The 72,089-nt window shown below is 29.2% G+C and overlaps 7 protein-coding genes across 7 annotated transcripts; 1 reads left to right on the forward strand and 6 right to left on the reverse strand.

The window, feature by feature from the left end:
• Window positions 1-971: 971 nt before the first annotated feature.
• LOC124911493 (glycogen synthase-like) lies at window positions 972-9,547 on the forward strand. The gene is made up of 15 exons (XM_047451989.1): window positions 972-1,254; window positions 2,102-2,626; window positions 2,970-3,068; window positions 3,159-3,211; window positions 3,961-4,018; window positions 4,298-4,380; window positions 5,040-5,117; window positions 5,654-5,733; window positions 6,594-6,784; window positions 7,559-7,633; window positions 8,059-8,099; window positions 8,199-8,304; window positions 8,418-8,500; window positions 9,084-9,157; window positions 9,269-9,547. The coding sequence occupies exons 1-15, from the start codon at window positions 1,078-1,080 to the stop codon at window positions 9,376-9,378; spliced, it is 1,833 nt and encodes a 610-aa protein (XP_047307945.1). The 5' UTR covers window positions 972-1,077; the 3' UTR covers window positions 9,379-9,547.
• Window positions 9,548-9,804: 257 nt separating this feature from the next.
• LOC124912102 (chloroplast envelope membrane protein) lies at window positions 9,805-14,587 on the reverse strand. Its single transcript, XM_047452660.1, has 8 exons — window positions 14,412-14,587; window positions 13,574-14,330; window positions 12,219-12,304; window positions 11,292-11,465; window positions 10,680-10,794; window positions 10,475-10,572; window positions 10,249-10,384; window positions 9,805-10,154 (listed from the first exon to the last, which is right to left on the reverse strand). Exons 2-8 carry the CDS (start codon window positions 14,192-14,194, stop codon window positions 10,086-10,088), a joined length of 1,299 nt encoding a protein of 432 aa, XP_047308616.1. The 5' UTR covers window positions 14,195-14,330; window positions 14,412-14,587; the 3' UTR covers window positions 9,805-10,085.
• A 1,320-nt stretch (window positions 14,588-15,907) lies between these two features.
• LOC124912370 (spermidine coumaroyl-CoA acyltransferase-like) lies at window positions 15,908-17,401 on the reverse strand. The gene has a single exon (XM_047452980.1). It carries the CDS (start codon window positions 17,376-17,378, stop codon window positions 15,999-16,001), a length of 1,380 nt encoding a protein of 459 aa, XP_047308936.1. The 5' UTR covers window positions 17,379-17,401; the 3' UTR covers window positions 15,908-15,998.
• A 12,969-nt stretch (window positions 17,402-30,370) lies between these two features.
• Window positions 30,371-31,756, reverse strand: LOC124912748 (spermidine coumaroyl-CoA acyltransferase-like). The gene has a single exon (XM_047453395.1). The coding sequence runs from the start codon at window positions 31,754-31,756 to the stop codon at window positions 30,371-30,373; it is 1,386 nt and encodes a 461-aa protein (XP_047309351.1).
• Window positions 31,757-40,921: 9,165 nt separating this feature from the next.
• LOC124912749 (spermidine coumaroyl-CoA acyltransferase-like) lies at window positions 40,922-42,295 on the reverse strand. Its single transcript, XM_047453397.1, has one exon. It carries the CDS (start codon window positions 42,293-42,295, stop codon window positions 40,922-40,924), a length of 1,374 nt encoding a protein of 457 aa, XP_047309353.1.
• Window positions 42,296-53,671: 11,376 nt separating this feature from the next.
• Window positions 53,672-55,054, reverse strand: LOC124912750 (spermidine coumaroyl-CoA acyltransferase-like). Its single transcript, XM_047453398.1, has one exon. It carries the CDS (start codon window positions 55,052-55,054, stop codon window positions 53,672-53,674), a length of 1,383 nt encoding a protein of 460 aa, XP_047309354.1.
• An 11,811-nt stretch (window positions 55,055-66,865) lies between these two features.
• Window positions 66,866-70,787, reverse strand: LOC124911992 (organic cation/carnitine transporter 7-like). Its single transcript, XM_047452542.1, has 7 exons — window positions 70,646-70,787; window positions 70,259-70,353; window positions 69,517-69,788; window positions 68,516-68,753; window positions 67,652-68,165; window positions 67,378-67,580; window positions 66,866-67,207 (listed from the first exon to the last, which is right to left on the reverse strand). Exons 3-7 carry the CDS (start codon window positions 69,786-69,788, stop codon window positions 66,986-66,988), a joined length of 1,449 nt encoding a protein of 482 aa, XP_047308498.1. The 5' UTR covers window positions 70,259-70,353; window positions 70,646-70,787; the 3' UTR covers window positions 66,866-66,985.
• Between the last annotated feature and the right edge of the window lie 1,302 nt (window positions 70,788-72,089).

The raw sequence follows: 72,089 nt of genomic DNA on the forward strand, positions 1-72,089 counted from the left end.
AACACTTTCAAAATTAAGCATTATATATATATATATATATATATATATATATATATATATATATATATATATATATATATATATATATATATATATATATATATATATATATATATATATATATATATAAATTTTAGATTACTTATAACATGTAAAGATTTCAGTATACTTAACTATAAATAATAAAACCTATGGATCCAACTCTTACTTAGGCCTTGTTCGTTTCAGATATTTAAATAACCTGGAGGGAGAAAATAATGATTATGGTCGATGATTTTGAGAAAATGATGATATTTTTTTGGTAAAAGACTTAAAAGGTATTTATATATATAAATAAAATAAATAATAATTTAAAATAGAGGGTATTTTAGTATTTTAGTTAATGAATTGATTGATTTGATAAATGAAAGAGAGAGTGATGTGATAATTGATTTTGTTGGATTATTTAAAAAACTTGAATAAAGACTGAACTGAGTTTGAATGATTTTTTTTTTTAATTTATTTAAAAATAAATTTTGTTTTAAATATACGATATTATTTTTATTTTATTTAAAAGTTATTTTTGTTTTAAATATCTTATTTGGCACTAATTTTGATGAAATATTATTCTGAAATACACTTTAATTATTTATATGTTAACAAATTTAATAATATTTGTTCGTTTAACTATACCTTAGCTTCAAGCGTTTCTAAATATGCCCATAGATAAAAAGTCGATAAAATTGATCGGAGAGTTAATCGTTCTTATTTCTTACGGAGAACCTATTATTTTCTCTTATATAATTTTTCTTTCATATGTCATGTATATCTTTAAATTAGGAAAAATAAAATAAAATAAAATAGTTGTGTGATGACTTTCAAACTATAAATGAAATAAGAAAAAGTGATAAATAAATTAATAATTGCGGCGCAAAAAATACAGAAAAAGGTACGGAAAATAAAAAAATAAAAAATATAGATTGAGGAGAAAACGAAGATCCTTTCAGTTAGAGAGAATATCTCAATTTCACATGTACTCTCGCTTCGTCTACTCTCGACTTGATCGGAATCATCACAACGGCGACGGCGACGGCGACGATGGACATATTCGCACAAACCAGTCGTATCGGCACATTCCATCGCCGTCATCAAGTTCACACGACTGTAAAAGTTGAAGCGCCGTTGTTCTACAAGAAGACGACAGAGAATAAGTTGTTTTTCTCATCATCTTCCATATCCAGGGCTAATTTTAAGCTCCGATGTCATCCGCCTGAGGTAAGTTTGTAACTGTACAACCTAGATCATCTTAATTTGTAATTGGAATCCGCTTCCTAGAAATGCATGAGCTGTTTCTGTATAATCTATCTTACTTTAGAAGCTGAATCTAGAAATGCCTTGCTAGAAAGAGAATCTGCATGATTCTATGAGAGTTTCTGTTGAAGGATATTCTTGTTTTGCAGATGCTTTCGAGTTTCACCTTTTTCTTGAACAATTTTGTGCAATGGTTGAACTGTTTCATTCGATCAATATTAGTCCTATTATTATCTATACTTTGAATATGTATGATCATAATTAAACTAACAAATTATGTGATTGATGGATTTTGTAATCAATTAGGAGGAGGATTCAAGGATCGTGTCTGTATATATATATATATGTGCTATGATAATGAAAGAACAACACTTAAATTAACATTTTTAGAAGGTTGATGTATGTCTTATAATATATACATTATACACAGAATTATAAACACTTCTAATTGTAATGATGGTATTCAAAATGAAATGTTAGTCTAAGAATTTTATTTCATAATTTTAGCATCTAAGAGCTGTTCAATTGAACCAAACCTATTTGTAAACATCCTTATAATATGATTAATACTTTTGTTCACATGTCTCATTTATGTTGTGTTAAGGATAAACTGTTGCGAATTATAATGTTATGTTCACTCAATTTTAAGATCATTTGAGTAAATGATGATGATATTTCTAATTGAAGCAGCTATTTCGTCATATATAAAATTGTGCTGCTCATTGTTATTGAAAAAATTGGAATTTTCAGGTAGTGATTATTTTCACATGTTTGTTAGCTTGTTCATTATCATTGCTATAATTTCTTGCAGTTGGATACTATTGGAAAGCAGGAACACCCCATTAACTCGGGAATTGCAGATGAAGTGTGGCCATCCCCAAGTGACGAAACTCCATTCTGGAAGAGGGACTTTCCTTCATGGGATGTCAGCTTAGAAGCTCCCACCGATGTCGAGAAAGATTGTGACCCTATGCATATAGTTCACGTGGCTGCTGAAATGGCACCAATAGCAAAAGTTGGTGGTCTTGGAGACGTGGTCACTGGACTTGCCCGTGCCTGTTCAGTCCGTGGCCATAAAGTGGAAATAATGCTTCCTCTGTACGAGTGTATCCAGTTGCAGCAAATCAGCGATTTCACTCTTCTCAAGACATATGAGACATATCATGATGGGAAGTGGATTCCAGTGAATGCATACAGAGGAGAAGTTTTAGGCATCCGTGTGATATTCATTGAATCATCAAATCAATTCTTTAAAGGGCAATCTGTGTATGGTGGCTCATATGATGAGTTGGAGGCGTATTTGTTCTTTAGCCGAGCCTGTCTTGAATGGATGCAGGTCAGTAGGGATAAGTAATTTCCTGTCTTATGGTATTGCTCACTTGACAACATAGTTGTTCCATCAGAAAAGAAAGAGATATCAAAACAGCAAAAAAAAAAGAGAGTACGGTGAAGAAATTGGCTTTTAAACTAATGGGTCAGTTGGTGATAGCACAATAATATATGAAGTGTAAATTATGAGAATATAGATATGCAGCAAAACAAAGATTTATAAATTTGATTGTAATCTCTTCAGCAAGTCTGCAAGTCTGCTTTCAGATTGGTTTTGTTTCCAAGTCCTTCCATTAAATTTATACTTTAGAAACACCAAAATGATCTGGTTGTTTTCATAAATGTTTTAGGTTACTGGTATGCAGCCTGATATTATCCACATCCATGAATGGCAGACAAGTGTATTATCTCTGCTTTACTGGGATATGTATAATCATCTATCACTAAAGGTCTGTGATTATGGTCTTTTTCTGTTTTATTTCCCCGCATAGGACAATAACTTATAATGATGATAGTGAAATTGTAATGTTGTATTGTAGAAACCAAGAATATTGCTCACAATACATAATATGGAGCACTATGGAGAGTGCAGGTTTGCTGGTCATTGTTCTCTTCAAGTATTTCCTTATTGCTATCTCCATTCTTTGACATTTTGAATAAGCAAATGATTGTATAGAACTCAGAAAGAGGCTGTTGTGAATTTAAAATACAATATCCCAAGAGTATAATGATGATTCTAGATAGGGGTCTTGAGAGACTGATTTGAAACTTTAGGTTATCCTGTTGCACTACATTTCAGGACTTGCTGATTTTAGTGGTTCCTAGTGCATCTATTTTGTGTAAAAAAGATAAGTAGACAAATTCACTTCTAGCGAAGTATTAATTTGGGGATTTATCTTTCTTAATTTGAGAGTTGTATTAGTTCATTGGAGACATTGACATTACATTCTTGTTAGTGGAACTATTGAAATAGGTGTTTGGAAGAGTTATTTCTGTAGTCATCACTTATGTGACCAATACACTACATCAAGTGTTAAATCTTATTTACCTAAAAGAGACTTCTATAAATGTATTTGTGGTTCTCTCTAAATTATCATCTCTCAAAGAAAAAAATATATTAAAATGCTATATATTGCAACTCTTGATTGTATTGCCACTGGTTCCTGCATTAATATATGTGAATAATTTAAGTCCAATTATAGAATCAGATTTATGAATGATTCTAACGCATGCAAGACAACAGAAGCAACTTAGTAAATAGACTCTCACATCATGCAAACATCTTTTTAAGACCTTAAAGTTTGTTGATATATGGTTTACCTAATTTATTTGTGTTGGCAGACAAGAGCAACTTAGTAAATGTGGTGTTGATGGATCCATATATGCAACTGCTGATAAGGTCAGTGTTCAAGAAAATCTGAATAGATTAGTGTCCTTGCTTAAGTTACATATGTTGATTCTTCTCCTTTTTAGGGCCTGTACTTCTTTTTTGTCTCGAATCAATTGAATTAATCAAATTAGTCCAAAAAAGGAGGTAGTTGTAATAATAAATTCGAGAGTTGCTGACATAAGATAATGATTTCGACAAACAACATATTTACCATAAAAGCGGGTTTCTGTGGTGTGGAGTATTTCTTAAATTGAGTTCTTTGGCCTCTATTTCTTTTTGAAATGGCAGGCTATTGATGATCGAACGATTGGGCACAATCCCGAGAGGTTAAGCTTATTAAAAGGAGGGATTGTATACAGTAACGCAGTAGTGTAAGTGAATTTGGATTTGGTTTTGAAGCTTCTGTTTGCTATGAATTTTGTCAATTGGCTCATAATAATATATAATCTGCATTTTGATATAGATATTATACCGCATTATTGCTCCATTTATCAAATGCACAAATATTTTGAAATGTGATGTTGTTGTCTAACTAAAGGATAAGGCGGTAGTTTAGGGTGTGTCAACTAGCATGCAATTTTAATAGTTTATTCCAGGAAATCAATTTTTAATCTAAAAACATGTTTAACATTGTTCCTTGTTTTTCTAATTTCATAGGAGTATTGAATAACTTTTATTTTTAAAGTTTCAACGTCTCCAATACCAACCATAATTTTGAAAACGTGATATCTATTAAACTGTTTTCAATTTCATACATTTTCTCTTTGGAGAAATAAATTGGGATACAAACCCAGAAAGCAAGAAAAAAAACAGTCACTGCACGAAACACACGATTTCTTCTCCGATGCAGTTTCCACTTTTCAATTGATCCCATAGACAAAGAATAGAAATCATCAACTAATTGCTTAGGGTGTTAGGTTTGTGATGCCAGCTAAAGTAGTCACTTTCTTGTATCTTTTCCATTAGTGGACAAAAACTCTTATCATAAGACCAGTTTAAACAAGTATCTAACTTTTGTTCAATTTTCCAGCACAGTCTCCCAAACATACCTTCAGGAGACTCTATATTCTGGATGGCTTGCTAACAACTTGATAAAAAATAAGGACAAGTAAGTTCCATTGTTGAGACTTTCTATCCAATTTATTTTTTTCTTTCTGCATTTCTGGTGATGTTTCTTATCATTTAATAACACTTCAAGTCCACCTATAAAATTAAATGATAAGAAGCATCTCATAGACAACATAAATTCAATTATTTTGAGTTTCTAGTCAGAAAACACAGTTTATAGATAGATATCTTGAAGCATGAAAGTAATATTTTCACTTCTTGGATAGAAGTTATTTTTATTTGCTCTACTCATTCACCTCAAACAGAACCCAGAAGAAGCTTTCAATTCTTACTATATGAATCTCCTTGGATTTTCCATAAATTGATGATATTTCATCTAGATTATTTTTATCTCGTCCGAATGAATCTCCAAAAGAAGCTTTAAATTAATTTTATAGAAAATATATTTTTTGGCATCTTTGTTTCTCGTGACTGTTCTTCAAACATGTGTGGGGCCTTGAGGTTTCTAGATCCTTTTTTTAAGCTTTTCTCCTATTTCTTTTAAGGAACTATTCACTACATGACTAACTTTTGCAGGTACTATGGGATTCTAAATGGCATAGATACATCAATGTGGGACCCTTCCAAAGATGTCTTCTTGCCTGCAAAATTCAATGGTAATGATTCATTTCTCTTTTTCCAAGCTTCAATATATTGACATATTTATGCGGAGAAAACAATGTTAAAGCAATCTGTGCCAATTTGAAATAAGTCCTTTGTTGAATAAAGTAATACCCAATAAACTGATGACATTTCCTTTTATTCCATATTGTAGGTAAAAATATTCATAATTGTTTAAGATGACAAATACATCTAATTTAAAGTTTATGGTATTTTCTTTTAACAAGCATAGGTAAGATATGAAATTAAAACCATCAAAATGTAATTTTTGAAACAAAAGACAAATAAACTGTGTAAAATGAAAGGAAATGGAAAAGGTATTTATTGGATTGCTTCATAACTACAGCCTTCATAATCAAATTTTAATATTTTTGGGATAATGTCATCTACTATTCAAATACCCTCAAATTCAAGCTGGTAACATTGACATCCTTCACCAAATGTTCTCGAATGGCAGAGGCCAGTAAATATAAAAGTTCGGCAAACATCTAAGACATCAAACAGGAAGAAACCATCATTATTGGCTACAAATAATGACAATCATTGATTATGAACCAACATAAACAAAAGGAGAATCCGCATACTAGTATAAAATAATCATTATTCAATTAGTTAAGCCATGAGAATTATTGGATGGAAGATGGATGTAGTTGAAAGGGTTTTTTTGCAGCAAATGAAATGTTTATGGTTTAGCAAAAAGATGTTATCTTTATCGAAGGATAAAAGGATGTTTTATCATATTGTAGTGATAGTAAAAACCATAATGAAAGTCATTGGATGTATACACCACTTTGGTAGCCATTTATTTCCACACTTATATACATTGACATTAATTTTGTAAGTTTTGGTTATGTAGCTCTAGAAACTGAAGGGAAGATGATATGCAAACAGTTTGTTCAAAGAGGGTTTGGTTTGCTCTCTGAAAGCACCAAAGTGGATAAGCCTAGCACTAAAAGAAGGGTACCTTTAGTTGTCTGCATCTCTCGCCTGGTTGCTCAGAAGGGTCTTCATCTAATAACTCACGCAATTAAGCATGTTGAAAATCTTGTAAGTTCGCTACTTCTTATAAGTCCTTTAAACTTTCTTTTCTCTTGTTGTGAGTGACAGAAGTGCAATTTTATGAGAATATGACCTATAGAAAAAATTATGTTTTATTCTAAACTAGCTGTCCCAGAATTGTTCTCTCCTTTTGTTTATGCTATCTAGCCTATATTGTTGATGATTCATTAATCATATTTTGGTACTTCAAGGCTTCAATATAATACAATTTTCTATTCAAAGATGTTCCTTGTAGTTTATGGTATAAATACATAACAAATAAGAAATTATGGTTAGAAGTTAAGAATAGAGAGATAGGAATTGCCGAAATTTAAATGAGAATCGGAGGTGTGAGAAGCCAGAGTAACAGAACGGACCCTGTATAATTGCAAGTTCAGTTTGTTCTTGGAGTCATAGTTGACAACGTAAACATTTTGGCCTCATTAATAAAAGACATCGAGAGAAATGAGTTGGAGATCAAGCGAACACTTCTGTGAATGACTGATGGGTATGATGTAAGAGAACAAAATAAACTGTACCTGATAACTGCCAATTGGTTAAGATGTCATATTTGTTTGTAATGCTATATTTCCTTATTTCAAGCAATGATATTCAGTTTTCCAATGCTTTGACTCCCAAAGATGGAGAAATATTCAATCCTTTCCGGATGAAGTTTGATTTTATTTTATTGTTTGTCATATACAACTTATTTTCGTTGTCTTGTAATATAGTTTTTTTTTTTTTTTCTGAACACTGCATTGCTAATGGTGCTCTCCTTACCAGGGTGGGCAAATGATTATACTGGGGAAAACTTCAGATAGTCGGGTTGAAAGAGAATTTGAAGCTCTAGCAGATTTGGTAGTTATTCTTCTCTATGCTCAAAGTACACTTGAAGATGAAAATATGTAGAGATGCATATAAAATGGTTCATAGATATCAATAGTAGTATGATTTATGTTTTTTATAATTTCTCTCGTCTATCTTCATGCATATAGTAATACATACCTGTTAAATCTTGTTCTTGAATTTTCTCGAGGCATAGAGAGAAAATGTTTTGCATCTCGAGAAGATAATGCATGCTAATAACATATTCATTCAGATATTATCCTCTCTCTTACATTTTCGATACAATAGTAGATCCAAATAATTTCATATCAGTTATATTGTTATAAAAAATGCTTAATCCTATCAAACTTTCTTAGCTGTATTTTTACTGCAATATTCTTGAAATTCAATGGTTATTTTGGTGACATAGATTCTACTAATAACTATGTTTATTTCAGCATAGTAAAGGCTCCAACATCCGGATACTTCTTTTCTACAGGTAAGTAAACGAATGCCCTGAAAACTATGGTAGTTATATGAGAGATAATTAATTAATCTTTCTTTTGTCTTGTTCTTTCATGTTGGATGCTAAATTCAGTGAAGAATTATCACACATGCTTTATGCTGCTGCTGACATGGTGCTTGTTCCTTCCATATATGAGCCATGTGGACTGGCCCAGATGCTTGGAATGCGTTATGGAGCGGTAAACTCTGTTTCCTTAACACTGTTTTTGCTCGTCTACTGAAATGACAACTAGAAATCTTTCTTAAGGTACACTGCTTGAAAAGAATAACTGATCTTATAGGCATGTTTCAGGTCCCAATAGTAAGAAAGACAGGTGGTCTTGCAGACACAGTGTTCGATTTGGATGATGAATCCAAGTCCAACATGGCTAACGGGTAAATCCAACTCTCAATAATTAAATGTATTTTTTTAGAGAAAAACCCATTATGAAAACTTTATTCTCATTTTCAAAAGCAAAAATATACCTCCTAAATTTAATCAGTTGGATACATATGGTATCAAACTAGCGTAATCAACTATATTGCAAATTACATGTATGGTGGATAATATCTGAACACGATCCAATTTTTATTCTTTGCACAACGTCCAGTTGATGAAGTTGGTCGGACTCTACTTACACACTCTACTCTGATCAACACATTTGAGTTAATTTATTTTCATACTTCATCATCTCGCCTTCTTGCCTTACCGAAATGTATAACATTTTGTTCCCTCCATATCTCCTACATATGCAGATGTTCAGAGTAAAGGCTATTTTCTTTTATTTTTTCGTTGACCAATTCTGTAGGCTAAATCACTGTCTTGGATCGAAAAAAATTGAACTATTATTTCTCTTCGTCAAAAGGCACATTTATAAAATTTATAGTTTCTACGACTCTTCAGGCTCGAGTTGCCCAAAATATCTGACATAAACATAATTTAGATCAGATGTTGATGTGAATACTTGTTTTTATTAAGGTTTGTGTTCGAGGGTACGGATGAAGGTTCCTTGACTCATGCTCTAGACCGCGCATTTCTCTATTACCAAAAGAGTAAGTTCCACTAACATTTTTACCAAATTTAGATTAAGTAGAGGATTTTTGTGAAGTTTTCATGACATAGGGTGTCAAATTTTATATAATTGACTATTCTCATGTATGCAGAGCCCGATGAATGGAATGATATCGTCAAGAGAGTAATGACGATAGACAATAGTTGGAACAACACAGCTGGAAAATACGTCCACGTTTACAACTCTATAAGGGCGAGATGATAAAATACCATCATATGTATTGTGGAGGTTGCAGCTTCAGCTCACATGGAACAAATTTCATGATGAGCTTAGAAAAATAAATGTTATTATTATTATGCAATAGTTCAATTCAAAATGTGTTATAAATCAAAACCACTAACTTGCTAAAATTATAAAAAAGTTTTTGTCACAAATCAGTCTAAATTATTTTAAAGTTTATTCTACATGTTTCTCTATAAATTCCTAACAAGACATGAAATTTCTGAAATTAAAAAAACTCTGAATAAGCAGCCATACAACACAATATTGTTATATAATGTTGACATACTATGTAAAATTGCAATAATTGGTAAAATAAACTTCATGATTTCACTGGCGAACAAAAAATAATGTGACTACATATGATTTAAAGTAACAAATGTCATCTCTATTATGGTTCCATTTATGTCCTTACAAAATAGGACAAAACCAGTTCTTATTAAAGAAATTAAGAACACAAAATGGTGGCATTTCTGTCTGCCATACAATAATTGAAGGTTTTTATAACCGAGAAATGATGAAGACATTATATCCATGTCTCGAGTAGATATTGTTTAAATTTATGTAAGAATATCTTTCAATGGGCTTGCGATATCCAATCTTGAATCATGACATACCAGTGTTTAGAAACAAATGGCCCCCTTTTCCCTCGTCTAAATGAATGGTCCAAGGAAGAGATTTGATTCACTCTAGTGACGTTTCATTTCATTGAATATGTTTGAGACGTTCGGAGATAATCTTGGGAGGAATTTAAATAACTGAGAGAAACGAAGAAGTGAATGATAATCAGTGGAAACACAAGAAAAGCCGAATTGAAAGCAAGTAAATATATGTATCAGGCTTAATACGTACCCAAAGCTTTACACACGCATCAAGTATGACAGGAATGAAGCAGACGAAAATGGTTATTGCAGCTTGATCCACCTGAAATCCATAATGCTCTAGGATCACTTCTGACAAAGTCTGCCAGCCGGACTCAGAATGATACCTGCAATAGGCTCATGCGCCCATTACGTAAGCAGATTTGTAAACCAAATGAAACTTAGATCGAAAGGCTATGATACGAGAGGAAGGTTACCCAAGAAAAATGTCCGTGATAAGTATAATAAGGAATGCCTTCCCAGTATCTGAAACATTATTTAGTATCTTATAACCTGTAAATTTTAGCAAAGCCACCTGCCAAAAAGAAAGAAAAAAAAAAGTGATTGAATTGCACATAATACAGAAAATAAAGTTAAGAACTACTGCAACAACATAAATTTCCTTTACGATATATTACTCACTTGACTCTGGTTTAAGCACAAAAGAATGAATAACGAGATTCCAAACGTCATATCAGACAATATGTTAGCAAATGCTCGACGGTTTTCCAATCTCCACTCATCTTGCAACTCTAACCTGTCAAACAACAGTTCAGTAGGCCGATAATGTTAGCACACACAAGGTTTTGAAGACTTCTAATAATTACTTTTGTGTTCTGAGTAAACCTAACCTCCATGACTTCTCTAGGAGAATCTTTATCTAAAGAATTTCTCAAGTTAGTTACGTACAGAAAACATGGCTAGAGAAGAGTACTATAACCAAGGAGTATTTTATATTAATTGCTAGAATACTCTGTTTTATACTGATGGGCTTTGTCACTACCTTTTATTTATTGAAATAAAGGTCAATTTTTATATTGAAAAAGAGGAACTTTGTTCAGGGATTGTATGAACTGAAAAACAAAAGACAAAATAGTTGGATTTCAAACAGATTGAAATAGTCCCATCCAGTGCAACCCCCCTTTTCTGGACCTTTATCACTATAAAGTGCAGCATTACTAAACATGTGGAAGATGTGTGGAAGAAGAGAATCGTGTAATAATACTAAAGATGCATAATGGGGTCAACTCTTACGCTTTGTGTCGTAATTCCAGCCAAAGCTCCTCATCAGAAAGAGGCGGAGATTTTCCTATCTCGACCTCAAGTCGGTATCTTGCCTTTGCCAGATTTATCTCTTTAACCATGTCTAGCTTTTGATGTCTTCTTACATCAAATATTTCAGCAGCAAGTGGCACTGTCTTTACATACCTGTTATACAGAACTAGATTAAATGGGTAATATAGATGAAATTCCTTCAACAAAATAATACTTATAGGAACCAAAAGGTTTCAGAAAAAAACTAAAACTTCTCATGTTCTATGTAATTGATTACACCGATTCTTGGAGCTTAATGTCAAATAGCAATTAGGTTAAGACTATGATGCAATGTTAACTAGAAATTAGTCTTGAGAGGTGAGAGAAGCCATTGGAGAAGAGAAAAAAAATTACAAAATATGTCAGTACTACAATTGAATTGATTTAATATATTTAACTAACTGCCAATCCGGCTCACTAACAGTCCAACAACCTATCTTCCCCTGAAGCTAGCCCAAAAGTCGATCTTTCAGCCCAATGCTAAGAAATCCACATTGCCTAAAACCCTCGCACGTATCAGACTACTTAATGTATAGATCAGCAGTAAGACGAACACACCCACATAGACAGACATACTAGTTTAAATTTGTCAGGCTATAATAAATAGTAAGGTAGGTTGAGTGGCAATTTAGTAAGTAGGACTAGATGACAAAGCTGTAAATAATGTGAAGGTGTAGGGATATAAAATAGAGTTGTGAAGACTTGTATAGGTCAGTTTTTTGTTCTTCCTCTCTCTCTCTTACACTATTTTTCTTGTTTGTAACAATTTTCTTTACAAAAAACTGAAAAGAAGAAATTGCAAAGGATTTCTCTTTGACGTTGAAAAGGGTAACAACTGACACTAGGAAATATGTTTTACATGATTACCTGTCCAAAAATGGCATCAGAACATAGTCATGTATCAAAAAGTCCATCGCCCATGGTATAACCACCAATACTGCCAAAAACTTTGCCTATCAAAACAAGGATGATATGTTAGCAAGTATAATCATGTCAAGTTTAGTGTGGAAAAGAAAGAATATGCATGGCTAGATATGTCCTGCATACATAAATAGAACCATATCATGTATGAAAGAAGCCCAACACCGCAACACGTTATGCAAACCATAGAGCATGTCATTTTAGCTATGCATAATTACATGATTGACTAGAAAAATAACTTAAGTGCATTAACAAGTTTGACAAAAGAATATCACTGGAAACCCACTAGGGTAGATCAAGTGTTAAGAGTCGGTACCCAAGAGACCAAAGATCACGGGTTCAATTCCCACTTAGAACGCCTTAAGTTGAAGTGAGGAGTCATGACTGTGGGAGGTCGTGCTAGCTTGCTAAACTAAAAACAGAAATTATCACTGAAAAATAGTGTCTCAAGACTCTAAATTTATCTACTTCATGTCGCAATCCTAATGATTTATGCCAAATTTATTAGTATACATTGCCTAAGTTGTGATTCTCAATTCAGTAGAAACAACAACAATATTTGATAACTATTAACTACTAAACATGAAAAGTGGCTAGCTAAAGTTTCTTCTTACAAGCATTAGATCATTTTCTGTTGACCTCCATAAAGAAACCAAAAGGCCAAAGATATAAATAGGTTAAAAAAGAATGATATCTGCAAACTGTAAAAGTATGCTTCCTTGATAGGTTCATCTCGGGGAATTAGGTGATAAGATCTGTATCCACACGAGCAAAAAATACTTAATGACATTCGGCTTTGAATATATTACCACATGTGGGCATGAATAATCACTGGAATCTGATATATTAGGAAACAGAATAGATAGAGCCTGATTCATCCAGCTAGTAAACATTGCATGCTTTTATTATCTAAAGTGTAAATAGAGCAGTTGATCATTTCAGACATCCTATTATATGCCATAATGAGCCAACTGCTAAAAGTATCAATTCAGGTTTTCGACGACTTACATTTCATTTTGTGGCTGATTTTTGTCAAAATTAGTCTTATGATGCACTTGGCATTAATTGAGGAATGATTTTAGGATTTGCAGGTTCCAAATATAGTTGCTTGATAGGGATGGTAAATTTTCACAATTTTAAGAATTTGGTCATTGTTTGTTGCATCATAAACAAAGGCCTCCTTCTATCCAGGAACATGAAAAGAACCATATATATAGCAAATCTAGGATGACAGTCTATGATACATTATAATTCATTTTAATAACTAGTAAAATCAGCAGAATTTTATTCAATGAACTTACTGAATTTATGGAGGCATATTGAAAAACTCTGTCTTCATAGAGCATGTCATCTTTCTTGCCAAATACTACATCTGCCATAGACTTGACCAAACCTCCATCTGCCATGGACTTGACCAAACCTCCATCGGAAATCATTTCGCTTTGATCATCTATGGATTCCCTTCGGTTTTCACTGTTCAATTCTTGACCCCATGATGAACCATTTCCACTAGCTGGCCCATCCACAAGCCAGTCTTCCCATCTCCGATTCTCTTCATTCTTCAAACCATCTTGTGCTTCCCGGATATCCATTATTGCCTCTGCTCTCCTCTTCCAAGCCTCAAACTTCTCATCCTCAGACAATTCCTCATCTTCTTTAACATTCTCCTCAACCTCAAGCATATCCTCGTCTTTCAAACTAAACCAGTCACCATCATCATCAAAAAAGAATTTCTTCCACCAGGATCTCTTCCTTGAATAATCCTTTTCAGCATTAGGTATAAACCCAGATAATCTTCTTCCACTACCTACCAAATGAACTTCGATATTTGATTTATTATGCAGAAACGAAGATTTATGGTATTGGTACACACCGCGATTAAGAAAATTCAAAGTTTTGCATAAGATAATTGAAGTGCTCATGAAGAAGACGTATTGAATCCAACATTTTCTTCTCTAATAAAAGTAATTGAAATTGAAACCATGGCAGACGGCTACAACACCCAAAATTCTAAATCACTGTCTGTTGAGAACTCAGTCTTTGTCGCAAAATGAAACCCTGAAATCAATGAGTAAATCACATAGAACCCACTATTTAGAAAGAAGGAAAGAATGAATCTAAACTGGTAATGAGAATTACCTGCGCCATCATGTAAAGAATTTTGGCAATTTCAGCTTGTTAAGCTTTTGGATTCAATTCATCGCGTTTCATCTCATCCCCATTTTAGAGCGAAATGAAAAGTGTTTACTTTCAGTAGCTTTGAACTGATAGCAAATTGGGGGCAATGGAATCGTATGCGTACATTGTAGAAGATTACAGAAGAATACTCAACGGATAAACCTTTGGCAGATTTTAGAATACGTGTCAGTTTTCTTGTATGTCTTTTTTTTAAAAAGAAATTAATTTTATTCATGTTTTATACTTTGTTTTCTTAATTATGTAATTATTTTATTTTATTATTTTAAAAAAAATCATATTTATGTAGGGTGTATTTGGTAGTCAAATTTAATTTTAATTTTTATGTTTATTAGAATGTTTAAGATTAAGAATTGAAATTATAATTAGAATTATAATGGAATTTAAATTAGTATGTTTATAATTTTCAATTTCATTCTTTTTAATATATTATTATTTTATTATTAACTTATTAAGTTGATAATTGTTTTTTTTTAATTTAGAAAATTAAAATGTTCCAATAGTATATATATATTTTTTTAAATTTAGTAAGTTAATATTTCGAACTAATATATATTTTTTTTAAAATTTAGTAAATTAAATGTTTTTTTTTTAATTTAAGAAGTTAACATGTTGAACTAATATTTTAATTTATTAAATTAACATGTTAAACCAATATTTTTTTTTTAGATTTGACATCTAAACAAAATCTTTTCATACTTGAGTTATCTAATAGATTTTGAGTTATCTAATAGATTGTGTCAAACAAGTATCTTAATAATATATATTTAAATTGTTTTTATTAAATTACAATTTTATAGTTTTTTCAAACATAAGAATTGAATCACAATTCATATTCTTTGTAGAATTGAAATTTTAATGTCAATTCTAATTTCACTCATTCTAAATAGTTAAAGTTTGATGGTTTGAACTTATGAGAATAAATTTGGTTTATTTAATAAATGTTTAGTGATAATGATTTTGAGAAGTTATGGGTCAAAGTTGTATATATTTATAGTGTTTACTAATACAACTTAATTGGTAAACAAATTAAATAGACTTAAATTAAGTCATGATTAAAAGTTTTAAAAACTACTTTGAGTGTGGACTTCAAATCCTTCGTTAATGTCTTCTTCCTGGTGAGCCATTTCTTATTTTATTTGTGATTGTTCTACCTTTTGCACTGTTTTGTTGAATACTCTATGTGTTTAAGCTTATATATGTTTGTTCGTTTTGTTTTATTTTCAATAGTAAAAATTTAAACACGTACATCAAGATTTTGTTCAGTCCACTCTTTTCACAATTTTTGGTCTTTATATCTTTTTGCGATCCTATATACATTGAGATGGTTTAGGTCTAGGAATTCATTCGATTTTGTATTCCATTTTGTTGAAGAGAGTGCAGTATATATATAAGAATTTTCAATTTAAAACACAAAAGCAATACATATTTTCATTCAATTTAAGAAATCAAGTACAATTTGTTGCACATAAAACTTAACTTATTTGTAAATTAAAACACACACACATATAAAACATTTCAATTAACCAATCATTTGATGTAGTCCATTTGTTCAATAGCATCCATTTCATCCTTCATCTTAGCCATGGCAGCCCTTGGGAGGGTAAGATACACCCTCATCCCACCTTTCATCTTGGCATCGAGTTTGCATGAAGGAAGAAGCAAGCACATGCCCACGTAAAAACTTGCACTCCAAGGCAACACCATAAGGTTGACGGGCTCCCCCGACCCAAAATCTATCTCCATAAACCCTAGGTGCCTCCAATCCGTCAAGAAAACACACGCACCGTTATTTTTGAAAACAGGTTTGGCTCGTGTTATTGACTCGGTTATACTTATCGCTTTCCAAATGTAATCCGGATCGGAGGCATTCTTTTTGCTTTCTTTGATAGTCTCTACGACCTCAAGAAATGGACCCTCGTTAAGTTGTTTTCCCGACATCTCAGAGCTGACAAGCACTATAGAATTACCATAGTACCCTTGAGGCAACGGGGGATTTTTCAGTATGTGTCTTATCCCGGTGATGATAGTAAAGACAGTGTCACCATCTGAGTTTAAATCTAAGGCCCTAAACATTGACCTCCAAATATAAGCACTAATTATTTCAAGGCTAGTGAAGTTGTTTCTCATGACTCCGATATCAATATCATCGCCTTTTACTATCAAACTCGACCTCATTTTCTTTATAGTCTCGCCGCTTATGTTGAAGAACTCGTGAAGGAGATCAGTGGTGGGTAAATATGGGGAATTTGCTAAGGTGTTTTTTTGAAATGGAAGTTCAATGGATTCTTCACAAGGTTCCACAACTAATAGTTCCCTCTCCCATACTGGTTTTACCAATGGCTCGTTCTCTCCTTTGACAAGATCGGCCAATGCTCTAAGAAATTGGGAAGCACTCACCCCGTCACACATAGCATGGCACAAGCCCATCCCTATGGCGAAACCTCCACAAGAAAACTTGGTAACTTGCACGACAAGAGGGTGATAACCGGATTCGCTTTGATTTGGATAGTTGACAACAAACTCTCTCGCAGTTTGCAAGTCAATACCGTCTAGGTAATTAAGTGAAGAAAGGGAACAAGATGCAACAGCCTCCACATAGGGTACACCTTCGGCATTACAAGTGATTCGGAGTTTTCCATCTATGTTCCTCTTGAGTTTCCCGGCCATCGGGTAGTAGTGCACGAGTACCCTAGAGAGGGCATCCTTGATGAGGCAAGCCGGATCATCATGCAAGTTATTCTCTTGATCGTGACTTGCCTTGTAGACATGGATGGTGTAGACAAGTAACTCGATATTGTTGTCATTGTCGACAGAAGAGAACGAGAGGACACACGATGGTGTTGGTTTTGAAGGTGTAACGAGAAAAATATCTTTCTTGTCAACCACGAAGGCTTGATCGTTCGCCATGGAAGAGAGTTATAAGTGGACTTGGGGAATATATGGTCAAGAGAAGAGTAGTATGTTTATAGAACATGAAATGAAAGTGGAAGCTAACATAATATATATAGGAGGTGATGAGTTTTGTATACACGGCTATAATACGTTTAACAATTAAAGGCCTTATCGTGTACTTCTTTATTTTAATTATCCCATTTTATCTTATTAAAAATGATGCATGAATTGGTCATAATCTAATTTGACTTTATCTTAATGCTTCATTTGTTATTTTCTTAAAAGTAAAAATATAAAACTACAGATTAAGAACAATGAGATAATGTGAACTACGATCGTTGTGTTTCGGGTATGTTTGGTAGCATATTAGACACTCGTATTTTTGTAATATTTGTGTCGTTATGTTTAAACGACACTCTTTCCTATCCTATTGCAATAGTTATTTTAAAAATAAATAAATAAACAAACAAAATAGTTACATAGACTTGTATAGACGAGAACACTAATATTTATTAGCAAACATAAAATAATTATTTATGAGAAATTGTTAAAATGAACTTATTAAATAAACTAATAGATTTTAAGAGTAATGATAACGAAAATTTAGTGTTATGAACGGTGTGCCAACAAGTGATTGGATTTGTAAAATAGAATTTATCTCTTCTATTAGATTTAAGTCAAATCATGTATTGTCACATCATTTCCGACACCATTCATGACACTAAATTTTCGTTCTTTATCATTATTATAGATTTTACAGTTGTCTCAATTATTATGGTAGAAGTAGGGTTACCCAAATGATTTTATTTATTTATTTATTATTATTATTACTTCTTTTTGGATAGGAAAACACATTCCATCCATCCATGATCTTGAATTATTTGTTAATTAATCTTACTTCATTTAAAAGTGTATTTGTGTAGGGGTTGGTGGGAGAAATCACAAATATGTTAAATTAAGCCCCCGGGTTTACAATTGTGTAGGACCTGTTTAATTGAGCCAACAAATATCTATATTTTTTTTTCGAATTCATATGACTTTTCGAGAGAAGATTCTTCAATTTAATTTAATTTTTTTTTTTTATTATGTCAACATTAATAATTTGAATTGGAATTCAAAAGAATGTCAACTCTAATCCTTCCCTTGTTACCCAATTGTTTGACTAAATTCTTTTGACAGGCTAACCATGTACTATTTTTAATTTATTTATAAAACCATGTACTATAATATAATATATATAAAAAAATTCTTCCCAATTCTGCAACTTGCCTACATGGCCAGTTGTGATTCATTTTTGTTCTTTAAATTTGTATAAAGAGAAATTATTATATAAGAAATATTTAAACATAACTTACTTCGATTATTCTCACCATCAAGAGGTAAATACATATAATTTCTCTATATATACTATTTTATTTGTTCTTGATATATTATCTTATTTGTTTTAGAGCTGGATGATATAATATTTACTTTATAAATCTTTTATTCTTTTTATGATTTGAGACCAACTCGAAGAAATATAATCTTGTATTAAGAAATCAATTGTAAAGAGAGATAAATAATTAATATATAAAAATTACTTTAAATATATATTAACACAAGTAAATCAGTATTAGGTATTTATTAGCATAATTTAAATTTAACAAAATAATCATGTTATAGTAAGTAGATCACATATACTAATACAAATCACTCTTCCAATTAATAGGAACTCATAATAGGATAATAGGTACGTATAATGATAGAGAGCGACGTTAGGACAATGACTCCTCCAACAACCCCACCTGATAGGCACGTGAAAAAAAATAAGGCACGATGAAAAAATTTAAATAAATAAAAAGAAAATTAACGCACTATTCTTTAATTTTGATCAGGTAAAAGGTTAGAGAGAAAAAATGGTACCGACATGGTCATGTTCATGATAAAATGTCAATTATCTCTTTAACTTTTTACATGATTAAAGCTAAAGAAGAGTATGCACTCATTTTTTTTTTAATTATTTTTTTTTTCACTTATGTTTATTTTTTCCATTTCCACGTGCATTCTAGATGCATTCTAGATGGGTCGCTAAGAGTCGCCCATATGATTACTCGTACTTATAATAAAATTATAATAACAGTAACTAAATATCTAATTGGTAAAGATTTTTATTATTATTTTAAAATAAACTATATGCGAAGGATGTTTAAATGACTGTAAATAAATACCCTCTTAGAGAATTATTTTTTATTATTTATATTTTAAAAATTATAAATATACATATATAGATATTTATATACATTAAGAACTTTAACTATATATAGTAAATGAATACTGAAAAATATATATGTCATTATGATATTTTCATTATTTATATTTCAAATATACATGGTTAATATCTTATATAGGATAATCCAATTTAACATTAATTAATACAGATTGAATTGGATGGTTTATGATTTGGTAATCTAATTTAGTATTTTTTTTTATCTAATTGTTTAATAATTCATTTTTTTATTTTACTAATTAATGTTTAATATATTTAATTCACTTTTATTTTATGAATCACTTAATTATAAAAAAACAAATTATTGTTAAAATTTTAATAATACACTTATTATAATTAATTTTATTTATTTATAATAGTATTTTGTTTACTTTTCCTACAAACTTATTAATTTCAAATATTTTAATTAACTATTATAATCTAGCGAATTTAGGCTAAGAAATATAATTTTTTTTTTAGTTATTTACGTAGAAATTGAAATTTGCCGTAAGAATAAATTATAAACAACTTACAACATTAACTATGCAACTTTTAATTCTTTTCAAACTAATTAGTACTATTTTATTTTATACAAAACAATATAGTTATTCATCTATAATAGTCTATTTACTCATAATTATTAATTAATTATATAATTTATTGAAATTGCGGGATTATGCAACTTTCCATTCTGGACAAGCCAAATCACTAAAATGAAATGGATGAAAATAAAAGTTTGCAATATTCTTTTGCGCTTAACCACTGCTACTAACTACATTTTAAGTTAAAGATCGAAAACCCCTTCCCGAAAATCAAAAGCAAGAGATGACAAATTTAAGTTTAGTTGTTATTTAACCAGTCATTCAATTATTTTAAACACATGGTTATTTGGATAAATCTTCTATAAAATACTATTGAGTTGCTACATAACCACTACTACTAACTACATAAAATAACTAGTCTAAATTCTCATTTCCTTATAGTAAAGAAAACTCATTCCATTCAAACAAAAACAAGCAGACAATTTATATTTAATTACTATTTACCATGCATGTGCATTTAATTCATTCCAGTAACTCGTTAACCAGGGTCTTTGTTGTTATTTCTTTTTTACTGTTTTTTTTAATTAAAATGTGATAACGGATTAAGTATAAAGTCCGTAAACCCACTTAACCATTTAACTTAAAACGATGGATTTCATGACTCCATTAGATTTTTTTTCTTGTCTAGAATCAATTACCGTTGTTAAAATGTCTTTTACCCAATCAGAATTTTATCAACCGGATCAATTACCGTAGTTCAAAGTGGTTTATTTTTTTGCGCCACTAGATCATTAGTGACCGATTGTTTTCGATAAAGGGTAACCACATTACTTGTTTAGCGACACCATATTGTCTTTTTATTAAATCTATCTTACTAAATTAAAGAAATTTATTAAACTTGACATATTTATATATATCACATATGAGATATAAGTTGTATATTAATATAAAATTTGTACCTACCTACAAATATTGTTTACCAAACAATATACTAATACCACACTTTTCTCCTTGGTCAGCAGAATAACTCAATATTGCTATTTGAGTTGTAACTTCTACCTAACATTCCTACCAATAAAGATAACAACATACAAATAACCTACAATCGCACAATACGAATATTTCACATTCCTATCGTCTTGAAATTATATGAGGTGAAATCTGAAGAATCGACATACTCGATTGAGAATCTTGGTCATTGTTTTTAAGAAAATTTCTGCACACATTAACTTTTATTATTCTTTATTCTTTATTTGTTTGAGTTCTCTCCATCGTTGTTATCCACCATTGTGGTTAGCCAGGTTTGATAATTTATTTATTTCATAATATAATGCTTGAACCATTTAAAAAAAATAAAAGGTTAATTATTAAAATGGGATTGAGAAAGTCATATTTAAAATAATTCTAGAAAATAATAATAATAAAATCAGCCTTAATTTTGTATAGATCCAATGAAGGGAAACCTCATTAGTTTATATTTTAATTGTGCTAAAATATCATAATATATTTTTTTACAAGACTTTTCAACCACCATTGAACTTTTTACCCAATCAACTTAAAATAGCATTAATTAAAGGCTGTTCAATTTATTTTTTAAATATTTAGTGCAAGCACCTCTCATGTATGTCCATTCATTATTTATTGGTTGTTTGGAGCATCTCAACATGTTGTTGGAAACTTGATAATGTATTTTTCATTCTATTGAGCTAGCTAACTTATCATGTCAACTCCATCTTAGGGTTAGTTTGTGATTTTTTAATTTTTAATTTAGAAAGTTAGCTCATGTATGTCCATTCATTCTTGTTTAATTGGAGCATCTTAGCATGTTGTTGGAAACTTGATAATGTTTTTTTCTTTCTATTGAACTAGCTTATCATGTCAACTCCATCTTTATGAATGTGAACTCCATCTTATCGTTAATTCGTGTTCTTTTATGTTTAAATTTAGGAAGTTAGCATGACCCTATAATCACGACTTCCTGTTCAACTTAAAACGTTGGAAGGGAGAATTATATTTATTCTCTTAAAAATTACTATTTTTATTTGAGCGTTATCTTAGAGGGCTGATTGCATTGTGGTCTTTAATTCTTTGTCATTATGAATTAGCATTGTAAATAGATACGAATAACAAGTATGTGCTTGAGTTTGTCTTAAAAACAACACCACTCAATAAATTGCAACAAATACTTATGACAATAATGATAGAAGTTCATTTTTTTAGTATGATTAAGTTATATATATATATGACAGTGTTTGTCATAAATTATCAATAAATTCAAAAAATAAAATTGTTTGTTCTTCTTATATTAAATATATGTTAAGAATGTGTTTAATATTTTTACTTAAACTAGAAGTTAAAAATATAAACAAAATATTAAAATTATAATCAACTATATAATATTTTTATTTTTATTTTTTTGCAATAAAGTTACTAATTTGATATCGCGTCAATCAATCAATAATCAAATTCACATATTTAACTATCATTTATTATACAACCATCTTCTCGTATCAACTCACGATCGGTCAACTAACAAATCTCATTCACATTTTCACTATCATACTATCACCCAACCATTTTATCCTTATCAACTTCTTACATTTTACGTCGATCAACCAACAATCTTATTCATATATTTAACTATCATTATAAATTATGAATATTTAACCATTATACCATTGTTGTTTTATTATTTATAATTTTTTGTATAATTATATAATTGATAGGACAAATAATTAAAAATAAATACACAACTCATTTTAAAAAAATCTTATAATTAATTATTTATTTATATATAAAATTATTTATTAAAAATATATAAAAAGTTAACAAAATTATTGTGAGTCGTTGTCGTATGTGTTACAAAAAGGTTAAGATAACTTCTCATCTACGTACTTTTACATTATCACGTTTTTGCAAATATACGTAGTCTTTTGGAATTTGACTAAAATATAATGGGTTATGCCGGAAAACGTTAGTGGCTATTAGGAGACATAGATTGGGGCGACTAAAAAATAGAGACTTAGAATATGAGTTTTTATCCCTATAATTTTTTGGTAACTATCTGGTTGAAAAAAAATCAGAGAACTTTTAACAACGAAAATAGGCCATTAAGGATTATTCACAATGCCATTAATATCATGACGATATCGGAGATTAAATCCGAAAAACTTGTGAATTTGTGTGAAGATGTTATTGTTCTCCTTAAAGATTTTCGAGTAAGTTAATTATTCTAAAATATTTAATTTGTACCTAACTTTTTTTCATGTTATTCTTTTATCGTTGTACTTAAACGATTTTTTTTATTAAATTTATCACTTTTAAAATAATTATATATATATATATATAATATTTATTAAAAATATAAAATATAGTTAAAAAGATAAATGAATTTTCATACATTATTTTTTAAGTTTTATAATTAATTACGCATTTATTAATTTTTAATATATATATATATATTTTTTTTTATTAAATAAAAAATACCTATATTGCAAATTATATCTATATAATTATATATATTAGATAAAATAAATATAAAATATAGCTAAAAAGATAAATAAATTTTCATTATACTATTTTGTAAGTTTAATAATAATATATATATATATATATATATATATATATTTTATCAAATAAAAAATACTCATACCGCAAATTATATATTTATATATATATATATTTATATATATATATATATATATAATTTTTAAAAATGGTTCATGTATGTATATTATATGTAATTATATATACTATAAATAATTAATAAAAATATAATTATTGATATATATATATATATATATATATATATATATATAACTATTTATTAAAAAAATTATTTTTAAGAAAAATTATAAAAGTTAACAAAATTAAATTTAAAAAAGAGTTAAATAGAGATAATTAAAAAGTAATAATATAAAAAGATAACAAATAATAAAAAAAATTATTTTTATTTAAATAGATTGTGATATATATATATATATATATATATATATATATATTATAAAATAATTAATACAAATAATATATATATATAACTATTTATTAAAAATTTATATAATATAGTTAAAATGATAAATGAATTTTTATGTACTATTTCTTTAGTTTAATAATTAATTATCGCATTCATTAATTTTTAATATATATATATATATATATATATTATTATTATTATTAAATAAAAAATACGCATACCCATTAATTTACTATTTATGATAAAAATTCAATTCAATTCAAGTAAGTATCCACACGATCACCCTAGATTTAAGCATTAAATATATATATATATATATATATATATATATATATATATATATATATATATATATATATATATATATATATGACAATATGACAATCAGTAAATTTGATTTTTACTTTAGATCATTTTAAAAAAAAGACTTGTTTGAAGAAGTAAACAAATGAAAAATGACAGTGTTATTAAAAAGTAATATATATTGAATGATGAGAAAATTATATGTGATATAAACATTTATTTTATGATTTTTTACAAATTTTGTGCACTAAACAAATCATTTCTAAAAAAACTCACTCCCCAATTACATGACCCCTGGTTTGAGGTGAGGGTCTCAAATGGTGCATCTTGGCTTGGACTTTTATCGGTTCTAGGTGGTGTCACGGTTGTGCTGTCCCAACCATAGAGTTTATGAATATTTGCGTCACAAATTTATTTTGTTTTTGACGTCATCCAATAGGGTAGAGCTAGCAAAATGTTTATATCTTGATAAAGCAAAAAGTGTTTAGATACCTTTGTTGATTTAGACCATATTGATTGTGGCTCTCAAAATTCCTTTCTAGTTTGATTGAGAAGAGTTAGTTTGATTGTGTCTTTCTTTTGTTGAAAAAGACAAGGTCTACATGAGATAAACAATAGTGGAAAGCATGTTGGTTATGCTACTTGGATAGTTGGATACCGATGTTTGATTGTTGTCGAATATTGTTTTCAAAGAGTTTGATTACTCGATAGTGGAATGATTGGTTGTCAAAATTTGGGTGAGTTAGTCTAGTGGGTGAAGGTTAGTTATTGGAACAACATGCCCTAAGTAAAAAAATGGCTTTTAACGAGGGTAATAACTCTCGGAAGCTTATTTGTCATCGGTGATAGTTTTCACCGAGGACGACAAATACCCTTCCGAGGTATCGTAATTCAACTGTCAAGGAAAAAAAATAGTATCACCGATAACATTTGTAACTTGTTATACCTGACACGTTTTTCAATTGAAATTTGGATATCATAAGAGGGAGCACTAATGGAACGTTGCTCTACTTTGGAGGATAGGATCTCTGATCCCAAAATTTGTTCCTAAATGTTTCATTTTTCCTATAACATAGATGGACAAAACAGTAATTTTAAAAAATAATAATAATTACAATTTTGTGCCTCCCTATGAAAGGGAACATAAGAGTAAGAGGTTTGGGAGCAGACAAACAACCTGTGTGCTAATTTGGAGGACTATTTGACCCGGGATAAGCAAATTATCAATGCATGGAGTGAATTTAAGACCTTATAAACTAAATTCTAATAAAATGTGGAAAAAAACATAGTGCTTGAGTTACCTACAATCCATTAGGGTTATAATTGCACAGTAATTTCAATGACTTTTATGTTGTTCAAAGGTGTGTCAATTAATTCCTATAAATATTAAAGCTTGTATGTCTAGAGTATTATATATATATCGAAAGTTGAAACTATTTTATCATATTTATAAAGTTTGTACTTGTCTAATTAACCCTTTGGGTATATTTTAAATTAAGCAATATGAATATATTATAATAACATAATATATGTAGCCATTAATTGAGCTTTTTAAACTAACTATTATTCTATAAATATTGTTGAGACAATAAAATAAGTTATATGGTTTGAAAATAAAAAGAAAATAATATATTTTAAAAAAAAAAATTAAGCAGAATTAACATCAAACTCCGATAGACTCTTTTCACTCAACCAACCATCACCTTAATTATCAAGGCAATAATAAAAACAAGCAAAGTTAATTTAGACTACTAGATTAAAGCCTTGGTGACCATTTTCAAAAAATACAAAACAAAAAATCAAAATAACAAAGGAAACCTTTAATATCCTAAGTTAATTCATTTGAACAAGATGAATAGTTCCTTTCAAATCAAATAACAAAAATACTTTCTGGTTTTGTTCTATGGAAAAATATATGAGATTTTAAATTTCCATAAAATTCTTGTTTTTTTAAGGAATCTTGACGGATGATAAATGTTTTGTATTTATTTTTATTTAAAGATAGTGTTTACTTTCAGTAGATTGGAACTGTTAGCAGCTTAAGGACAGGGCTGTCTCGTTCATTTTTTCGTTCATTTTTGGCACTCTGGGCGATCTAAGATTTGAGGCCTAAATTTTGAATTCAAAAACAATATTTAATAAAAAAAAAAATATGATTCTTATAATATCAAAAAGATAACAATATTCGATTTACGAAAGTTTAAACATAAAAGAACAACTTACAAAAAAGTTCATAATTTTTATTTGAAAAGAGCTAGTCTTCTAGCACTCATTCCTGCAAAATCATCAATCGACTCTTCATATTGTATTTCATCCAATAGCTCATTTTCAATACTTATAAATGCCAATCCATTAAACCTTTCTTGCAGCATTATGGAACGCAAATAGGACTTCAACGATTTCAACTTAGAAAAACTTCTTTCAGCCGATGCAACAGTCACTGGAATAGTTAACAAGACACGATAGGCAATAATTGTATTTGGAAAATAATCCAAATCCTTCAAGTACTTCAAAATATGACTTGGTCCCCATATCCCATTAGGCAAAAGTTCACTAACTAACTTCAACTCCACACATAAATCATCTCCATCAATATTAGATTTTCCCTCATGAGTAAGAGCATTTTCTAAACGAGCACAACAAGACTTCAAAGTCAAATCATCTAGTGATTGAAAATTTTGAGCTGTAAACAAGAAACCAAAAATATTTTCATATTCTTGATATTGCTCAAACCTTCTATTAAGGGAAGAAATGGTTTGATCAACCGTATAAAGAAAATAATCAATTCTAAATGACTCCTCTACAAATAATGGAGTGGATGATGTCCCTATATTTTCATCAAACTGTTTTTTTCTTCAAATCTTTCGCCTATGAGGAAATATGGGATCAACATCCATTTTCAAAGCAATAACTTTAGCCTCTTTTATCATTTTAGTGAAACCATTTTCTCTGTAGACCTCAAAGAAAGAAATTAACCATTTTATTCTCTTTATAGCAACATCAATAAGCATATCCTTTCATTGTAAAAACTTGCTCACCAAATTAACTTCATTTAATATTTCATACCAAATAACAATTGCTAATATAAATTCAAAATCATTAAGTTCATTCTTTGCTAAGGACTTAGCTTCACTCCTTATTTTATCATCATTATCAACATCTGCTACTTCAAGTAGAGCTTTTCGAAGTTCTGACATTTGGAACTTTATGGTTTTAACACTATCAAGACGACTCTCCCATCGAGTAGAAGACAATGATTTGGGAGTATAAAGTTTAATATTATCCTTCAAAATTTTCCATCTCTTAGCAGAATGTGCAAAAATAGTTTAACACCATCATTATCACGATTCTCAACATTATCATTGTCATTCTAATTTGTTTCCATAGTTTCAACATCATTAGATTCATTTTCAACTGGAATTTGAGTTTCTTTCATAACATATTTGTCCAAATCTCCCTTTTGAGAATTTATCAACTCTGTTATTCGTTTCTTCTTTTTTAAGTTTGTCATAACCAGATTCACATTTACGGAGGCATTATCTAAAAACAAAACAAAGTTGAAATGATAAACTACTGTCTACTACTGACCTTTAATTAAATAAACTTCGATCAAATGTTCCCGAATGGCCAAATCCCCACCCACCTTCCCAATCCCAACGCAGCGACCACCTTCGATCAAATGTTCCCTACTTCAATCTAATTAAACTTTGAGTCTTTGTTGAGAGAAGAATTTCAAAGATCTAATTAAACTTTTGAGTTACTATTGAGAGAAGGATTTTAGAGAGAACCGAGTAGAAAGAAACATAAATATTTTTTTTATAGTACTGCATAAATTTTTTTGGGGGCCTTCTTAATTTTGGGGCCCTGGATGGTGGCCCATCTTGCCCACCATAATAGTCGGCTCTGCTTAGGGGTAATGGAATCGTCTTCGTACAGTTGACTTAACGGATAAAGCCTTTTTGCAAGACTTTTCATGTATGCCTTCTTTTTTAAATTAATTATAATAACGTTTTATACTTTGCTTTCTTAATTATGTAATTATTTTAATATTTTTCAAAATTTCGGTTTTTTACAAGAATGCTGAGTTTCGTTCCTTTCGAGTTAAACACATACCCCGCAAACACACTTAATCAATTGACCAGGTGAATGAAACTTATCGCATAACAAGCTCGAGAACGGAACCTCTATTAGGCTAGATATATTTATAATTTTTTGCCATTAAATTAGAAAAGAGGATAGAAACTCGTATTTATAATTGTATATTTCGTAATCATGACATTGATATTGCAATTGGAGGGTGTAATTCTAATTTAGTTTTTGCTTTAATTATCTCAACCTTATCATATAACCGACAACCTCTAGGTTTGATTATTATTTACCATTAAGAATTGAAATTGGAAATAAATTAAAATTAGAATTTACTATTCTCAATTTCACTTTTTTAACTTGCAATTTTAATATTTATTTTTTTATATTTTGTAAATAAAAATATCTTATTATATTATTATTTATAACACGGTTAATATAATAAATTCATATTTTTTTTTTAATTTTAGAAGTTAAAATGTCTACCTATATATTTTAATTTAAAATATTTTTTAATTATTAATATCTTTTAAATTAGATATTTTAAGTTAAATATTAACTTATTAAATTAAAAAAAAAATAATTCAGTTCGAAATTTTATTTTCCTAAATGAAAAAAATTATAAGTTTAACACTTTAACTTTTTTTTAAATAAAATAAATTATAATTATAATTCCAATTTAATTTTTTTTTTATCTTAAATCATGTTTAACCTAATAATTGAATTTAAACTACCAATTTCAATTCAAATTCAATGGTTATTAAACACTCTTAAATTATTATTTTTACACTTTAACTATCTTAATTAGTTTATTATTTTTTAATGCAAATAAAATATAAATATTTTAATATTTTTATTGATAAATTAAGCTGGTACTTATTAAAAACCCTATAACAAGATTCAAAATAACTCAATATGGAACGATTTTTTTAGGTTATTTTCAATCTTTTAACTTTTTAGATTATTTATTAAAAATGTTTATATCAAATCATATAATTTATAAATTTAAATATTATTACGTTACTTTCATTAATTTTAATTTTAAATATAATAAAATATTTTAAAAGAAAATTTAATAATGAATTTTTTTTTGTCTAATAATTCTTTTTTCAAAAATAACTCTAAGTAACATCAAGAGTTTGATTTAGTGTTTATAAGTACATTTGCGTAATAAGCTGTTAAGTTACTTTGCGTAATAAGCTCACTCAAAAAATTATAATCAAACATTTTTTTGCGTTTAAACTCAATTTTTTCTCTACCTTCCTCCTCAACGTTTAAAATTATAATCTCAGCTTTTTTCTCCCTTATCATTTTTAAATATCTTTTTATTCATTTTCTCTCATCTATTTCATTTATTTCTAATCATTTTATTCATTCTCTCTCAATAATTTAATCTTTTTCTAATAATTTTATTCATTTTTTTTAAAAACTATTCATGAACCACCGCGTTATCAAATTTGGTGTTAAATTTAAAATATAAAGTGTTATTAGTTTACTTGGTTAAAGGGTTGCATTTCTTTTGTTAGGTTGCAAATTCGAACCATACCTATAACATTTTAAATTTTATTTTTAACCGTTTTAAGTTTTTGGTCGGGTCAACCCATAATCCGACTCAAGTATTCATTTACTCTCTCATATATATCTAAATTAATCACAGCTCCCGACCCGATAATACGAACACTTTAAAAATTAAGCATAATTATATATATAAAGATTACTAAGAATTTTCAATTTCAAACACAAAAACAATACATAGTTTAATTCAATTTAAGAAATCAAGTACAGTTTCTTGTACATAAAGCTTCATTTATTTGTAAATTAACACACACATATATAGAACATTTCATTAATTAACCAATCATTTGATGTAGTCCATTTGTTCAATAGCATCCATTTCTGCCCTCATCTTAGTCATGGCAACCCTTGGGAGGGTAAGATACACCCTCATCCCACCTTTCATTTTGGCGTCGAGTTTGCTTGAAGGAAGAAACAAACACGTGCCTTGGTAAAAACTTTCACTCAAAGGCAACACCATAAGGTTGACGGGTTCCCCAAACCCAAAATCCACCTCCATAAACCCTAGGTGCCTCCAATCCGTCAAGTAAACACACGCACCATTATTTCGATAAACCGATTTGGCTCGTGTTATTGACTCGAATATACTTATCGCTTTGCAAATGTAATCTGGATTGGAGGCACTCTTTTTGCCTTCTTTGATAGTCTCTACGATCTCAAGAAATGGACCCTCGTTAAGTTGTTTTCCCGACATCTCAGAGTTGGCAAACACTATAGAATTACCATAGTACCCTTGAGGCAGAGTGGGATTTTTCAATATGTGTCTTATCCCGTTGATGATAATAAGGACAGTGTCACCATCTGAGTTTAAATCTAAGGCCCTAAACATTGACCTCCAAATATAAGCACTAATTATTTCAAGGCTAGTGAAGTTGTTTCTCATGACTCCAATATCAATATCATCGCCTTTTATTATCAAACTCGATCTCATTTTCTCTATAGTCTCGCCGCTTATGTTGAAGAACTCGTGAAGGAGATCAATGGTGGGTAAGTATGGGGAATTTGCTAAGGTGGTTTTTTGAAATGAAAGTTGAATGGATTCTTCACAATTAGGTTCCACAACTAATAGTTCCCTCTCCCATACGGGTTTTATCACTGGCTCGTTCTTTCCTTTGACAAGACCGGCCAATGCTCTAAGAAATTGGGAAGCACTCACCCCGTCGCACATAGCATGAGACAAGCCCATCCCTACAGCGAAACCGCCACAAGAAAATTTGGTAACTTGCACGACAAGCGGGTGATAACCTAACTCGCTTTGATTTGGATAGTTGACAACAAACTCTCTTGCAGTTTGCAAGTCAACACCGTCTAGGTAATTAAGTGAAGATAGGGAACAAGATGCAATAGCCTCCACGAATGGTACACCGTCGGCATTACAAGTGATTCGGAGTTTTCCATCTATGTTCCTCTTGAGTTTCCCGGCCATCGGGTAGTAGTACACGAGTACCCGAGAGAGGGCATCCTTGATAAGGCAAGCCGGATCATCATGCAAGTTATTCTCTTGATTGTGACTTGCCTTATAGACATGAATGGTGTAGACAAGAAACTCGAAAATGTAATAATTATCGATAGAAGAGAACGAGAGGACACACGATGGTGTTGGTTTTGAAGGTTTAACGAGAAAAATATCTTTCTTGTCAACCACAAAAGCTTGATCGTTATTCGCCATGGAAAAGAGTTATAAGTGAACTTGGCAAAAGAGAAGGAATGTTAATATATGGTCAAGAGAAGAGTAGTATGTTTAGAGAACATGAAATGAAAGTGGAAGCTTATAACATTATATATGGGATGAATGTCAATTTTACACACCAAGTTGTAAGAAAGTGTCAAATTTACTTATTAAGTATCAAAATTCCATTTATATGTATGAACTTGTAAAAAAGTGTCAAATATATTTAAAATAACAGAAATGTTAAACGGTGTTAAAATTTTTCCACATGTAATATCTAAATATTTTTTTTATTTTTTAAAATTGACATTACTTTAATTATTTTTTATTCAAACAAAACATTAAAATCTTTTTTATTTAGTTTCTCTTTCTTTACCCTCACAACTTACCATTTTCTTTAAATATTTCTCTTTCATTTCTCAATCTATGAGTAATTTTATTATTAATAATAATATTTAATTGATTAATTATAAAAATTGTTCTAAAAAGTCAGAGTTATTAAGACTTCGCCACAGCAATGACAATTTAGGATTCGGTCAACAAAAACTTTACCACAACATTGACAATTTAGGATTAGATCAATGAATGTTTCAACCAATGATGATGATAGTGTAAGGTTTAACTGAGAAAGACTTGGATTTGGGGGTTACGTCTGGGAGCTGATAAAGTTTAACAGGGTGAGTATTATGAAAACTAAAATTAAAACAAGTCGGTTAAGGGAGATTTTACCTTGATTCGGCATTGTCCGTTAATGACGACAATGATTTAGGGTTCGACTAATGAAGATTTTGGCCACAACGTCTATGATTTAGGATTCTGCCAACAAAAACTTCCACCAACGATGATGACTATTTAAAGTTCAGTTAGGGAACACTTGGAGGTTAGAAAAAGGTAAAAATCCAAAAGAACTTGAGTTAATCAAAGAGAGAAAAGTTAAAAAAAAATGAAGAGTTGGGAAGGGATGAGAGAGAAAGTAAAAATAGGTTTTGTTTAAATGGAAAAATAATTAAAAGTAATGTCAATTTAAAAAATAAAATAGGTGGATATTAAATGTGGCCAAATTTTTTACTCCGTTTAATATTTTTGTTATTTTAAACATATTTGACATTTTTTGACAAGTTCATACATATAAATAGAATTTTAATACTTAATAAGTAAATTTGACACCTTCCTACAACTTGGTGTGTAAAATTGACATTCTTCCCCATTATATATATATATATATATCGATAAAACGTTTACCCAATTAAATGCATGCGTATGTATTTTTTTTTTTTAATTATTAACAATGAGATAAGGTGGAATAGATCATTGTGTTGTAAGTGGGATTGATGTGACTTTAAATATTTTGTCGTTAAATGACTCTTATTTATATTATATTATAGGATTATTATCACTTATAAAATAAAAATTAAATTATTATCACTTATTTCGATGAGACACTAATATATGTTTATTAACAAATATAAATAATTATCTATAAAAAATGGTTAAATTGAAACTTGATTAAAGAGACTATTAGATTGTACAGTGGTATCAATTATTATGGTAAAAATAAGTTACACATCTATGCTCTTATTATTATTGTTTAGGAAAATCCATCCCTTCACCAATTAAAGGCACGTGTATGTACTTCTTTATTTTAATTATTAACTATGAGTGAATGTGGAATAGATAGTTGGGTTTCAAGTACGATTGATGTTATTTTAAATATTTTATCGTTAGACTTAAACAACTTTAATTGATATCATATTGTATAAATTTTTATCATTTAAAAGCACGCGTATGTACTTCTTTATTTTAATTATTAACAATGAGATAAGGTTGAATAGATAGTTGAGTTTCAAGTGAGATTAAAATCACTTTAAATAATTTATCGTTAGACTTAAACTACTCTCATTTATATCATATTATAGGATTTTTTTTATCAATAATAAAATGAAAACCAAATTATATATATATATATACTTATTTCGATGAGACACTACTATATGTTTATTGTCAAATATAAATTATTAGTTATGAGAAATGGTTAAATTGAAACTTGATTAAAGGGACCAATAGGTTACACATCTATGCTCTTATTTATTTATTTGTATCTCTTCTCTCCATCCATCCATGATCTTGAATTATTTGTCTAAATAATCTTATAAGTTCATTTAATAGACTTTATGGGGTGTGGGTTATGAGGGTGTGGGTTGGGAATTTAAATTGGTATTGGTATTGGTATTGGTATTGGTATTGGTATTGGTATTGGTATTGGTATTGGTATTGGTATTGGTATTGGTATTGGTATTGGTATTGGTATTGGTATTGGTATTGGTATTGGTATTGGTATTGGTATTGGTATTGGTATTGGTATTGGTATTAATATTTAAATTTAATGAAAATTGATATTAAATTACCATTCAATTTCTATGAGTAAGAAAATTATAAAATTGTAATTTAATCTCAATTCTTATATTTATAAAAAAATGAATATAAAAAATAATATTAATATATATTATTAGAGCCGTCAATTTGGGTTAGACCCGTTGGATTGCTCCGTCCGTCAAACAATTTAGACGGGTTGGGTTGAAATATTAGCAACTAATTTGGAAGTGGACCTACACGGGTCAGCCCGCTCGGGTCGCGAGCCTAGGCGGGTCGGCAAAAAAAATATAATATGATTTATAGCCTTATAATATGTCGCATAACCCTAGTTTTTTTTCTCTCCCAGGCAGCACTGCATCAGTCAATATTCAATATTTCGCCCATCGGTCGCTGACTACTTATTTTTTCTGCATTTCTTCTCTTCGTTCTCGTCTTTAAGGGTTTGTGGATTCCAACTTAGTTCCAGTCTGCATCAGTCAATACTCAATACTTCGCCCATTGACTGTCAGCTACTTATTTGTTCCGCATTTCTTCTCTTCGTTCTCGCCTTCAAGAGTTCGTGGATTCAAACTTGGCTCCAGTTCTAGAAGCTTCACACTAAAAGTCTGAAACTTAATATTTTGTTAAATAACATATTCATTTTCCAAATAGACTCCTCTCAAAATTAATGTATTAATTTGGATGTTGATGAATTTGAAAGTGCTAAACATGATGAAGGATCATCTAAAAAATGTATGAAATATTCTAATATTTGGATGTATTTTAAGAAAATGAAGGGTATTGATATTATAGAAAAAGTTGAATGTAATGAATGCAAAAAACAGTTTAAATATTTAGTGTGTATTATGATTATTTGATCATGTTTTTGAACTCTTGTTTTTTAGAACTATTAATGATTTTTATTTATTTTTATTTGTAGTGAGACAACCCGCGGACTGACCCGCCTAACCCGCAACCCATCTTGGGTTGGGTTGGGGATTTTCAACCCGCCGGGATGGCGGTCGACCCGCCGTCGACCGTCAAACAATGTGTTTTGGTGGGTAGGCCCACCCCGCCATGGGTTGGTCCGTCTGATCGCTCTATATATTATCTATTTATTAAAAGATTAGTTTGATGCAACTAATTATGATAGCTCAAGGGTCAACCATTTAATTTATTTGGATTAAAAAATCTGTTTCTAGAACGATATTTGATGTATTGTCATTCTCAACCTTCACTTTGTCCGCGATCAGTAGAAATATTTCAGTCAAGGACATATTCGATCAATTTTGAATAGTTTCGCGAGTAAAATCAGATAAAAAGAAGACTTAATAATACAGATAACCTTACATAAAACAATAAAATGTTGAATTATTATTAATCGTTAAAAAATGTGCTGCGAAATTATTTTGCTTTAAATTCTATTTCTGAGGTGAAGACGACACCTGATTTATTTGATTTTGCAAATGAGTAACTGCTATTTAGGCGTAACCTATTGAATCCAACATTTTCTTCACTTATAAAAGTAATTGAAACCATGACAGACTGCTACAACCAAAATTCTAAAACACTTAAATTATTAACTAAAAATATTAAGATACCTTTTATTTTAAATTATTATTTTTATTTTATTTATATATATCAATATTTTTAAGTCTTTTATCAAAAATAATTATCATTCCTCAAAATTATCAACAATCATTAATTTTTTTCTACCTCTAGATTTAAAAAAAAAAAACTCCAATCCGAACAAATTACTTGCACCATCATTTTAAGAGTTTTGAAAATTTGAGTAGTTGTTAAACTTTGGGATTCAACTGGTCGTGTTTTATCTCATATCCCTTTTGAGAGAGAGAAATGAAAAGTGTTTACTTTTAGTAGATTGAAACTGTTAGCAGTCTGGGGGCAATTGAATAGAAGATTACAGAAAAGATAGAAAAAGATAGAAGAGAGACTTAATCGGATAAACCTAAATACATGTCACTTTTCATGTATGCCCTTCTTTTTTAAATTAATTATAATCATGTTTTATAATTTGCTTTCTAATTTCTAAATTATGTGTATTTTATTCCAATACTTATTTGGAATACGGCTAATCTATGGGGTTAACAAATAATCTGTAATCACACTCAATCAATTAACCCAACTAACCAAATGAGCAAAACTTGACATGAAATATTTACAATTTTTTCCTGTTAGGATAGAAGAACGGATAACAAGTCGTATTTATAATGGTCGGTTTAGTAACCTTGACATTAATATTACAATTGAAGAGTGTAATTCCAATTTTAGTCTTTCGCTCTAATTATCTCAATTTTAACGTACAATTAACAAATGTTAGGTTTGATTATCATTTAAAACTAAGAATTAAAATTAAAATATTATTATTTTAAATTTTAGTTTTTTTAAATTCTTATAATTTCAATATGATCCATTTCTATATTTTATAAACAAAATTATCTTATTATATTATCATTTACAAATTCAATTAATATATTAAATTCATATATATTTTTTTAATTTTATAAATTAAATTATCGATCATATTTTTGTTAGATTTAATATATTAAAATTCTAATGATATTCTATAAGATATAAGCACTCTTTTGATTACCACGTATTTTAATTTAAAATATTTGAAGTGTGTAATTTCTAAAGGATACAAAGTCGTGTTTATATTGGTATGTTTGGTAACCTTGACATTGATATTACAATTGAAGAGTGTAATTCCAATTTTAGTCTTTCGCTTTAATTATCTCAATTTTAACGTACAATTGAACAAAAGTTAGGTTTGATTATCATTTAAAACTAAGAATTAAAATTAAAATTAAAATATTATTATTTTAAATTTTAGTTTTTTTAAATTCTTATAATTTCAATATGATCCATTTCTATATTTTATAAACAAAATTATCTTATTATATTATCATTTACAAATACGATTAATATATTAAATTCATATATATTTTTTTAATTTTATAAATTAAATTATCGATCATATTTTTGTTAAATTTAGTATATTAAAATTCTAATGATATTTTATAAGATATAAACACTCTTTTGATTACCACATATTTTAATTTAAAATATTTGGAGTGTGTAATTTCTAAAGGATATAAAGTCGTGTTTACATTGGTATGATTGGTAACCTTGACATTGATATTACAATTGAAGAGTGTAATTCCAATTTTAGTCTTTCGCTTTAATTATCTCAATTTTAATGTAAATTGAACAAATGTTAGGTTTGATTATCATTTAAAACTAAGAATTAAAATTAAAATATTATTATTTTAAATTTTAGTTTTTTTAAATTCTTATAATTTCAATATGATCCATTTCTATATTTTATAAACAAAATTATCTTATTATATTATCATTTACAAATACGATTAATATATTAAATTCATATATATATTTTTAATTTTATAAATTAAATTATCGATCATATTTTTGTTAGATTTAGTATATTAAATTTTTAATGATATTTTATAAGATATAAGCACTCTTTTTATTACCACATATTTTAATTTAAAATATTTTTGTAAGTGCTTATATCTTCTAAATTACTAAATTAGATATTTTAAGTTAAAAAGATTAGCTTAAAATTATCAGTTTAATAAATTAACCGTTTTTTAAAATTATAATTTTTTCTTTTAAGAAAACATACAAAAATAAATAAATATTTAGAATTACAATTCTAATTTAAAAAGAGTGATATTAAAAATTATAAAAATACAATTGTTTGAATTAAATGTCTAAATTTTATGTTAGGATCGGGGACGCCCTTGAAGGACCGGGGTGTTTTCGGTTTCAGGAAGGGTGGCCGCTTACAATACACACAACACTTTGGTGATAGTCCGGTTAGAGACTATGACCGTTCTTAGCACTTCGCAAACTGTTACAGACTCTTGAACCGGGTTCAATGGCGGAAATGTCTGTTTCAGTCTGAAGCAACGTATGCGACTTAGATGATGTTTTAGAAGGAGTAGGTTTTAGAGATATGAGTGGACCGGTTTACGGAGTAAGATTGATTTTGGTTAGGTTAGGTGAGCAAGCAGTAAATGAAGGAAATAACACGAGACAAGATTTTTTATGGATGTTCGGAGCAAACTCTCCTATGTCACCCATTCTTCTCAGGTTATGAGAAGGATCTCCACTAACTTTCAACGTTACAACAATTACAATGCCGGTCGAGCCCAACTCACTACTCGCCGGTTACACCAACTCACTCTTGATGTAATACAATAACACAACACAAATACACACAGAAAGCTTCCGGTTTATGACACACCAGTTTTGGATCGTTCGTAGGATTTTATCTCTCTAAGATTTTGTAACTTATCGCTTGTAACTTTGATACTTGTGTGTCACTTATAATTTTGATGCTTAGCAAAATTTCTTCCTTGGCTTCTATTTATATGAAAAATATGACAACGGTCATATTTTCTCTCTCTAGGAGATTGGCCGCTGGAAACCGGTAATGATCAAGAGGCTTGCATGCCTTCCCTCTTGGACAGATCAATTTGGACACATGGCAGACATGCGCTTAGCCGGTTTGCATTTTGGACACATGGCAGACATGCACTTAGCCGGTTTGCATTTTGGACACATGGCAGACATGCATTTAGCCGGTTTGCATTTTGGACACATGGCAGACATGCACTTAGCCGACCGCCTGTTTCAGAGATTTGCTAGAGATCTTGGATAAGCCTGCCTGACAGCTACTTGGAGGTTGCTTCTGGATTTAGACAAGCATGCCTGACAGCTGCCTACAGTTTATTTAATAACCGGAGCGGCTGCATTTAATCAACCGGAGCATTTAATAAACCGGAACTCATTTATGACCGAGCGGCTGCATTTAATCAACCGAACATTTAATAAACCGAGCGGCTGCATTAAGTGCTGGTTGACCAATCCGGTTTGACCGGAGCCTTCTTTCATTAAATGCATGTTTAACCGATCTCCTAACTGAGCTCCGGTTGACCAACCGGCTGATTGAACTCCGGTTGTCCGAACCGGTTTGACCGGAACTTTTTACTTCAAACTGAAGTTAAACCGAACAGTATATATATTTCCAACCGAACGCTCAGTTTCCCTGAAATAGCAAAACTTTAAATATTATTTGCAGCCAGTGAAATTTGATCCCTGGTCACCTGACCAGTACACTACAACAGCTTCTTGTTATATTTAAACCAATTATTATACTTGATATAACTTAGCGGTTTAACATATATATTTGAACTTAGTTTTATCTATTCATTAAACTTTTCATAAGTTATAACAATTATTTTCTAACAATTTCTCCCTTTTTGATTATTTAGAATAAATATTCAAAAATCGTAATGTGTGGCCGGTTTAAAATTAACTTACTTAATTTTTCTAACATTTTATCATAAATTTTTCTAATTCCAATAAAAATTCCATTGTTATCAAACACCCTCTTAGGTTTTTTTTTTTTACTTCAACTATCTTCATCATTTAATTATTGAAAAACCTAAAATAAAAACTCAAGACCATTTTTTCAAGTTATTTTCAATCTTAACTTTATATATATTTATTGAAAATGTTTATATCAAATCATTTAATTTATAAATTTAAATATTATTACATTACTTTTGTTAAATTTAAATTTTAAATATAATAAAAAATAATTAGAATTAATATTAATAAGAATTTTAATAATTTTTTTTGTTGGCAGATATATCTAAGCCCAGGCCCTAAAGATTGGGTTTTAAATGAATAATATTGTTTTTGTTGGCAGATATATCTAAGCCCAGGCCCTAAAGATTGGGTTTTATCGGGTAGTAATGTAATTAGTCTGGAACAGTGATCCTATATTTATGCATATAATGTTATAAGACTATCTAACACAACTTACATTATTATTTTTTTATTAATATATGTTATTTTAGCATTTTAGTTTATCTAACACAAATGACATTATTTTTTACTTTTATTAATATTTGTTATTTTGGCATTTCAGTTTATTTTAGAAGTATTAGCTGAAATTGTTTTTATGTAAAACATTCAAGAACTATTTACTATTTTGACACACAGTTTAATAAACACAGTATGTAGCACTGAACTTGACATACAATTCAATTAACTCTTTTTATTCCACATTCATAACTAGATGACAATTATATTTGTCCCTTATTTTTTAATTTGAATTGTATGGTTAGGGGTGATATTTTTGATTTGATCGATATTTAATTGAATATAGGGCGGAGAAGATATTTGTGTCCCCGACTTCGTCCCAATCAATTATATCTTGAATACTAAAACACGCAATTAAACAACTCTCCCCTATTATTATTATTATTATTATTATTATTATTATTATTATTATTATTATTATTTGATTTTCTTTTCTCCGTAAGGGTTCTAACAAACTCATCTTTAAAATTGTGCGGTAAAAATCATTCAATATAAATTAATTAAAAGGTTGAATTTTTACTAATGCTATATGACCTTTAATATGAAACTTATATAAATGATTAAGTTACAAAAATTGTTTTTTATTTCTAAGCCAAATATATATTAAAATTCAAATTTAGAGATGTTTTCAAAAGGGTCTATAAGTATTTTTATTTTTTCACTATAATTATGAGTTACATCAAAATAAAATGATCATATATTAGTAACATATATATTGGAGCATTAATTAAATTACTAAGAATTTTCAATTTCAAGCACAAAAGCAATACATAGTTTCATTCAATTTAAGAAGTCAAGTACAGTTTCTTGCACATAAAGCTTCATTTATTTGTAAATTAACACACACATATATAGAACATTTCAATAATTAACCAATCATTCCATTTGTTCAATAGCATCCATTTCTTCCTTCATCTTAGTCATGGCAACCCTTGGGAGGGTAAGATACACCCTCATCCCACCTTTCATTTTGGCGTCGAGTTTGCATGAAGGAAGAAGCATACACATGCCCATGTAAAAACTTTCACTCCAAGGCAACACCATAAGGTTGACGGGCTCCCCCGACCCAAAATCCACCTCCATAAACCCTAGGTGCCTCCAATCTGTCAAGAAAACACACGCACCTTTATTTTGATAAACCGGTTTGGCTCGTGTTATTGACTCGATTATACTTATCGCTTTCCAAATGTAATCTGGATCTGAGGCATTCTTTTTGCTTTCTTTGATAGTCTCTACAACCTCAAGAAATGGACCCTCGTTAAGTTGTTTTCCCTTCATCTCAGAGTTGACAAGTACTACAGAATTACCATAGTACCCTTGAGGCAAAGGGGGATTTTTCAATATGTGTCTTATCCCGGTGATGATAATAAGGACAGTGTTACCATCTGAGTTTAAATCTAAGGCCCTAAACATTGACCTCCAAATATAAGCACTAATTATTTCAAGGCTAGTGAAGTTGTTTCTCATGACTCCGATATCAATATCATCGCCTTTTACTATCAAACTCGACCTCATTTTCTTTATAGTCTCGCCGCTTATGTTGAAGAACTCGTGAAGGAGATCAATGGTGGGTAAATATGGGGAATTTGCTAAGGTGGTTTTTTGAAATGAAAGTTGAATGGATTCTTCACAAGGTTCCACAACTAATAGTTCCCTCTCCCATACGGGTTTTATCAATGGCTCGTTCTCTCCTTTGACAAGATCGGCCAATGCTCTAAGAAATTGGGAAGCACTCACCCCATCGCACATAGCATGACACAAGCCCATCCCTATGGCGAAACCGCCACAAGAAAATTTGGTAACTTGCACGACAAGCGGGTGATAACCTAACTCACTTTGATTTGGATAGTTGACAACAAACTCTCTCACAGTTTGCAAGTCAATACCGTCTAGGTAATTAAGTGAAGAAAGGGAACAAGACGCAATAGCCTCCACGTAGGGTACACCGTCGGCATTACAAGTGATTCGGAGTTTTCCATCTATGTTCCTCTTGAGTTTCCCGGCCATCGGGTAGTAGTACACGAGTACCCTAGAGAGGGCATCCTTGATGAGGCAAGCCGGATCATCATGCAAGTTATTCTCTTTATCATGACTTGCCTTGTAGACATGAATGGTGTAGACAAGTAACTCGATATTGTAGTCATTGTCGATAGAAGAGAACGAGAGAATACACGATGGTGTTGGTTTTGAAGGTTTAACGAGAAAAATATCTTTCTTGTCAACCACGAAAGCTTGATCATTATTCGCCATGGAAGAGAGTTATAAGTGGACTAGGCAAAAGAGAAGCAATATATATATGATCAAGAGAAAGAGAAGAGTAGTATGTTTAGAGAACATGAAATGAAAGTGGATGCTATCATTATATATATTGTGTGTGTGGGATAAATGGAGCACTTAGGTTGAGTTTTTTTTTTCATTGTCAATAAGGAAATTAATATTTATGCAATGGTATTGTGAATTAATAAAAGATCACTGCGTTTTCTTTTGCAGTAAAAGCCAACAATGTCTATCTCCCCACATTTAGGAGACCACCCACCATCACATTGGATACCACTATATATGTGAATAAATTTATCAGCAGCCTTGGATTGGATGGATCTTAAAATTTAAATTTAAAACTATATATAAAAAATGAATAATATTGGGAGCACGACTTTGGGGAGTAACTCGGACAGCGAAAGTGACATCGTTGTTATACGAAAGTGACATCGCTGTTATACAAAATAGACCTCGTTGTTATACAAAATGGACGAGATCTCTTTTGTATAACTGCGATGTTACTTTCGTATAACAGCGATGTCACTTTCGTTGTACGAGTCGCTCCCCAAAGTCGTGCTCCCTATCCTTCCTCATAAAAAAAAAATATGAGGATATCCATCTATTAAAACAATTTTATCCAATCCAATAAAAACAAACCTCATTAGTTTCTATTAACATTTTGTGCTAAATATCATAAATAATTAACAATTTAAAATCAAAGATAAATACATCACTTTACAATATCCATTGCATATTTTTTACCCAATTAAATAACATCTAATACGGATCAATTCACAATATCCATTACATATTTTTTACTCAATCACTAAAATGTATTTATAAATTTGAATTTTTTATTATCAAATTTATATTTTATTCATTATTAATTTATATAAAATAATATTTTGAAACATAATTTTAAAAAAGATAATTGTGGGGATGATACTATTTTCGAGAATAAACTAGGGTTAATAACAATTTTTTTCAATTACACAGAATTTAATTTAAATCTGATTTGATCATGTCAAATTAGAATCCAATAGAATGTCAACTCTTATCCTCCACTTGTTACCCAATTGGTGACTAGTTTCTTTTGACAGGCTAACCAACAGTACTATTTAGTTACTAATACTACTTTTTATAATATAATATATAAATCCTTCCTAAACTCTAGGACTAACCTACATAGAGAAATTATTACAATGGAGAGTTTTTGTTTGATATATTGGATACAATAAGAATAATACGAAATGGATTATTTGTATTAAATTTTGTCAATCGATTAGGGTTGCGTAAAAAAAACTGGAAAACCGATAACCGAATCGAATCGGTTTATTAGTTAACCGGTCCTAACGGTTCCGGTTAACTGGTTTTTTACCGGTTAAATTGTTCGGTTTTCGACTAAACTATTTTTCTAGCCGTTTAACCGATAAACCGGTAATAATTTAATAATATATATTTATATTAGTTATTTTGAAAATATTAGATATATTATAAATAATATTTAATAATCTAAATATATTAGTTATTTTTAAATTTTAAACTAAAATTTGTATAAAATTGTTTTTAAAAAAAAATCTTATTTATATGACTATTAATTTAAAATATAGACTTTTAAAATAAATTATATTATTACAATAATATATTATATTATAATATATTTATAAATATATCTATGAAATATTATTATGATATATTATAATATAGATAAAAAAATTGAGAATAACAGTTAAAAAAAGATTTAAAAGTTTAATATTTAATTTAGAAATTTGAATTATTGGTTGACGGTTAAACCGGTTAACCGACCGTTTAAACACCCATACTCTCGACGATTAAGTTTTTTGTCATTGTTAATGAGAGTTCTTTGAGATTTTTTGAGAGCTTTAGAAGGATTAGACATGATGATACACTCTCTCCCTTTTCGTTCGTCATTATTATAGAAACTCTCTAAAAAATGATGGTTTTCGCAGAAAATTTGGGATTTATCCGTGAAGTGAGTTGTGGGTTAAGAAAATATCATATTTTTGCAACATCACATTTGTTTTTCGTTGATGACACGCTCTGCATGGTTCATGCTACCTATAGAAATTTTAAACACTTTCAGGATATTTTATGGTTATTCGGTTCCGATCTTTGAGTTAATCTTAATAAGTCAGATATTTTTTCTCAAATTCTGTTTCGAATAGAAAAAGGATGAGATTAACAAATGTGTTGGGATTCAGAATTGGTGGTCTTCCGTCAACATATTTTGGTATTCATTGTGTGTGAAATTACTATCCAAAGTCTAATATTGGAACCCAGAATGTAAACTGTCTAGATTGAAAAGTAAAATAATCTCGAAAGGGGGTCGGTTAATCCTCATTAAGAGTGTGATGTCATATATGCCCACATATATGATGTCGTTATTCATTCTCCCCAAGAGTGTGGCGGTAAAAATGAAGAGAATAATGTGTAAATTTATATGGGGATTTTCTAACTCATCGTTTTGTCATTTAGTTAATTGAGATAAGATTAAATGTTGTAAAGAACAAGAAAATCTAAATTTCCGAACTCTTATTTTTTTTTAATAAGGCACTTTTATCAAAAATGATATAGTACATTTAGAACATATCCGAATAGTCTTCCAATAAAATAATAATGTTACAGTAACCAAAACATATACAAAAACAAATAATTCTTTGAAACATCACTCTTCCAATTAATAGGAAGTAAATAACATTGGTTTATTTTATTATATTATATATGTGATCTTTAACGACGGCAACTAAATACCATCGTTACAAGTCCAATTACAGTTTTACAAAATATGTCCTAAAGATATTTTTCATTATTTATATTATAAATATACCTGGGTTAAGATCTAAAAAAAACTGTTTATATAATTTCTTTGTAAAAAAATTTTTTTTGTAGAGAATATGGTATGATGATGCCTCGCGGAGATTTTCCGAAACCAAATTAACAAGTCTGGAATGGTAGGAAAAAAATTCTCAAAGTATAATGGGGCAGTGGTAAACGCATTCCCCAATTTACTCCATTTTCATCGAGTGAGATCGTGACGGAGTCGGGACTCAAATATCATCCTCGATCAACTACTGCTCAAACCGGGAAAAATTAGTCTATAACGAAGCCATTCGGTCAATCGAAAACTGCGGGGTGAAATATTATAATTGTTATCTCTAACTATTTAAAATACTATAAATGAATTGACGTTAAAAGAATAGTATAAACGACGGTTTTTAAAATCAACGTTATACTTAACACAAATATACTTTGTAAATAACCCATCGATAATAATAATTTTACTTAAACAGTACTTAATCGAAGTTTAAGTTTATTGTCTTTAAAGACTGTTAACGATAAATTATTAGACCTCCAATAATTAAATGTCACTCTTGTACTAGTACCATATTATTTTTCATTGTTCTATTTTATTTATTATTGATGTTGTATGTTATTTGTTATAAGGCTGAATAATAGAATTATGTCATTTTTTAAAGGTAAATAAATACACACAAAAATAAACTGTATTTTGAAATTGATACAAAAAAATATAATTTTATATCGTAAGAAGTGTTTTTTATTTTTTGTTTTACAAAATTTTAAGCTGTTATCGATAATAAGTTTGGTGTCTGTCACACAATTTTCACCCATTGGCTTCATACCCACTTTTCAAAATGAGTTATGTGGATATATTTTAATTTTGTACTAGTATATTATCATTATTAGTGTGCTTTTGTTTGTTAGTAAATGTAATAGTTTTCTACTTTAGTTAGTTATTATTTCTGGAAAACATGAAATCATATGCATTTAGGCTTAGACATTTAGTTTTTTTATTGTAATTAATTTAATTTTGATGATGGTTTTGGTATAGATAAAGTTAAAAGAAGAAGTCAAATTCATTGCTTTTAACCACTACTTCAAACATAGAATAAACATATTAAGTTTTCATTTCTTTCTCATCAAGAAAAACCCTTTCTTCCACAACCAAAAAGTAAACATTGACAATTTACATTTAATTACCATTTACCAACTCTATTTGATCTTTCTTTTTCATTTAAAAGAAATGATATTATATTTTTACTATTTTGTGATTTAGCTAACTTTGTTGTTTACTTCGTCATGGTGCTCTTTTAGCCATATTAAAACTTTTCTGGTCCGTGCAAGTAATTTCTTTTGCATATTAGCAATGATTTTTTTTTTTTTACTTTTCCTCGAATTGTATCTTCTACATCATCTATCGCCCAGTCCTCCCTCGTGGTCTGCTAAAGAGAATTCATCTCAAAAATACGTAGGGGTTACAACACTCTTTACGAGTTGTTAAATTCGAGTTGAACAATGTATTACTTTAGAGTACTCATTACTTTATTACTTATGTCCCAATTGGCCATAAACAACTTGTGAAATTGTCCATGAATGAAAAATAGTTAATGATATATGGGTAAGATAAGTCCTATTATATATTATTCATTAGGACCATTAAGTTATCATATACTATTTACTTCTTAGACAAGATATTCCTATAATTACTTTTATTTTTTTCTTTTGAAAGGATATGAAACTATATATATTATTATTATTGTTGTGTTTTGTTTGTATTTATTTATATGCCAAAGTACTCTAGATCTGTTTTACTTTGTCAATGTTTGTTTCATTAATTCAAATTTTTGTGAAGAAATACACAAAAAGACGGTAAATCTCATATAAAAAACAGTTCATTATCTAATTATTTCGGGTAAACTTCAAATCTAGTACATTTAGGTTAATAATGAAATTAGAAACAACTTACAACATTAATTATGTAACTTTCAATTTTTGACAAACTAATTATTATGAATTTTTATAAAACGACATAGTTATTATGTAACTTTCAATTCTAGACCAGACAAATTACTGAAATGAAATAGATGGAATTAGAAGTATCAACCTCTTGTGTTAAATCACTACTACTAAATACATTTTTAATGCTAAAGATCGAAAAACCCTTCCCGAAAATAAAAAGCAAGAGAAGACAAATTTAAGCTTAATTAATTGTTATTTAACAAGTTATTCAATTATTCTAAACACGGTTATTTAGATAAATCATCGTTAGAATATTATTGAGTTGCTCAGTAACCACTACTACCAACTACATAAAATAACTAGTTTAATTTCTCATTTCTTTATGGTAAAGAAAACTCATTTCCATTCAATCAAAAGCAATCCAATTAATTCATTCTAGAAACACATTAATTAAGATAAACTTTATTGTCGTCGCTTTCCTTTGTACTATGTTCACGTCCTATAATGATGTATTATATGACCCCTTCGTGACTCCATTAGATTTTTTTGGCGATGGAATCAATTACGTACCCCCTTTAAAAGGCCTTTTACACTATTATATTTTTATCGGTCAATTATAGTAGTTCAAAGTTTTTTTGCGCCATTACATCATTCATGACGGGATTGAACACCTTCGTTAAAGGGTATTAACAACATTATTTGTTTAGCAACACCATATATTTTCTTTTTATTAAATCTATCTTACTAAATTGAAGAAATTTAATAAACTGGGAATATTTATATCACATATGAGATAAGTTGTATATGAACATAAATTTGTACGTACATACCTACATGTATCGTTTACCAAACAATATACTAAAACATTATTGGGATAGAGTATGCTATATATCTAATATTGATTTAGCAATAGCCACCCTTTTTCTGCCGCTCTTTTTCTCCTTAAGTTAATATTTCATTTATTTTGGTCAGCGATGAATAATTCAATCTGGCTAATTGTGTGGTACGTAACTTCTGCCTAACATTCCTACCAATATAGATAACAACATAAAAATAAATACCTATAGCGATAATATATTACGGATATTTCACAATACTATCATATTGACATTATATGAGGTTCGATATGAAAAACCGACAAATTCGGTCGGAAATCTCATTGTCTTTTGGAAGATATTCGCACTTTTTAATTTTTATTGTTTTTAATTTTTTTTTTGAGTTCTCTTCATTGCCCGTTGTTATCCAGTATTGTGGTTAGGTTTGATCATTTATTTATTTCATAATATAGCTTGGACCATTTAACAAAAAAAGTAATGGATTAATTTTTAAAATGGGTTTGAGAAAGTCATATTTAAAATAAATCTTGAAAATAATAATAATAATAAAATTAACCTTAAATTTTGTATAGACCCAAATAGGAGTGTCAATTCAGGTGGGTCGGGTCGGGTGGGTTCGAGTCGGGTTGAAAGAGGTGCATTATAACAAAATTTTCAACCCGAACCAGAACCAACCTGAAAACAACAAACCCGAACCCGAACTCAGACCAACCCGACCAACTCAACTAACCCGAAATAAGTTTTTTTTGCTTAATAATAATACTTTAATTTAAATACAAAATAATAAAATTGGCATAAACATAATAATTATGTTTAGAATGTATATTGAAGAGAAGTGAGAAAGATGGAAGAAAAGGAATAGTGAGAAAGACGGAAGGAAGAAAATTAATAGAAATTAAGGATATGGGTTAGGCCCGTTAGGGTTAGGGTTTTTTTGTAAGGTAGGCAAGTTGTTTTTTTATTAATATATTAGGTGCATGGGTCGGGTTGGGTGGGTGGGTTCGGGTTGATGAGTGACCTGATTTCAGGTCAACCCAGTTTGACTCGAACCCAACCCAACCCAATTTTCTTTTTCAGGTTATATTTTGGGTCTGACCCGAAATAATTCAAACCCGAAAAACCCTCAACCCTAACCAATATTCTTCAGGTCAACTCGTGTCGGGTTGGCGGGTCGAGTTCATTTTTGACACCCCTAAACCCAAATATCCAATGAAGGAGAAACCTCGTTAGTTTCTATTTTAATTCTTTGTGCTAAAATATCATCATATATTTATTTATGTTACCCAATCAACTTCAAATAGTACATGCACCTATTATGAATGTCCATTAATTTATTGTTGGAAACTTGATAAATGTCTATGTTGAGCTACCTAAGTTATCATGTCAACTCCATCTTAGGGGTTGGTTTGTGATTTTTTTTTAAAAAAAAATAGAAAATTAATATAATCTTATAACCACGACTTCCAGTTTAACTTAAGGGGTTCTGAATGAGAATCGAATTCGTAGCATTTAATCTCTTACAAATCTTTCTTGTAACTAGAGTTATCTTAGTGGATTGGTTTTGACGTCATCAATTAGGGTAGAGAAAAATGTTTATAACTTGATAAAATGAAATGTGTTTGGATGCTATATTGTTGATTTTGGACTATATTGATTAGTGGTTCTCAAAATTCCTTTCTGGTTTTATTGATAAGAGTTGGTGTGAAGTCTTTCTTTTGTTGAAAAAGACAAGGTCTACATGAGATCAATGATAGTGAAAAGCATGCATGTTGGTTATGCTAGTTGGACACCGATGTTTGATTGTTTTCGAATATATATTGTTTTTTCTTAAGTTTCATTACTCGATAGTGGAATGATTGGTTGTCAAAATTGTGAGTTTGTCTAGTGGGTGAAGGCTAGATATTTGGAACAACATGCGGTTTAGTTTGTCACACTTGACATGAATTTCAATTGGAATTTGGAGAACATAACTTCGCATGGAAAGGATAAGAGTGGGAGTACTAATGGAGTTGCCCTACTTTGACGATTTGGTTCTGAAAATTGACCCGGGATAAACCAATGTGGATGTTGAATTTAAGACCTGAACTCTATTCTTTTCAAGTCTTTTTTCGATTGTCTGTAAATTTTGAAATAGTAGAAGCTTAAACACGTCAAGATTTTGTTCGATCCACTTTTCTCGCAAATTTTGTTATTGGTGTCTTTTTCCGATCCAATGTGCATTAAGATTTTTAGTTTTAGAAATTCATTCGATTTTGTATTCCATTTTGTTGAATAGACTGCAGTATTGTTGAGATTGGATTTACAATATTGTAAATATGGTATAGTCATGGTACACCATCTTAGTACAAGGAAGAGTATATTTAACAAAGAAAAATTATATTTTATGGTGTATAATCTTGATATTAGGAAATAACTTATCATAAAAGTAAATAGATCTTTAGTTATGAAAATACAATTAGGAAATATTGTAAGAATAATTTGAAAATTCTTTGAGAGATTTGAACAATATATTGATATTGACTTAATTGGGGTGCAGTCAGGCACTTTAAAAAGTCAAATATTTGCCTTGAGAACATCGCTTCCTTGTGAGTTGTGTGTGAGATTTCATTATGAGAGAATCATTGTAATACTCCTATAACAATCTTGATAATAAAGTTGAGATTCTTTTGTGCTTCAAAATAGATGTAGGTCTGTTTTGGCCGAATCACTATAAATTTTTTGTTCGTCTTCTTTAGTTGATTTCTTTCGTTTTCGCAATTGTTGGATTTGTTATTGTTCTTGCATTAAGGGATAGATTATCTCCTGGTATCCCAACAAGTATGTCATAATGGATTGGTTTGATTTGTCAGTAGGAGAAATTGTTCATAGAGTTTATATCATTACTAACTTTTTGACAATTTGAAATAATTTTAACGTTAGTGAGTCTAGGCTTGTTAGCGGTGATGATCGTAAATTTGATTGTTTCCATTTTAGTAAAATTTAAATTTTATTTTTTATACTAAAAGATATTTTAATTGATAATTTAGTGATGTGAATAATAAAAAAGTTAAATAATGTTTGATTATAATTGAATTTTATATCTAACCAAATAAGCTCTTAAGATATAAGAGTCTTCTAACTATTTTGAAGATTTTGTTGGTTTTTACTCTTTAGTCAAAAGTAATTATTTTTATTTAAAAAAATGAGTTATTTAAGATAGATTATTAAAATAAAAATATTACTTTTTTAAAATAAAAAGCTAACCTAGCCTTTCTTCCAATCTAAAAAATACTTTGATTTCCTGAGTTTTTTTTTAAGATTTTAACTATTTTAGTGACTTAAAAATTAATAAAAGTAAAGTAAGAATATTTTTATTGGCCAATTAAACGATTTAATAAAAGATTTTTTTTTTCAAAAATATAAAAAATGAAAACTCAAAAATACTATTGGACATATCTATGGGGAGCTGGTTCTAAATGAATAATATTGTATTGGGCATATATACCCGACCCATATGTATATTGGACATATCTAATCCCCGGTTCTAAAGATTGGGTTTTGTTGGGTAGTATATAGAATTTTTAATTTTTTAGTTATGTTTTTTATAAGTGTTTTTATCTTATTAGTCTGAAATAGTGATCTTATATTAGGCATAAATTGCATATAACCTTAGGTCTAATTGTGAAGTTGGGGTTGTTATGGGTTAATTGAGATTTTAGACTTCATTTTTTAAATAAAGTTATACAAAACGAGATTTTGTTTTAAAATTTTTAAACGTCGTTAATTTATTATCTACTTAACATTATAAATGAATAAATAAAATATGAATATTATTAATTTAAATACCGAATTTTAGCGAATTAAAAGTTTTGACTACCAATTTTTTAAAATTCGATAATCAAAACCGTTTACTGAAATTCGGTATTTAAATTAGTGATATGAATTTTTTATTTATTCATAAATACAATGTAGATAATAAATTATCTATGTTTAAAATTTTAAGATAAAATTTCATTTTTTATATCAGTAACAATAAATTACTTTAAATTATGAGGTACTAAAGTAAATGTTCAAAATTTCAAACTCTCCCTCATTATTATTTATTTTTATATATTCTTTTATTTTTAGAAAGTGGAACCCTTAAAATAATGCGGTAATGATCATAAACCTGACACGAAAAAAGAAAATTATGCGGTTGTATAAAATATGTTTTAAAAAAAATCGAATCGAATACTCGAATCGGATCGAATAATACGAATATCAATTTCAAATCGAATACGAATCACATTAATTATTCGAAAAAATTTCGAATACGAATACGAATATTCGAATAGTTTCACGAATACGAATCGAATACAGTAATATTCGCTTCGATTCGATTCGTTTACAACCCTAGGTACAACACTATTCTTATATATATCATTTAATTTTTAATTTCTCATTATACTCTTTATTAATATTATATAATATATTAAATATATTTTATTTAATTATAATATTTTATTATATATAATCATTTTTAATATAAATAGTTTTAAAATTGTTCAATATTTTAATTAAAAAATATTTATTTATTTTTATAAAAATAATTTTATTAATTATTATTTTTCTATATTTACTTATATTATAAATAATATTTTTATTTATATTTATTTTATTACAATTATTAATCATATTTAAATTAAATAAACATAATTTATGTTTATATTATAATTAATTTTTTAAATTTTAATTAAAAATATATTAATTATTAAATAATAACGATACAATACCTATAAATAATAATATTAATAATAATAATTTTAAATTATTTATACAAGTTATACTATATTTTTATAATATATACCAAACACAAAATTATAAACCATATACAACTTATATCATTTCTTATAATTCATACCAAACAACAATAACCTATACAACTTATACTACCCTATACTATTTATACCTCGTTACAATTTATACCCCTATACAACTTATACCCTATATAATTTGTACCTCTTACCAAACGCTACCCTAATATATAACAAAACTCACAATGTTTTAATTAATTAAAAGTTTAGAATTTTTATGTTTTAAAAATGTCTATATATATTTTAAAAATATAAAAATAGTAGTACTAACAACAAATTATTACATAAAAAATAGTTAGAAGATGGTAGGTTTTCGAGAAGAACAATTAACTCACTCACTGATAGGTCTTATCCACTTTTCAGAACAGATTCAGAAAGTGTCATAATAATAGTATTATAAAAGAATTATGAATGATATATATTGGACGACTGCGATAATTGAAAGTTCGACGATTTTTCTCCAACCAAATAATTCACAGAACAATAATTGAAAATGATAATTCATTTATATAGACCTAACGTATCATTCATATTATTACATTAATTCAAACTTCCCAACAATAATTATCCAAATATTCGGACATCACCTCATAAATAATATGTCACAATATGTGAATTTTTACTAATGATATGACTTTTAATATCAAACCTTATTTCTAAGCCAAATATATATATATATATATATATATATATATATATTCAAATTTAAAAATGTTTTCAAATGGGTCTACAAGCAATTTACTTTTTCACTTTAATTATGAGTTACATGAACATAAAAGGATCATATATACATATAAAATTTTCAATTTCAAACACAAAAGCATGTACATATTTTCATTCAATTTAAGAAATGAAGTACAATTTCTTACACATAAAACTTCATTTATTTGTAAATTAACACATATATATATATATAACAATCATTTGATGTAGTCCATTTGTTCAATAGCATCCATTTCATCCCTCATCTTAGCCATTGCAGCCCTTGGGAGGGTAAGGTACACCCTCATCCCACCTTTCATCTTGGCATCGAGTTTGCATGAAGGAAGAAGCAAGCACATGCCCACGTAAAAACTTGCACTCCAAGGCAACACCATAAGGTTGACGGGCTCCCCCGACCCAAAATCCACCTCCATAAACCCTAGGTGCCTCCAATCCGTCAAGAAAACACACGCACCGTTATTTTTGAAAACAGGTTTGGCTCGTGTTATTGACTCGGTTATACTTATCGCTTTCCAAATGTAATCCGGATTGGAGGCATTCTTTTTGCTTTCTTTGATAGTCTCTACAACCTCAATAAATGGACCCTCGTTAAGTTGTTTTCCCGACATCTCAGAGCTGACAAGCACTATAGAATTACCATAGTACCCTTGAGGCAACGGAGGATTTTTCAGTATGTGTCTTATCCCGGTGATGATAGTAAAGACAGTGTCACCATCTGAGTTTAAATCTAAGCCCCTAAACATTGACCTCCAAATATAAGCACTAATTATTTCAAGGCTAGTGAAGTTGTTTCTCGTGACTCCGATATCAATATCATCGCCTTTTACTATCAAACTCGACCTCATTTTCTTTATAGTCTCGCCGCTTATGTTGAAGAACTCGTGAAGGAGATCAATGGTGGGTAAATATGGGGAATTTGCTAAGGTGCTTTTTTTAAATGGAAGTTCAATGGATTCTTCACAAGGTTCCACAACTAATAGTTCCCTCTCCCATACTGGTTTCACCAATGGCTCGTTCTCTCCTTTGACAAGATCGGACAATGCTCTAAGAAATTGGGAAGCACTCACCCCGTCACATATAGCATGGCACAAGCCCATCCCTATGGCGAAACCGCCACAAGAAAACTTGGTAACTTGCACGACAAGCGGGTGATAACCGGATTCGCTTTGATTAGGATAGTTGACAACAAACTCTCTCGCAGTTTGCAAGTCAATACCGTCTAGGTAATTAAGTGAAGAAAGGGAACAAGATGCAATAGCCTCCACGTAGGGTACACCGTCGGCATTACAAGTGATTCGGAGTTTTCCATCTATGTTCCTCTTGAGTTTCCCGGCCATCGGGTAGTAGTACACGAGTACCCTAGAGAGGGCATCCTTGATGAGGCAAGCCGGATCATCAAGCAAGTTATTATCTTTATCATGACTTGCCTTGTAGACATGAATGGTGTAGACAAGTAACTCGATATTGTAGTCATTGTCGATAGAAGAGAACGAGAGAACACACGATGGTGTTGGTTTTGAAGGTTTAACGAGAAAAATATCTTTCTTGTCAACCACGAAAGCTTGATCATTATTCGCCATGGAAGAGAGTTATAAGTGGAATTGGCAAAAGAGAAGGAATGTTAATATATGGTCAAGAGAAGAGTAGTATGTTTAGAGAACATGAAATGAAAATGGAAGCTAGCTAACATTATATATATATATAGAGAGAGAGGTGATAGTTTTGTCCACGGCTTTACCAATTAAAGGCCCGTATGTACTTTCTTTTAATTATCCCATTTCATCTTATTAAAAATTATGCATGAATTGGTCAAAACTCACAATATCACCTTGATAATTTATTTCCGTACTCCATTATCAATATTTGAGTTATTATTATTTTTTTAAAATTTTCATCTATATTAAAAATGAAAAAAAAAAAATCTTTTAAACAAAACGATAAAATATGACATGAAAAAACAATACTTAAAAAGTTACTGAGCTCGTAAATCCTCAAGAAAAACGATTAACTCCCCGACAGACTTTACTGACTTTCCTGAACAAATCTCAGAAAATATCATAATAATATTATTATGAATGATACGAATCAGACGACTACGGTCATTGAAAGTTCGACGATTTCTCTTTAATCAGATAGTTCACCAAAGAATAATTGGGATGGTAACCCAAATATGTAAGTTTGTCATATCGGTTATATTAATCCAAACTTTTCAACAACTATCTAAAGACTCGGGCATCACCCAATGAATCTCAATAATACTCCATAAAATGCTCCAAATATAAGTCACCTCTCGACAATGCAAAAATAAGTGAATTATCGATGCAACATTTTCTTGACACATACGACAACGACTAGGCATAATACTTTTTTATTATTATTAATATATAAGAGATCAAATATCACGAATTCAATTCTAAAAAATAAGTATTTTAAGTTAAAGTATAAAATAATGTCTTTAAATACCATGTTATTTTCTTAAAAAATCAAAAAAAAAATATATATATATATGTTTAATGTGAATTAATAAGAGATAATCGGGAATTTCCTTTTGCAAGAATAGAAGGAAAAGAAAAAGTCTTAAATTTTGAATTAAAAAAAAAATAGGATATTCAACTATTAAAAACATTTTTATTTAGTCAAATTAAAAATCAAACCACATTCATTTCTAATGACTTTTTGTGCTAAAATCTCTTATTCTAGCATAATGACAATAAGGGGTATATTCACCGTAAGATCTTGGGTTTGAGCTCGTCAGACGGTATATTCTGCGTCTAGTTAAATGGTTAAGTGTGTTTGCGGATCGTTGTCCCATTTTTTTTAAGTGAGTGTCATGCTAGTTCTTTTTTAATTCTAAAAAAAATTGTTAAAATATCATAAATACATAAATAATATGCATCTAAGCTTAAAAATTTTGTTTTTTATTATATTAATTTAATTTTGATGTGAGATTAGAAACAAGCATGAAACTTCCAATGCAATGATAATGATTTTGGTATATATAAAATCAAATTCATTGATTTTAACCACTACTTCAAACATAGAATAAACATATTATCCACATCCAAAAATAACCATTGACCATTTACATTTAATTACCATTTACCAACTCTATTTGATTTTTCTCTTTCTTTTAAAAGAAATGATATTATTTTTATTGATCTATTATCGAAAAGATTGCATAAATTAGAGTTAAACCATATAACTAAATACAAACCAAGTTATGTCATTTGTTGACACAAGTTAAAGTAAAATAAAAATAATATAACGAATCGAAAATCATACAAAAATAAAGAAAAAACATTATATATATATAACAATATCAAAAGAGTTGCAACACTCTATGTGAGTTGTAAAATCCAAATTGAATAATGTATTACTTAATTTATTATTACATTTCGAAAGATTACAAACTTATGTCCCGGCCAATTGGATTACGTACGTATTGAAAGAATAAATAAATTGTTAAATTGTACATGCATGAAAAATAATTAATGATATATGGATAAGATAAGTCTTATTATATATTATTCATTAGGACCATTAAGTTATCATATACTATTTACTACTCAGACCAAGATATTCCTATTATTACTTTTATTTTTTTATTTTGAAAGCATATGAAATTATATATTATTATTGTTGTTTTACTTGGTCAATGTTTATTTCATTAATTCAAAATTTTGTGAAGAAATACACAAAAAGACGATGAAATCCCATATAAAAAACAGTTCATTATCTCATTCTTTCGATTAAATTCAAAATCTAGTGAATTTAGGCTAAGAAAATTGATTTTAATTATTTCTGTAGAAATTGAATTTTGATAGTAAGAATGAAATTAAAAACAACTTACAACATTAATTAAGCAACTTTTAATTATTTTCAAACAAATTAGTATTATTTTGTTTTCTATAGATATAATTCGTCTAGAATATTCTAATTATGCATTATTAATTAATCTTATCATTTATTGAGATGGAGGGATTATGTAACTTTCAATTCTAGACAAGCTAAATTACTTCAACTAGGAAAATTCTCGTGCGATACATACGGATAAAAATATAATTAAAATAAATTTAATAAATAATTTAATAATAATATGTATTTAATATTTAAAATTCTTAATAAATCACGAATAAAAATAAAACGCTTTCATTCCATATTTTATTACTTTGGTAAACAACTTATATATATTCTCACATATCTCATCACATATTTTTTTCTGAATGAACCTTTAATCTCGTGACTTTACACTTTCACTTTAGTCAATCAAATATTTGATTCATATTTTTTAATATTTAACATTGTGACCTCACACTTGTGTCAATAATATATTTAATTCATATTTTTTTAATCACTTTCAATTGATACCGGCCTATTATCCTTCGGCAAACCACATCTCAATCACAATTAGTTAAAGTATTGTATTTGTTTTGTTATGTTGTAAATTCTAAACACATATATAGCATTTTAAATTTTATTTTTAACCGTTTTAAGTATATATGGGCGGGTCAACCCACAATCCGACTCAAGTATCTATTTATTTTCACATATATATTCAAATTAACCACAACTCTCAACCCGGCAATTCGGACATTTTAAAAATTAAGCATCATTATATATAATTATATATATATATATATATATATTAGTTAAAAAGTTGAACTTATATTGTTAAAATGTCCTGCATTTATCAAATTTTGTGTTAAATTTAAAATAAAAAAGTGTTATTAACCTAGTTGGTTAAAGGGTTGTATTTGTTTTGTTATGTTGCAAGTTTGAAACATACATATAGTATTTTAAATTTTATTTTTAACCGTTTTAAGTATATATGGGCAGGTCAATCCACAATCCGACCCAAGTATTCATTTACTCTCACATATATATCCAAATTAACCACAACTTTCAACCCGACAATCCGGACACTTTAAAAATTAAGCATTATTATATATATTTAATTGATACAAATAAGTTTCAACATCTTAAACTAAATTTTTTATGCTAAAGATCAAAATCCCTATCCCTAAAATCAGAAACAAAAGAAGAAAAAAATAAGCTTAATTGTTATTTAACAAATTAGTCAATTATTCTAAACACACGGTTTTTGCTACCTAACCACTACTACTAATTTTAACTTAAAAAAAAATAACTATAACTAGTCTAAATTCTCATTTCTTTACGTTAAAGAAAACACAACACAATATTCCACTCAATACAATTTATGTTTAACTACTATTTACCATATCCATTTAATTCATTTTAGAAACACGTTAAATAAGATAAACCTTGGTCGATTTCCTTCATACTATGTTCATGTGTCTTATAATGATGGATTGTATGCCTCATCGTTCTAATACTTAATTATAACGACGGAATTTGGTATATCTAATATTGATTTAGCAATAGCCGCCTTAATTTAATTTAATATTTCATTTATTTTGGTCCATAAGCGGTAAATAATTCAATCTTGCTAATTGTGTTGAAACTTCTACCTAACATTCCTACCAATAAAGTTAACAACATAAAAATAACCTTATAGTACATTACATATATTTCATAATATTATCATCTTGACATTATATGAGATTCGATCTGAAAACTGACAAATTCGATCTTTTTAATTATTTATTTGTTTGAATTCGTTTCACCATTGTTATCAACCTCTGCGGTTGTTTAAGTTCTCTCCATCCTTTTCTGAACATTAATTTATTTATTTCATAATATCATGTTTGGACCATTTTAAAATAATAATAGTAACAGATTAATTATTAAAATGGGTTTTAGAAAGTCATATTTATAATAAATCTTGAAAATGGTAATAATAAAATTAGCCTTAAATTTTGTATAGATCCAATGAAGGAGAAACCTCATTAGTTTCTATTTTAATTAAATCTTTGTGCTAAAATATCAAAATATATTTTTATTTTTACAGGACTTTCCAACCACCATTGAATTTTATACCCAATCAACTTCAAATAGCATCTAAAGACTGTTCAATCTATTTTAAGGATCCAGTTCATGCACCTCTCATGTATGTCCATTCATTTGTTGTTTGGAGCATCTCAGCATGTTGTTGGAAACTTGATAATGTCTTCTTCAATTTGTCAACTTCATATCTTAGGGTTGGTTTCTAATATTTTTTTTTAGGAAGTTAGCATGAACCCACAACCATGACCTTCAGTTTAACTTAATGCGTTTTGAGTGAAAATCACGTTCTGAGTGAGAATCAAATATGTGACATTTATTCTCTTATAAACTTTACCACTTGATCGCTTATAAACTTTACCACTTGATCGCTATATTAGTGGGTTGGTTGGTTTGAATAACAAGTATGTGCTTCAGTCTCTATCTTAAAAAGAACATCAAACAATAAATTGCAACAAATACTTACAAACAATAAGGATAGAAGTTCATATTTTTTAAAGGATTTTTTTTAAAGTACAAGTTATATATGATAGCATAAATTATCAATAAATCCAAATTTGTTTATGTTTATTCTTTTTATATTGAGGATATATATGTTAGGAATGTGTTTAATGTTTTTACTTAAATTTGTGACCATTGGTAAATCTGTTTTTTCTTCAACTTTGATTAAGGTGAACTATAAAAAATTTAAGTTTTTAAGAAGGTTTGGTTTTAAAAAATTAACAAACTGACTAAGGACAATATTATTAAAAGTAATATATATTGAATGAATGAGAAAATTTAATGTGATATATAAGAGGATTTAATGTTTATAGAGAAAAGTTAATAATTGTTCGTTCTAGTATATTATTTAGTTGGATCGGTTTTTTTATCCCGAATTTTTATAATCCAAATAATACTCTAAATCATTGATAGATCGTTTGTTGCTCATACCCTCTGATTGTGTTGGTGATCATTTCTCGGGTCCGTGTTAGTTTCCTTCACTAGTAGAAAAAGAGGTATCAGTAAAGGCGAAAACCGTTACTGAAAGCATCAAAGGCCGTTACTGATACCTATAGTGAAACTTCGATAGTCATTGGACAACCGTAATGGTTTTAGACGACTTAAAACCGTTACTGAAAGGCATTCAACATCAGTAACGGTTCTTGAATAATCGAATCTTGAGTTATTTTTCATTTTTTCAATAAAGAGTTTCTGAATTCCATTTTTCATATGGAGGACCTCCTGCATTTATCCTCTCATTATTTATATGGATATCTCATTATTCGGGCCATATATATATAGATTGTTCATTTTTACTTGTCATGACTTTTTCAGCGTTGCTTACCAATCATCGACTAATTATATTTTAAACTGTCGTTCAGAATATATTGTAGAGATTATTCCGACACCGTTTTATTGGTTTGTTCGACTTGTTTTACTTCAACACTCATCGTTCACGAACTCAAATTCAAATGAGTTCATCTTTTGAGAAATCTTCAACAAATTGAAGAATGGTTGAATATTTTATATTTGGAGTTTTATTTTTGTAAATTGATTATACAATTTAATATCTAGATGTTATATTGTATTATTTATTAATTATTATTTTATATATATATATATATAACTCTTAATTGAATTTAATGAGAATTAATTTCTTATAAAAAAATAATTAAAATTAAATACTTCAAATATTGAGAGTTTACAAGTGTATACAATCTTAAAATGGGATAATAATCATCAATTCAAACCTAGAATTTAGTGGATATTTGTTTTGATCAGTTAGACTATAGATCATAATTTGTCCCTTCTTTGTTTTGAATATTCTTGTTGAGTTCATTGTTTATTTTGGTCGATGGCCAAATGTTTAATTGTTTTGAATGGTAATTTATGATCATTCGGGTAATAACTTGTTTTCATTAATGATTTTTTTATAAATTTTTACAATCTTTTTGTGCACCAAACAAATCATTTCCCAAAAAAAAACTCACCCCCTCCTGAGTTAGAGTTTAGGGCGTCACCATGACCCCTGGTTTGAGGCGAGGGTCTCAAGTGGTGCATACCCGGGCCAGGAGGGAGGCAAGACCCGCACATTTCGTATTAATTATTAATTAATAAATATATATTATGAATTAATTAGTACTTTTTGGTCCCGTAATTTCCATAATATGTTTATTTGAATTGGCCTCGCATTCTCAGATCGGCCTGACCAGCTCTAGGTAGCGTCTTATGAATATTTACATCACAAACTTGTTTGGCTTTGACGTCATCCATTAGAGCAAAATGTTTATATCTTGATAAAGCGAATCGTGTTTGGATGCCTTTGTTGATTTTGGACCATATTGATTAGTGGCTCTCAAAATTCCTTTCTACTTCGATTGAGAGCTTAACTATAGTGGAAAGCGTGTTTGATTGTTGTCGTATATATGTTGTTTTTTTTAAGAGTTTCATTACTCGATAGTGGAATGATTGGTTGTCATCAAATTTTATGGTGAATTTGGCTAGTGGGTGAAGGCTAGATATTGGAACAACATGTTTTGGTTTAGTTTGTGACACTTGACACGTTTTTCAATTGGAATTTGGGCATTATAACTTCACATGGAAAGGATAAAAGTGGGAGTGCTAGTGGACTTGTCCTACTTTGGGAGGACCATTTGGTTCTGAAACCTTATCAGGGACAGGCCAATTATCCATTTGTGGATGGTGAATTTAAGACATGATATATAATATCTCATAGACTTGTAAACTAAATTCTAATAAAATGTGGAAAAAGAGATAGTGCTTGAGTAGTTGAGTTATCTACAGTCCATTAGGGCTATTGCACAATAATTTCAATGACTTTGTTTTTTCAAAGATGAGTGTCAATTGATTCCTATAGAAAGAGTGACAAGGGAATTTGAGAAGGTGTCACCTCATATCTGGCTGAAAAAATGGATAAAAGGTGAGGAGGGAAAAGAGAGAAAAAATTTGTTATTTTTTAACGAATCAAATTGCTACAGTAATTCTCTTTCTCAATCATTTTTTATCCTATAAATATTAAAGACGGTATATGGTATATATAGAGAGTGTTATAAAAATTCATCTTGTAATTTGAAATGATTTCTTACAGCACTAGAAAATTTAATTTACTGATTGAACAATTATTTATATATTTGTAGATGGTCAGTTATTATTTGGTATTGGTTTTCAACTTTCGAGTAAAAATTAATTTTACTAGCGTTTAAAATTCTGGGTAGAGATTTTTTCGATACCGCTTAATTGGTTTGTTCGACTTGGTGACCTTCATCACTCATTATTATTGGATTCAAATGAGTTTGTCTCTAGAGTTATCCTGGACAAATTACATTATTCGTGGATCACTTTCATTAGAATATTTGCAAATCTATATTATGTAACGTCTAAATTTAATTTTTGTAGATGTTATTTTTTATTATTTGTAAATTAATGATTTTTATGTAACTCTTTGTTTGATTTAATTAGAATTAATTCCTTTTAAAAAAAAAGTGGGAAAAAATATTAAACATTTGATAAAAATGTATGTTTTAAGTCAACGAATGAGTGCATGTTCTCATGTTCCCTTTCACAGGGATCCCCTTATAGGAAGGAATATAAAGGTAATTTTTTTTAAAATTACTTTTATGCCCCTTTCTGTGAGAGGAAACAGGGGAACATGCACTTTTTGGTAATTGAGAATCTCACGTTTTAGTTAGTCTTGCTTGGATTTGTTTTTTTTTAATTTGAATAGATAAAATAATAATAATGGGTGATAATTTTGAGAAGGTATATTTTTGTTTTATTTTTTTGATAAAAACTTAAAAGTTTAATATAAAATAAAAATAAATAATATTTTAATATTTTTGATAAATTAGTTGAGTGATGTGATAAATCATAGAGAGTGAAATAATGTTGGAGATTAATTTTAATTATTTAAATAACTAACCAAACAACACCTAGTATATATATATATATATATATATATATATATATATATATATATATATATAATATTTATTATTTAATAATTTGAAACTATTTTATCATATTTTATAAAGTTTGTACTGTCTATAATTAACCGTCTGGTAATATGAATATTTTATAATAAGACAATATATGTAGTCATTAATTGAGCTTTTTAAACTAACGGTTATTCTATAAACTAGCATTTAGCCCGTGCATTTGCACGAGTAATAATATATAAAAACGTGAAAAAAAAATTACGGATAACATTTTTAATTTTATTTTTAACCGTTTTAAATTTATGGGTGGGTCAACCCACAATCCGACCCAAGTATCCATTTATTCAACATCATTATATATTAGTTAGTTAAAAAGTTAAACTTATATTAATATTAAAACGTCCCGCGTTTATCAAATTTGGTGTTAAATTTAAAATATAAAGTTAAAGAATTGTACTTGTTTTTGTTAGGTTGCAAGTTCGAAACATACTTCTAGCATTTTTAATTTTATTTTTAACCGTTTTAAATTTAAAAACGGGTCAACCCACAATCCGATCCAAGTATTTCTAGCATTTTTAATTTTATTTTTAACCGTTTTAAATTTAAAAACGGGTCAACCCACAATCCGATCCAAGTATCCAAATTAACCACAGCTCTCGACCCGACAATCCGGACACATTAAAAATTAAGCATCATTATATATATATAGATTAGTTAGTTAAAAAGTTGAACTTATATTAATATTAAAACGTCCCACGTTTATCAAATTTGGTGTTGAATTTAAAATATAAAATCTTTGTAGCCTAGTTGGTTAAAGAGTTGTACTTGTTTTGATAGGTTGCAAGTTCGAAACATACCTCTAGCATTTTTAATTTTATTTTTAACCGTTTTAAATTTAAAAACGGGTCAACCCACAATCCGACCCAAGTATCCAAATTAACATACCTCTAGCATTTTTAATTTTATTTTTAACCGTTTTAAATTTAAAAACGGGTCAACCCACAATCCGACCCAAGTATCCAAATTAACCACAGCTCTCGACCCGGCAATCCGGACACTTTAAAAATTAAGCATCATTATATATACTAGCATTTAGCCTATGCATTTGCACGAGTAATAATATAAGAAACCGTGAAAAAAAATTATGGATAACATTTTAAATTTTATTTTTAACCGTTTTAAGTTTATGGGTGGGTCAACCCACAATCCGACCCAAATATTCATTTACTCAACATCATTATATATATATATATATATATATATATATTAGTTAGTTAAAAAATTGAACTTATATTAATATTAAAACGTCTCGCGTTTATCAAATTTAGTGTTGATTTTAAAATATAAAGTCTTTGTAGCTTAGTTGGTTAAAGAGTTGTATTTGTTTTGTTAGGTTTCAAGTTCGAAACATACCTCCAGCATTTTTAATTTTATTTTTAACCGTTTTAAATTTAAAGGCGGGTCAACCCACAATCCGACCCAAGTACTCAACCCGGCAATCCGGACACTTTAAAAATTAAACATCATTATATATATAGATTAGTTAGTTAAAAAGTTGAACTTATATTAATATTAAAACGTCCCGCGTTTATCAAATTTGGTGTTGAATTCAAAATATAAAGTCTTTGTAGCTTAGTTGGTTAAAGAGTTGTACTTGTTTTGTTAGGTTGCAAGTTCGAAACATACCTCTAGCATTTTTAATTTTATTTTTAACCGTTTTAAATTTAAAGTCGGGTCAACCCATAATCCGACCCAAGTATCCAAATTAACAACAGCTCTCGACCCGACAATCCGGACACTTTAAAAATTAAGCATCATTATATATATATATAGATATAGATTAGTTAGTTAAAAAGTTGAACTTATATTAATATTAAAACGTCCCGCGTTTATCAAATTTGGTGTTGAATTTAAAATATAAAATCTTTGTAGCCTAGTTGGTTAAAGAGTTGTACTTGTTTTGATAGGTTGCAAGTTCGAAACATACCTCTAGCATTTTTAATTTTATTTTTAACCGTTTTAAATTTAAAAACGGGTCAACCCACAATCCGACCCAAGTATCCAAATTAACCACAGCTCTCGACCCGGCAATCCGGATACTTTAAAAATTAAGCATCATTATATATATATATAGATATTGTTGAGACAATAAGTTATATGGTTTGAAAAAAAAAACATACTTAGCAAAACAATAAACAAAAAACAAGTTTGTAGACTACTAGGTTAAACCCTTGGTGACCATTTTTGAAAAATAAAAAATAAATAAATAACAAAGGAAACCAAAATATCCAATAACTTATTAATTTCATTTCGAGTTTGTTTGATCTTTGGTTTTCTCCTAAAAAAAAATTGTTTTGATTAAAAAAAATTGTTTTGATTAAAAAAAAATTAAACATTTTTTTATGGTTTGAAGACAAAAACATCATTTACTTTTTCTCTTTATATTGAACGCTAAATTAATTTTAAATAATTTAATATTTTAATAAATAAATAAAAGTAATAGTTCAATTTTAAATAAAAAAAATTAAAAAAAAAAACTCAACAACCCAAATATCAACTTCAACAAGATGAATAGTTCCTCTCAAATCAAATCAAATACTTTTTGATTTTGTTATAATAATACTTTTTTATTTTTTATTTTTTAGATTGAAAGGTAACATGCTTCACTCATGACCTTTCCTTTTTAATTTTTATAAGTGGGAATCTAAATGATAAAGACATTCTATTCGGTCGTCTCATCTAAAGAAGATCATATTTTGAAAATTCAAATTTCTCCAATGAAAAAGGATATTTTTTCAAATTGTTGGATCTCATCAATCCACTTTAAATCCAATCTTATATTTTATTTGTCATGTGTATCTCTCAAACTTAGATATTTTTGGATGGGTATTTTTTAAAAGATGTAATTATTTAAAAAGTAACTATTATTGGTGATAATTTTGAAAAAATGATTATTTTTTTTTGATAAAAAAAATTTAAAGGGTATTAATATATGATGATTAAATAAAAAATAATAATTTAAAATAAAATATATTTTAGTCCATGAATTAAGCGATTACATAAATATTGAGGGTAAATGGGATGTTATTTTTTATTATTATTATTATTTTTTTATTTTTATTTTTTTTTTTTTGATATATACCCTTTTCTTATTATTTGATGAATAAAAAGGGTTATTAAATGATTATAATTACAAAAACAATAGAAAAGGAAACATGTTTCTTCTTGTCTTTGCACTCTCTTTAATATTTTAGTGAGCTTTTAAATTATATATTATAAATTATAATAATATATGACTAATTATATTAAATTCTTACAATTTAAACTCTTAATTTAACATGATTCAAATTAATTTTCTACATTTATATACATATATATAATAATACATAACTAATAAAATATTTTTAAAATCCAAATAACTATTTTACACCGATTCAAAATTCTTTTTGAAAAGGCCAATAAAAATCTATATATACTCACTCAAGCTCTACTTTAACATAAATAACCTGTTAATTAATCATGATACATACAAATTGAAAGCAAAAATGATTACAAAAATAAAATTGTCCATCAAAAGCATGTTTATTTCACTAAACATGATCTTCTTACTAAATATATAATCTATTTCACATCCAGTGTTTTGGTAATTATTCATTTTGCTACATCTATCAATCCTTTTCCCATGGTTTCAAATGGGAGAAGCACAACACAAATTCCTAAGAGAACAATGGCAGCTTCAAACAAAAGAATAGCAGCCGTTTGATGACAATTGTTAACCAATGTCACAGCCACCATGGGGCATACTATTCCCCCTATTCTTCCGATCGCGGTTGCCACACCAACTCCGCTCGATCTCACAATTGTTGGATAAACCTGCACACCAAACGATCCATCCATCGTTAGTCACTTAGTCCTCCAATACTCAACTTCAAACATGCGGTTTTCAATCCAAATCCAATAGGCTCAATAGTAACTCAGAAAGATCATTTGCTGAAACAAAAATGTTTTATACAACAACCATCATTCTTAATAAAAGTCGATACCTCAGGAGCATAAATGCATGCGCAGGTAAATGTAGCTGAAACAAACATGCGGGCTCCAAACAACAGGCCCGTGGTAAGACCCTGGCTCAGCTGCCACGCCAATGGTAGAAGCAAGCCGAAGCCAAAGGCGAGCATAATTTGCATTGAATACTTCCTGCCCAATCTATCAAGAATTATAGCTGAAATCACCAGTCCCGGAAATTCTGAAAAATAAATGAACCTGTATTTACCCATTTTTCCTTATAAACCAAATGGTTCAAATGAAATTAAATACCTGCCAAACTAGTCACGAATACGTTAATATAAAGTTTACTGTCCTCACTAGTCCCGGAATGCGAAATGACATCGCCTCTACATTGATTCTGCCCACTGCTCAGCTTTGAAGTCAAAAGTACAACACCGTAATAAACAAACGTATTTCCAAAGTAAAGAAACCACAATAAAATGGTTGTTCTGATATACTTTGGTGAGACCAGCACATATTTCGGTAACAAGCATTTTCTTAAACTGATCATTTTCTTTCTTTTTGGCTCTAAATGGGTATCTGAAGAAAAAGATAGTTCTTTGTCCTGATCTTCTGGGAGATCAGGAACCAATTGACCTGGTGGGAGACTACTTTTATTGAACTGTGCTATCTTTTCTAAGATGACTTGTGCTTCACCTATTCTGCCTTTCATAATCAAAAACCGTGGAGTCTCATGTACTAGAACAAAGAAAGCAAGCAATAAGAAGGCAGGAATAGAAGACACTGCAAGTAGCCACCTCCACCCCAATCTAGGCATGATAATCTGCAGAAAAAACACAAATCATTAAGTCTCTTTTGGTTATAGATGCATTGGAATAGGAATTGGAGGTGACAATTCTAGTTATGTTGCTTGTTTAAGCACTTAAAAAGGGTGGAATTTAATTTAGAATTTAAATTGTAGTGGAATTTAGAATTTGAATTCTTAGTCACACATTTCATTTCAATATCAATTCTTATAAGAATTGGAATTATAGTTATTGTTTCAATTCTCGTGATCCAAACACAGTCTAACCGTGAATGCATTTACCTCAAAACTGTTTTCGTACTTATGAATACTATTTTGGAGCGTTTTAAAAAAGTTATAATAAGTTGTACATAATAAAATAAACATACCCATGCAAGGCCAGCCTCAAAGATGGTTCCAACTGTCCAGAAAGCTGAAAAGACAACCATCCAAGTACCTCGGTTTGGAGTCGGAACAAATTCAAGAAACCATGTAGTGAATAGATGTCCACCACCCAACCCAATACCAACTAGCCAACGGACAACTATTAGGCTAACATAGTTTTGCGATAAAGAGCTTAACGATCCAGCCACAGCAGTAACAGTACAAATTCCAAGAAAAGCCTTCCTGCAGAGTAATTGAAAGAAATAATAACTTCAGATTAGAGAATATTCACTTCCCTGAATTAAGGAAGAACCATTTGCAGCATACACTTTCATTGCTTATGTTGTCTATGAATAACTGTTCAATGAGTTTCAGTGTTAAATATTGAAGATAAAAGACCGAAGTTTATTCCCTGTGCGCAACATTCCCAATATAAGCTACGTAATTCACATAGAAGTAGAATCCAAATACTAGACAGAAATATGAAACAAACAATGTTAATAAGGAATTCATGTCATGATCACTATTCCTTTATTTTACCCTTTTGCAATCAACTAAGAACTATTGATAAATAGTCCAAATTTCAGGGTAATTAAATAGTTTTATTGATGGAAGATTTTGAAAGTAGTGTATCTACATATTTATATGTATTTCAAAATATATTGGCAGGTTCTGTGTAAGACCCATATACATAACCAAATACAACTCTCGTAGTTTATTCCCTACAGGATGCTTTAAGTGGGAATCGAATTTTAGAGCTTATCTCACAAGTTCAAGACTCTTTCCACTTGATCTACCCGGGTGGGTACATCCATTGAAATTTGCAGAAGCCTAGGATATTTGTTTTAGGCTAGAATCGCCTACCCTTCAGTTTTGGCATTGAACAAGCCCACTTTGCACAAAATGCATGTGAGACAAAAACATTATTAATGCACCAATCATGAAATGTGCAGCTAACTTATGAATCAAAGCTTAAATTTTGCATGCTTTAAAAACCCATACTTACTTTCTCCCAAAGTTGTCTGATATAAGACCCCATGAATAAGCTCCAATTAGCATTCCAGAAAACACAATACTGGTTATCAGGCTCTCTTGATCTGAAGAGAGATTCCACTCAGATTTTACTGCACTTCCTATAAAGGAAAGAAGCATTATTTCCATGGATTCAGCTATCCACCCAAGTCCTGCATAAAGTAGTGCAAGACCCTGGAATCTCCCAAACCCAACAGTACAAAGTGCCTCATCCAATGTGTATGTAGGAGGAACCTGGCTTTCCATCTGAAGAAACCCATGAAAAGAACAAATTTCGTAAGAAAACTAACCTCAAATATCATACCAAGAATCATTCAAACAAAACTAAGCATCGCCCATTTTGAAACACTAAATTCTGTTGTTTTTCTCCCCTGAATATGGATCTGGATGAGATCCAGTTTGAAACCAGGGTGTATCTGAACTTAATCCGGCCAAATTAAGGCACTGGATCCAAATCACACCTTCCATACAAATCCTATCAGTATATGCATCAAGAAAATCATTTGCAGCTTCTTAGCCAGATCCAAATTCAGATCAACATAAATAAGTGTTTTAAATGATCAATCATGAAGTCTATGTGATAAATCATGTCTGCATCCAGCAGAAGGAAGATATATATTTGTTATCAAATAATATTCAATCAAAGTTCAAACTCAATTCTACAAACCTGTAGACAGTGATATTAAGAGTTAAGAGTCAAAGACTGTCATACTAACCTTTACCAAACTTCAAGAACAAGAGAGTTTAATATTCAGCAGACTTCAATCGTAATTTGATACTAACCCATCAGCAAATAAAGCAAGATTCCCACCTGTAAAAGAAATCAATGAAGCTCAGTTTAACCTACTACAATCCTACACCAAATATACAAATGGGTAAAACAAAACAACATTAAAAACAGATTATTCCATCAGAAATCCATATCTCAAAGGCTCAAAGCCTAGCCTTAATCCTTTTGCAAAGCTTATTCCATATTTCATTCAACCCAGAAAAATCCATTTGTTGAATTTTATGGAGGCAAAGAAATTATGCATGTTAAGACAAAGGGGATTCGGAAAGTAAATCATCAATGAATAATCTAAGTTAAAAGATGGAAGCTTTACCAAAATCAAGAACGGCGGCGGGCGGTGGACGGAGGCGTTTCGGAGTAACCCAGAAATATGTGAACTAATATATATAGAAAGTAAAGAATAAAGAGTGCTTTTTTAATTTTTTTGTTTTTGTGTCAATAGTGCTTAATAGTGCTTTGAAAGATGAAATAAAGGATAAGGAATTTAATGTATGATAGGAATTTCATTTGATTTTATTTTAAAATAATTATATTTTAATATATACTGGTGATAAAAATATCTTCTATAGTCAATTAAATGAATATAAAATTCTTAATATATAGCCAAACAATATATATTTATTAATAATAATAATAATTGAGGGAATTATTAAATTGAATAATCTTAAGGAGTGACACTTGTAACTTAAATAGTGACACATGGCTTAAGTGTTGACCATGCATTTTCATTGATTTTGATGTTTGACCATGCATAAACAGTTTAGGTCTTGTTTGGTTTATTTTAAATAATCTTGTTTGTTTTTTAAAATGTGATTTCTTCTTGAAAATAGTAATTGAACCCTCTCATCCTAATTGTTGCATCTTATTAGGATTTAATAGAAAATCTCAATCTCTAATAAAATATTAATTTTTTTAAAGTTACCTTAAAAAAATATTAAAAGTTTACAACTTTCCTTTGAAAAACTTAAGTAAAGGTTTAAAAAATAATATAAAAACTTATTTTATTTTCTTTTTTCTATTAATTTAATAAAAAAAAGTGCGAAGTTTATAATTATAATATTATTTTAATTTAGCATTTTTAATTGAAATTTTGATTATCATCCATCATATTCTTAGGATTAATTTGATAGAAACACAAATCTCAATCTCTAATAAAATATTAAAATTTTAAGTTACATTAAAAAAAAATGAGTTAAAGTTTACAACTTCCCTTTGAAAAAATTCAGTAAAGGTTAAAAAATGATTTTATTTGTGTTTTATTATTTAATTTAATAAAGAAGTACTAACTTTATAATATAATATAATTTTAACTTCAAACGTTTCTTTCTAAGTTTTTCTGAATTTTAAATTAGCCGTTCAATTTTATTTGAAATTTTAGTTATCATCGCATTGAAACGAGATACAATAAAGTTTTGGAATATCCTCAATATATCCACACTCATAATTTGAGTGAGACATCAAGAACCTCTTGATTGGCTACAAAATGTTGATCCAAAAATTTGGTGTTATCAATAAAACCAATTATTAGATGGTTTAAACTTAAAAAGTATGGTTCCTTTAATCTTATGTCACTTGTTTTTTGTTTTTATGTTTGATGGAATATTTCATGCGGTTTTGATTTATACTGTATTGATTTTTGTTTTTATGTTTGTTAGGATTTGTTTTTATGGAGTTTTTTTTTTATATAGTTTTAAGATCTTTGTTAAATTATGAAATCATTGAATTTGTTTATATCCCTTTAAAAACTTGAAAAGCCC

The sequence above is a fragment of the Impatiens glandulifera genome, chromosome 8, assembly GCF_907164915.1.
Source record: "Impatiens glandulifera chromosome 8, dImpGla2.1, whole genome shotgun sequence".
NCBI classification, from domain to species: domain Eukaryota; kingdom Viridiplantae; phylum Streptophyta; class Magnoliopsida; order Ericales; family Balsaminaceae; genus Impatiens; species Impatiens glandulifera.

Bases quoted from the DNA above. Each gene is read 5' to 3' on its own strand.
- LOC124911493 (XM_047451989.1), top strand. From the start codon at position 1,078: ATGGACATATTCGCACAAACCAGTCGTATCGGCACATTCCATCGCCGT. The intron at 5,734-6,593 runs GTAATGATTCAT...TTGGTTATGTAG, and splicing joins CTTGCCTGCAAAATTCAATG to CTCTAGAAACTGAAGGGAAG. The intron at 8,501-9,083 runs GTAAATCCAACT...GTTTTTATTAAG, and splicing joins AAGTCCAACATGGCTAACGG to GTTTGTGTTCGAGGGTACGG.
- LOC124912102 (XM_047452660.1), bottom strand. From the start codon at position 14,194: ATGAGCACTTCAATTATCTTATGCAAAACTTTGAATTTTCTTAATCGC. The intron at 12,305-13,573 runs GTAAGTTCATTG...TTGTTTTGATAG, and splicing joins AATATGCCTCCATAAATTCA to GCAAAGTTTTTGGCAGTATT. The intron at 10,573-10,679 runs GTGAGTAATATA...TCTTTTTGGCAG, and splicing joins TGTGCTTAAACCAGAGTCAA to GTGGCTTTGCTAAAATTTAC.
- LOC124912370 (XM_047452980.1), bottom strand. From the start codon at position 17,378: ATGGCGAACGATCAAGCCTTCGTGGTTGACAAGAAAGATATTTTTCTC.
- LOC124912748 (XM_047453395.1), bottom strand. From the start codon at position 31,756: ATGGCGAATAACGATCAAGCTTTTGTGGTTGACAAGAAAGATATTTTT.
- LOC124912749 (XM_047453397.1), bottom strand. From the start codon at position 42,295: ATGGCGAATAATGATCAAGCTTTCGTGGTTGACAAGAAAGATATTTTT.
- LOC124912750 (XM_047453398.1), bottom strand. From the start codon at position 55,054: ATGGCGAATAATGATCAAGCTTTCGTGGTTGACAAGAAAGATATTTTT.
- LOC124911992 (XM_047452542.1), bottom strand. From the start codon at position 69,788: ATGGAAAGCCAGGTTCCTCCTACATACACATTGGATGAGGCACTTTGT. The intron at 68,754-69,516 runs GTAAGTATGGGT...ATTACTCTGCAG, and splicing joins TCAGACAACTTTGGGAGAAA to GAAGGCTTTTCTTGGAATTT. The intron at 68,166-68,515 runs GTATGTTTATTT...TTTTTTCTGCAG, and splicing joins TTGAGGCTGGCCTTGCATGG to ATTATCATGCCTAGATTGGG.